We start from the raw sequence: 72,089 nt of genomic DNA, 5'->3' as shown, positions 1-72,089 counted from the left end.
TTTTGTGTTTAATATTAATTACTTTTGATCGTCATCACACGAACTGTTACGAATTCAAGCTGTTGTTTACCAATAATTTCGTGATTAATCATAGTTTCGTGAAACGTGGTTTATTTCCCATAGTAAATCCGTTCCTTGAAATTCCTCGTTTCTCCCACAAATTGAATTTTCCATGCGCATTTACCAAGCATTTTTAGCGCGTTGGGAATTCTGTTAGGTTGCTATGCCAGATTTACCAACGCGATTTTTTTTCCCCTCTGTTTGGCGGTCATTTCCGAAGCGACGATTTCGTGCAGCAACCCTTCGGCGAGGACCAGAATGCCTGATGGTTCCGCTCGTATATGAAGGCGTCTTAGTTATAGCTAGATGGCTATCTCTAGCTATAGATAACGCTGATTCTGTTCATTCCCAGAAAAGCCAGAATCACTCGAAGAAAGATCGACATAACTATAGGTTTGTGTCGGAGGTCCTCAGTCTTTGTAAAATATACACCACTTTGTAAAATATATACCTACACAACGGTTCAAATATTCAGTCTGATTACGCTTCATTCCCAATTTAAAATATTGATGTTAGCACTGCAATATCAGACACAAAACCTTATAAGTACTGAGACTGTTAGACACACACTCACATTCCCGGCACAACTCATTCGGTAGCGAATTCCCCATGGCGATAGACCGGAGTTGTGCTCGGTTTGAAAGAAAGTGTTTTTGAGTGATGTCAGAACTATTGAAATATCGGTAGCAATTCGACGGACCACTTACATCCGTGATTTTTAAAATTTTGGCTTCCATTTCACCCTTGTCTCAACGTTTCCCACGGCTCCCCAGAATACGTCAAGTAGCACTTCAAAGCACTGAACAAATCAATATCGACAGCCCGCCTCTGGTAAAGGTTTGCGACTGCCCTAGAAGCTGCAACTCACACTTTGAGAAACACCAATTTGCAGTACACGGGTAACCCCCCGTGCGTGAATATCTTTAAGGTTTGCGACACATACATAAATTATTTTAATTTTCATAAATTTTCAAGTTTGTACGAGGACCACCTGTTTCTCGTACAGACCCATCGCACGAATAGGTCGAGTAGTTTTTCCTCATTAAACTTGAATGTTTATGGTGTATCGGTTTTTACGAATATCGGAAATGTCGAATGTTTCCACGTTCCCGAGTGAATTGGTTATATCCGGGCTCGACTGTTTATGCATGACATTACTGGATTTGCTGGTTCATATTGACGAGATACATTTATTCCATTATCATCTGAGATGGTTGACAGTGAGCCAATGCATTACAGAGGTGTAAAATCTTTTATCCAAAATTGTCCCATCACCAATGTTTGATAAAAGAGTTACGCTGATGCAACTTCCATCCTGCAATGTGATGTATTAACTCTTCAGAAACCTGTTCTCTCTCCTCTCACTTGCCTCTCCCTTCTCTGGGGAGAAAATAAAAGATTCTCTTCCGGTGCGTATTTCTTGGATAAAAAAATCTTCTGTTTTCAATAATGAATGCAATAGAAAATCAAGAACGTAACTATAGGCTGGGGCAACTGGGGCACTGTCCCAGGGCTCCGAGCCAAATGGGGCGCACAAAAATTTACATTAACCGGGGGTCTGTTCATCCAAAATCTGGGTCCGTTTACCGGACCCTTCACAAAATTCCGGATGAGAAAAACTAACCCTTCACGAAATAAAAAAAGTAGTTTTTAAATGCCACTGGGCACACGTGCAATTTTTCTCCCTAATCATTCGGTTTAGCTGTTCAAATGTCTTGTACGTTGCATCGAGTTGATAGTTGTCTTCATGGGGAGAACGACGCGAGTGATTGATACTTACAGGCAAGGGGAGCTACCACTCTAAATCTTTGGTAACTTTTCCGACACAACTCTGCCTCTTTTGAGGTAACGGAAGTAAGGTGCTTTGCATCAGTCCGGGGCTGTGAGCGGTTCTATCTATCTATCTATCTAAATGCTGCCACGTATCCAGGTTTGGTTCACTTGTATTCAAGGCGATTAGTTAGTGTCCCGACATCTTCAGAGGGGGCGGGGTCATGATGCAATGCGTGGAAAGGCAGATCAGTGGGCGAAGCGCACTCGGCACCCCTGTGCGTAGGTTGTGAAGCCACACAACTTTCCCGCCAATGACCTGCGCACCGTCGCCAAGAAGCTGTTTTGGCGTAAAGAAAAACCTGTTCCGGAGAACGGGCAAGAAGAAAACGAGAAAATACAAGTTTTTTCCGTCTTCTGGTTCGAACGGCTATCGAGCGAGGTTGTCTTTACCCCGGCTCTGCTAAGTAAGACGATGTACAATGAGTGATAAGAGAACCATGCGTTACAATCCTAAAATGTAAAAACCGGGTTTAAAGCTACCGTAAAGGCAGGAAATAAAGTAGGAAATTGGGTGAACACCCTATGCGAATGGACTGAATCACGTTGAGTTGTGCGGCGAGCCCATAGATTTCATGATGGAAAGAGATGACTTCCACCAGGCGGTCCGTCCACTGGTTCCGAGCAGATGATGTCCCAACGGTGCGACCACGATCTACCCGAACCTCGTCATCCATGGGTCCTTCCTCAAGAAGTATGACGTACTTGAAGTCTTCCGTGCCCCGGGACTTTTCTTAGTATCACCACTCCTGATCTTCTCTTCTCTGGCTTCACCGATGTAACCGACTAATATTGACAATCAGATCTGGTACGTGAAGTATTAATTTAAATTTCTAAGAGCTCTTAATTTCCTAATCTTACCATGCATAACAAATAGTTTTTAATTATGTGACCTGAAATAGCTGATACTTCTGAATATGTACCCATTACGAATGCCTGGAATATTTGAAACGTTAAAACGTCTTAAGCTCTGAATCTTCCCATGTGAATTATTGTTTTAAGATTTTCTTTGATTTGTCTTCCCCCTCCGCTCATGACTATTCATGACAGCGTCAGCGCGAGCCATCATAACGAAATTAATTTTACTTAAATACTTATTACTATTAATTCATTAATAAGTGTCATTTGCACTAGTAATTATAAGTATTGAACAATTATTAATTTATCAAGACGGGTGGGGAACCGATTCATTTAAAACGGGCTTCAACTGCTAAGAGTAAATTAATTATGAGCAACAATTACTTAAATAAACTAATAAGTTCATGATGATTATTTGATTCATTTGAAACGGACTTTGACTTGGTAAAAATCCGAAATGAAACGTTTACAAGCGTTTTTTGGATTTTTACCAACTCACCTTGATAAAACCAGAGTCTCTGGAATTTATCGTAACATATGAGACGCAATAAGTAATGTGATGTAACATGAGCAATTTAGTCGCCAAACTTTCACTTTGGGCGTTGTATTCCTCAACTCCTTCATAAACTGACATATTCATTAAGTTGCGTTCCCAGCTATATTTAATGCATCAGCACAAGACTAACGAAAACTTTTGCGAAACAATTTTATATAAATCTTTTATTGTGTAATGTGGTCCATTTCCTTTATAAAATAAATTTGAATATCTATATATATATAATTTATAAAAGATTTTTGTGAAATTTCATAAAAGAAATTTTATCAAACTGTTATAGTGTAATACCGGCCTTATACGTGAGAATGCATATAATATCATGTTACTGTAGAAATTTTATGGTCCACCGGAAACTTCCGTACTATAAAATGATTTACTGCTCATCATCTTTTGTGTACTACACAGAAATTAGCTTCCAGCAACTTAATAAATACTTTCGAAAGGTAGATAGTGCAAAATGCCAATGTTTATCCAATGGATTGCCATTATCCAATGCTATCCACGCTCGAAAGAACAAACACTTCTGATTTAAAAATATATTGCAGGGAAATTTTGTGCGGAATATGAAAAAAAAAATCTTTGTTTAGTGGTTTCAGGCTATAAAACAATATCCTTAAAGTTAGCGTAGAGTTAACCTTAGATTTATCGTAGAAAAGGATATCGCTGTATCGATAGTTTAACATTATACTAGGTAATTTCAAGCAAGATTTGAAAAAATATTATAGAAGCATTAATCATCGAGTGTCGTTTCGTTGTAGCGAAGTTTACCGAAAGAGGTTTGGTTACTTTTTTACTGAGAAAATACACCCTACGCTCAGCCCGTTAAAGACATAACAAACACGCGATAGAGGGCACGAGATGTTTCCAAACCCCTAGGAAATTGAAAGAAGCAGTAGAATCTTAGGTGCTATTTATTGTATGAAATATTATTCATACGCTCTTGCCTACCGCAAAAATCAACCGGTATACATCGAGTGTAAATGATGAACTTGAATGCATTTAATATTAAAATATATATGTTTTTTTATTCATTATCTCTGTTTCAATAATATTTATTAAGTTATTATAAACATGTAGTAGTATAAATATTCCTGTTCATACATTATAAGGTTATAAAATTTACCGACAGATGACAGCATTACATTTCACTTCTTTTCCTTCGATAGAATGTCTCGCCATCTGTTGACATGAATATTAGGCAATAAAGGCTACTCATCCTTAGAGAGGAGTTTTTCAAAGTACTATGATCAAGGGAGAATCCAGCCCCAGAAAGAAGAGAGAAACAGCTTTTGCTCCCCTCCTCTGACGTCACAGATAGCTACCCGAAGGTCACAGAGAGAGAAAAAAGGGGGAAAAGATTGTTCTCCCCACATCATCTCTCTCGCCAGGAGGCGCTGACAGAAGGAAAAAAAAAGAGAAAATTTTATTATTACTATAGTAGCGGAGGGCTTCCCTCACATACGCCAAAAAAAAGCTTAGCGTAAAAGGCTTAACGAGTAAAGTTGGCCTCCCCGCAAGCATCTCTCGCTTCGGGAATGGCCGCTCGCTCAATACGGCTCACACTTCTGAACCGCTCACGATCCAAACAGCCGTGTTAAGCCCTCGCTTGCTCAATATATGTTGTATATAATATCATATTTACTCAAGATAATTCATATTATACTCGGTTCTTCTCACTGATGTATCACAGTGGTTGTACATATATACTTGCATACCTTAATTTGCCCTAATGGCCGAAATTTCTCAATCCAAGGCAGTTTTCGATTCAAATTTTATCGGCAATCAAGAGAATATCACTTGTTGTTGTTACTTGTTCAGTGTATTTCCTGCCTCCCCCTCCCCTTCCTATGTCACCTTCTCCCCCCCCCCCCAACAATTACTAACAATTATGCTATCCCCCCCCCCTTTGCTCCTCCACTTCTATTTTTCCAAATTGTATTACAACTTGTCGCATTGTATCGACGGAAACAAAATATCATCTCGGAAAAATTGAAAAAAAAAAAAAAAATTCTCCTCTTCACAGCTTCTTTCTCTGTCCTCTTCAACTTTCAATAGTACTAACAGGAGGTTGTGGCGCATTTTACCTGCAGGCATGTTACCAGACCAGTCGTCAACTTTAAATGACCATACCCGACCATGCACTAAATTACACATACTCTCTTGTCTTTCCCTTCACACGTGTCGCGGACCACATAATCAAGTCATCTGTGAAAATGCTGTAGACATGACACGAGTCAATTAAGGGATCTGCGTCTCGATTATCTATAAATACGTGACGAGTCACTTTATTGATCTGGGAAGAGGGCGAGGAATATTTTAGTCGTTGGGATTAGGATCACTCAAGTAATCTGAAAATATAGTGCTCCGCCTGAGTGATCTTCAAATGTGTAGCGGGTCACTTAAGTGATCTGAGAATGTGCCGTGAATGGTCACTCGAATGATCTGAAACTGTGCCACGAATCACCAAAGTGCTTTTTAAATATGACGTAGGTTGGTTGAGTGATCTGTGCTGCGGATCATTTAAGAGATTTCTAACTGTGCTGTTAAGATTTCTAACTGTAAGTCACTTAAGTGATCTGGAACTGTACAGTGGGGTGACTAAAGTGGTCAGGGAATGTGTTGTAGGCCACTTAAGTGATGCGGAACTGCATGGCAAGTATCTGTGAAGGGATCAGGAAATTTCGACCCTGACATTTCGCCTGCCCTGAACGTATTAGTGGCTGACTGTGTGAGTGACCAAGTGATTAAGTCATTTACTATATAACTGGGTGAGTGACCGTATCAGTGACGAAGTGAGGGACATAGTGATCGACCATTTAAGTGACCAAGATAGAGGCCACGTGATTCACCGAGTGCGTGACCAAATGAATCGTCAAGTGTGTGACTGTTTGAGTATGTGAGCTTGAGCATTTGCATGAGTGAGTAAATGACCACGATCAAGTCAGTGACCGAATGAGTGATTGAATATATAAGCGGGCAAGTGTGTAACCGAGTCATTGACAGTATAAGTGACTGAGTGATTAGCCGTAAGAGCGAACAGATGAGTGACCGAGTGATGAGTGACAGAATGACTAACCATGTGAGGGACAGAGTGATTGAACATACGAAAGTGACCACGCCACGTGACTTACCATATCAGAGACCGTATGAGTGACCAAGTGGGTGACCGATTGACGGACCACATGTGCGACTAAGTGAGTAACTGTGTGAGTGTCCAAGTAAGTGATTGACTGTATGGATGACCAAGTGATGGGTGCAAAGATGAACCCCGTCTTCATCCCCCCTCTTATAGGTGGTTTCACAGTACTTTAATAGGTCCGAAGCATTTGAATTTGCTCTCCATTGAAGAGCCGAAACGCGTCGACCATTCGACCAATTGAATTTATTTGTCTTAAAAACGTGGCAATTTTTGAATAAATTTAAAATCAATTTCCAATGGAGCACAAACACACACGTGTTGATAGTGCCAATGACTCGACTAATGTGGCGAGTGAAGGAAGTGCTGTTGTGTTTGCCAAAGCCAAAGCCATAATTTGTCAGACGTGGTGCCATTATGGCACAATATAACCACTTCATCATTGTTCTGCCAATTGTAGTCACAGATGTGCAAATTTTGCCATGGTTGGTGTAAGGGGCGTTAGGTTTATGCAGCTCTTAGGCTGCTGGGCGCCACCTGGTGGCGGTACAGAGGGTAGAAGAAGGGGGAAAAGAGAGAGCCAATTTTGCTAGGCTGTATCCTAAACGGATAAGGGTTGTTTGTGTATGACGTAAGAACGTTCTCTTATATTATTCTCCTGAGGGGAGCATAAGACATGGGTCCCTTATCGAAAATGATGAATGTTTTCAACAACCAAGGATGATGTTAAATGAGATGATTAAGTGATGGAAAAGATATGATCTACGAAAAAAAAAAAGTATTTACAATCCCTGTATAGGGGGTCTAATCATCAAGAGAACGTTCTTAGGTCTAGGCAGTGCTCTAAATTCGGTGGCACTGTACGCTGAAATCGTTCTGAGGTGGTCGAAGTCCGAGCTCTCCAACCTTTCAAAAAAGCGCTTTGCGAGGCTCTTGACGTATTCGCAGATCGTGAGGACTTTGATGTCAGATCAATGTACATCCAGACAGGTGATCCGTACAGAAGTGATGGACGGATTATCATTTTGTATAAAATTAGTTTATTCTCCATGGAAAGAGCAGACCTCGTGTTGAAGAGGCGTCTAATTAGAGCTTCTGATTTCTTAGCTCTATTTATGACGTCTTTGCAGTGTGTAGCGAAGGACAATTTTTTATCCAAAATCATTCCGAGGTATTTAGTAGAGTTAGACGGAGGTATGTCTATGTTGTTAATTGTTACGTGAGCGGGCGTGGGAAGGATGTTCAGTTTTAAAGTATTGTGTCTAGTAGGATTTTCAGTAATTTCATGAAATGAAACGGCAAAAACTGCTGTGCGGGTGCTCAAGCACCCACGGTAATTTGTGGCATGGATCCGAGCGCCCCCAGAATTGATTCAGAAATTAAAATTTCCGATATGAAACTAAAAACGAGTACCCACAATATCAAAACAATTTCGACGCCCCTGGTTGTAATTAAATGCGTTGGTTATGTATTCGGTAACACGCAAAAGTTGTGTGACGGAAGAGTGTTGCGGGTGGAACCCGTGTTGCTCTGTGTGAGGTAGATGAAGACACACGTCTATTGAAGGTTGGTTCAGTTTCTCTTTTTTCCCATCCACAGCAATTCGTAAATACATCGTCATATGGATTCCTCTTCCCTTTCCCATGTGACAGTCGACGGCTCGGTGTGTCTTCTTCTGTTTTATTATTATTATTAATATTATAAAGAAAGGTATAAACATAAGATTAAAGAAAGTACAACGTTGATGTTGCAGTGTGACAGCTATAGCTCTCGTAGTGGTGAAACATGATAAGCGATTATCGAAAATGTTAAGGAAAAGAAACGGCTTTGTGTGACGTCATGGAGGTCGCGGTTATGAGCGATAAGAAATGCAATTTTTCATTACTCTCTCGCCGGGAATATGGAACGGTCGTGTACGGAACCCGCACCATGCGACCAGGGAAAGAGATTCTTTGCGAATTCTTATGTATTTCGACGATAGGGAAATCCGTAAGGGTGGCCGGAGATCCCTGGCCAAAGCACGATGTGCTGATGTAAGACGGCCCGATAGGAAGCACCCTGAAAAGATGAAAAAAACACCGATTTATATTTCCAATAACATTTCCACGGTTGTCACAAAAGTGGCCTTCGACAAATTTATTGCACTTTTAAAATCATTTTTCTAGCTGTTACATTAAGGATGACCATACGTCTTGTATTTCTCGGAAGATCCCGTATTTTCACGTCATTTTGGCCATCCTGTGACTTTATGGAAGATGTCCCTTTTTTTGTCCCTGAAATCAAGTATTACAACTACCTCTTCCCAACCCATAATACGATAATTACGACTATCAAATAGGAATATTCATCTCACATATGGCCCATGATACACATGCTACTAAATTCGCAATTCTAATAATTTTACGAATTTCAATGACTAATTAATTAACTAATTATGATTTCAATTAGCATCGGGATGGTGATGATCAATAAATGACGAGAATTCAAATTTTATAAAAGTTGCTAAATTTCAGCATATACCAAAGTGCTTGGTGAAATGTATTTGTTTACAAGCGTTTTTCGGCCTTTTATCGTATGACATATCTATATAATTATATATAATATTAATATATATGTAAAACTATCGAAACAAGCTACAGTAGAGACATGATTATGCTGATATTGTCTTAATACAGCGCCATCTGTGATTCATTATATTTAAAAAAAGAGTGAATATTATATATATGTATATATTATATATATATAAAATATAAATATATATAAATAAAGTTTAACGTTGAGACACTGCAACAAGTTGCAGTGTGACAGCTCCGACCCTTTTTGTGGGATTGACTTGACTTGACTTGACTATTATTCAGGATTTTTCAGCATCTAGGGAAGAGGACTCTTTCTGGCGAAACACGATAAGCGATAGGACTAGGCTGACCATATTTCCTTGAGAGAAATACGTGACATTAAGATTCCAAATACATATATAAATTATATAAAATATTAATATATACAGATATAAGTGATAATTAATTAATAAATATATAAACCTATCGAAACAAGCTACACGCACTAGACATGGTTATGGCGATACTGTCGTGATACAGCGCCATCAAAAACAAAAAAACATTGGCAATATCTTGGATAATTTATCCTGCAGTTCGGTAGCGATAAAATGAAGTTACTTAATAATGCAATAAACCAGCGGTTCTCAACCGGTGATTCGCGGAGCCATTGGGCTCCGCTGCCACTCGAGTATAATAAAATAAAAAACAAGTGATCTGTGAATGTGCCGCGGATTTGAAATTGTGTCGCGGACTGCCTAAATGATGTGAAACTGCACTGCAGGTCACTTAGTGATTTGTAAATGTGCTTTGCGTCAATTAAGTGATCTGTGAATGTGCTTTGCGTCAATTAAGTGATCTGTGAATGTGCTTTGCGTCAATTAAGTGATCTGTTAATGTGCTTCGGGTAATTTTAGTGATCTGTTAACATACTGCGTACCACTTAAATGAACTGTGAATGTCCTTTGGGTCATTTGAGTGATTTTAACACAGTTTGTAATTTTGCCAACATTCTCAGTGATATCGCGTATTTTTATTCATCAAATTCTAGTTTTTCATATTTTTCTAACGAAATATGGTCATCATGCCGTGATTTGATTAGGCGATGACAAGAACCGACACAAACAGATGACGTGACAGTGATTAGTTAAAAACCGGGACGTCTGGCCACCTTTTATAAAACTAGCAAAAAACTTGTGTTTTTGCACTGGATGATACGTTTTCAAATATGACCACTTATCGAAAATGCTATATATTGGTACAGTGGAAACTCTCTTAACGGACACGGCACATTTACAGATCATTTATGTGGTACGCAGTGCATTTACAGGTCACTAAAATAACCCGAAGCACATTTACTGATCACTAAAACGACCCGAAGCACATTTACAGATCACTGAAATGACCTGTAGCACATTTACATATCATCAAATGACCCAAAATACATGCGCTGATCATTTAAGTGGCACGCAGTACGTTTACGGATCACTCAAATGACCCGCAGTGCAGTTTCACATCACTTAGGGCAACCCGCGACACATTTTCAAATCCGCGTCACATTCACAGATCACTTGTTTGACCGACACAGGAATATTTACAGATCACCCAAGTCAAGAGTGCTCAATCATTAGAGGACTGCAGGCCACTTAATGGATTTCAAAAAGTACAGCTGGCCACTCATGCGATCTCGAACATTGCCGCGAGTCTCTTAAGTGATCTGTAAATGCGTCGTGGGCCACTTAAATGATCTGGGACTACGCCGAGGGCCACTCAAGCGATGTGAAACTGCACCGCGGATCATTTGACTGATATGTCAATGTGCTTCGGGTCATTTTAGTGATCTGTAAAAGTACCGCGTACCTCTTAAATAATCTGTAAATGTGTCGCGGGCCGTTAAGAGAGTTTCCACTGTAGCTCAACGTAATTTAAAAAAATTGTGGCCAAAACGTTGAACCTGAAAAATATGAGACGAGTTTTTATAATTCCGTTGTGTTTGGTCAGAACGTGAAAATAACTCCAAAATTGCATTTTTGGAGATATAAGCATTTTCATTGCCATTTAAAAATCAAAAATAAAGCAAAGCATACACACAAATACAAATTTTTATAGCATACATCAGCATGTTGTTTAGCCGTACGCACGTATTTGTGCATTTATCCCACTTCTTATTAGTTATAATTAGCGAGACTTACTTTTAGATCAAAAAGCCATTTTTGGAGATATCATGTTTTGAACAAACACCACAGAATTGTTGCCATTACTATCATAATGTAACTTATAAAGTATGAAAACGATGTGTGCGTGTGTGTATTTACGACTTTAGTGAATATCAATTATTCAGACAAGTATCCTTGAAAAAACGGGATAAATATATTAAAAAAAAAGTCGGAACAATGAAAATTACAGGAATGTCCCGAAATACGGGACACAAGTGATCTGTAAATTTTTTTTCAGACATTTTACTGGTCCATGTTTATAGAAAGCTTGAGAAACACCGTCATAGGTACGCACACAACTAATATGAATCAATCGCATTATCCTCTCAGAAAAGCAATGACTAATTGATCTTTAAAATAACGTATGTAGATTTTCGTAGTAAGTAAAATATAAATTGCACGATATCTTCAGAATATAAACCATGCTTTTAAATATTTTCAATACGGGGAATCGATTGTGCGGGACACTCTGAGTGTATTTTTCACGTGGAAGATCACCCGCTACCACGCTTCAAATTAAAAGATGCTTTTCCAGTTCCAATAAATAGCTGAAATTTCTCGGGAATACTTCAGAGGCTCACGATATATTATGACCATTTCAATCACGGGACGGTGGGTTAAATTTTCCAACGAACGCGGGTCATCTTATAATCCCGAAACCGGATATTACAAAAATTGCAACGCATGTTGCGGAACAAAAAATTCCGTGTTATTCCAAAACAATTCTCGAAGTAGTAAAAATATTTTCAACACACACACTTAAGAGCTGTAAATTAGGATGAGCATACCCACTACAACCGTTCCTACTTGTTGTTAAAGTTACAAACGTTAGCAAAAATGACTTCATCAATGCAAGAAACAGGTCTGTATTTAACGCGGTGTGACTAAGTGGATCGTCCCTGAATGTAAAACATTTCTTTCTCGTCACGATGGCGAACATTGAATTTTGCTGAAAATAGCGCCAAAGTTAAATAACTTTGAAACCGAAGAACTTGAAAGCATATGAAATTCTTTAGCATCAGAAGAAACGGGGTAACAACTTTCTAATTGAGTTTTGGGGCACACGGGGACTGCATAAAAAGTTAATTTTTTTATTTAAATAAATATACAACCCTTTGAAACACGAATAACATATCTGAGCACTACATGTTATTTGGAAACATTTTCTAATGGGAAGTATAACTCTTGGATCAACGGTTCGCCAGTAAAATGACATACCCCGTATTTGCTATGCACCCTCCATATATCATCATTGTATATTATGATCTGCCCATTGGCTAGTGCTGATAATGTGAAAAGATTTTTTTTCGGACACATTCATCCTACAAGAGCGCTTCTATATCTCACTGAGTTGGGTGTATTTGAGCAGGGTGTGTTTGGTCTTTTCAAAGTTGTACTAGAAATGTAGATATAATGAAAGAAACAGGAGTAGAGCCGAGATTTTGAAATACTTGAAGAAATTTAGAAAACTCATTTTGAAAACATTGAGGAACTTGGAGTTTCCCCACCTGAGGGAGATTTTCATTATCCAGCGAACGAATTCTTATGTCTTCCACGACCCAACAATATCATCTTGTCATTCTGAACGAAGATCGTATGACGAAGTAGGAGCTTCTCTAAGATCACCATCTACGTGGTATCTGAAATTAAATGTCTACTAGAGTAGATTAAATAAAGAGCAAATTCATCTGAGAAATGCATTTTTCCCCACCCGTCTATAATATACAGCATACAAGCTAGATAACATGCTCGAAACTTGCAACTCTTTCGCAATTTTTGTAAATAAGTAATCAAAGTGTGGTAAGAACTCTTCTTTTTTCTATTTTATCGCTTTTAATCGTATATAATCACAAAGTACATAATTTTCTAATCTTTTGAAAAAAATTTATCTTCCTCGACCGAAACCAGGCCTGAGAAGAATAATCTCTCCCTCTGGAAAGACAATCAAAAGTTATGCATAAAAGTTAAATAATTGCGTGATGCATAAAACCGTCATTCATTCACTATGCAAATCATTCTGAATATTTACTAGCATAAAATGCTCTTACCCCATTTACGTATATATTAATTGCGTCGTTTCTCACCTCCGGAGAAATTGAGTCCTGAGAACCGTCGAGAAAAGCAAAGGGGAATGCGATTGATTTCTTGTCGGGAGATGGGCTCATCTCATGGGGTCTTTTCCTTTTCCTGGATTTTTCCAGTCTTTTGGCAATACTTTCGGGAGATTTGTCAATTTGAGGCGATTTACGAAAATACAAGGCCATAATATGGCAACAAGGGTCTTCTTTGATCTTCTCAAAAAACTCGCACAGTCCCGATACGAAGGGAGCTGCTGTCTCGGTCTTGAAATCCTCATCACTATTCGCATAGTCGCTATATTTTGCAAGAAGGGTATCGAAAAATTCGGACGTATTACATGCTGCCTCCTCGAGGGCTCCTAGATCCGTTTGTTTATCAAAAAAATATCCCAGCCAGGGTTCGACTAATTCTAAAAAATCATTAATATCCCCCTCAAAAAGTTCGGTAAAATTATCACGAATATGCACAAATTTATCAACTATATTTCCGCCTTTAGCGGGACAAAACCTGACCATTATGAAAAGCGCATAATTTTAAGTGACTCACCCGAGATAAAAAGCATCAGCCGGAAAAGTATCGTCAGAGCATCTAGCGTAGACGGAGAGAGCTTCGTCGAATGTTGAGAACGTGCGGTCCACGGCTAGTGATAGGAAGAACGAAATTTTCGAAACGAGAATAACGAATCTTGACTGAACCATCCCAGTGCTTGTAATGATATCTAGATTTCCGAGACCTGGACGAGCAGAATGCTGGTTGTCTCACACTTGAAAAGGAGCAATGAAGTAACGTAACAGATCCAGAGCCAAGAAACTGAAATTACTCATAAAACATTACTGTTATTAACAATGAACATGCAACTTGTGTTCATGAAATTTACCTCAGACACACAATTATTCATCATCTTATACGTATTATTCCAAAATATATTCTGAAACTATATATATATAATCAATAAAATATAATAATTTGTACTTTCTGATGAGCTTCGAAGGTTCAGATGGAAAGTTCTAGATGGCGCTCGTCATTACAGTGCCGGCATCAGAAGAAAGCGTACAGTGACATCTAGGGACATAAATAGTGTTCGCAATCTAGGATAAATACAGAGCAAAACACAGCTTTGAAAAGGAAGCGAACAATCGTTTGTAGCAGGACAGACATGACCGCTGGTCGCCCAGAGAGACCATCTTGGGATGGTTTGCTCTCTTTCCCAAAGGGATGGACGGTGTCGGAGAGCCTGATATCAGACTCGATTATGGAATAAGGAAAAAAAAAACATATGTAAAACATATATATGCCAGCCATCTGAAAACGCTGACAATCATAAAACGCTTCCTCTTTCACAAAAGTATTTTCCGCATAAGTTTATATATTACAGCATAATTTACTGGCTGAAAGACACTGATTAAAATGACTTAATTTGAAACTGACTTAAATTCACCAAACCTGGCCATACCGCAATTTACTGCCATCTACTTAATGAGATGGGTTGGAAACGAAGGCATCACACTGTCTGTTGGTGGTCGCCTCTTCCCCCACCGAAACATGTTCAACAAAATCTTCAGAACTAGTAAGAACTAAATCCAAATAGCATTACCCCTAGTGGCGTCTGACACATGCTGATACAAAAAATTTTCGAGCACCAACTTGAGAAAGTCTCTTTCATAGTGATCTCTAGATGAAAGGTTCTCCCAATCAATACCTCCCAATCAACGTATGTGTGTTCCGTATATCTCTAATATACTCTATTCTCGTCGTAGTTATTATGATTTCAAAAATCGCGATTTTAGATCATTGTATTATTGTATTCAGTTTTTAGTAATTACGATTGGAATTTTTTAAACTTGTGCAATAATGTTGATGATGCTGTTGACATGTTTTATTCTCGCATCTACTCTGCCTTCAACAATTATGTCTCCATCAAATTTTCATCTAAACATAGAGATATCCTCCTTGGTTCTCCAAATATATTATACATTGTATTAGACTGAAGAAAAAATTCCGCAATGTTTTTTTATCTAAAGTTTTAAAATTTTTTTTACTAAAGTTTTAAGATACATAAAATATTCTCTGAGATATGGCAGTTTTAAGGGGTACCGTTAAGGGGACACGCGACGTTCGAATGAAAATGTCTCATTACTGTACATTTCTTGCTAAAAATACTTTAATGGCATTTCAGTATCAAAATAATTTCAGGTTTCAATAATTCAGGTAACACCTAATAAAAAATATGTGTTTAAACATAAGTTTGGTGCTTTATTTGGACAGCAACAGCCGCCATACTGGAATGGTGATTTTTTTGTCCCCCTGCGTCTAAAATTTGCATCGACAAGCGTCAATTTCGTTTTTGCTTATTTTAATTTAGAGCTGTTGGCAGGGACGCCGGAAGTCAAAAATGACTGGTGTTGCTCAAACTTTATGGGACAGTACTCAGTACGGGGGGGGGGGGGGTGGTTGGGTGTGGTCGTCATAACATATATTTCCTATTCACCATACGTCCTTTTTTGAACTAGAATGTCCCGTTTTTTATCCTCAATCTGTATTTGATTTCAGCGATGACGGGTAACTTAATCTACTTTTGTGGAAAAAGATTTTCGCCTCAGTAAAATATGGTAAATCTATGGATGTGTCTGCCTCAAGGTAATCAAAAATTTAAAGAATTTTTTGAATAAATTAAAATATCGACAGAAGTTGCATATAGCATTTATATGCATTTTCTTTCTATTCCGGTTTGTTTCAAATTCTTTTTAAATGTTAGTGATTCAATTTTTTTTCTGAGAGAGATATCCCTGTCTCTCCCACAAAGTTTGGTTCTGCGCACGTCCCTGAGCCTCCGTATAGTATATGTAGACCTATTAATGTTTTTATACGCTCAAATAACCGAGTGTATACATATACACTGAAGAGCCAAAAAAAAACTGTTTCACCTGCCTAATATCGTGTAGGGCACCCGCGAGCCCACAGAAGTGCCGCAACACGACGTGGCATGGACTCGACTAATGTCGGAAGTAGTGCTGGAGGTAATTGACACCATGAATCCTGCAGGGCTGTCCATAAATCCGTGGGAGTAAGAAGGGGAAGGGAGATCTCTTCTGAACAGCACGTTGCAAGGCATCCCAGATATGTTCAATAATGTTCATGTCTGGGGATTTTGGTGACCAGCGGAAGTGTCTAAAGTCAGAAGAGTGTTCCTGGAGCCACTTTGTAGCAATTCTGGACGTGTGGGGTGTCGCATTGTCCTGCTGAAATTGTCCAAGTCCGTCGGAATGCACAATGGACATGAATGGGTGCAGGTGATGAGACAGGATGCTTACGTACCTGTCACCTGTCAGAGTCGTATCTAGACGTATCCGGGGTCCCATATCACGCCAACTGCATACGCCCCATAACATCACAGAGCCTCCATCAGCTTGAACAGTCCCCTGTTGACATGTAGGGTCCATGGATTCATGAGGTGGTCTCCATACCCGTACACGTCCATCAGCTCGAAGCAATTGGAACCGAGTCTCGTCAGACCAGGCAACGTGTTTCCAGTCCTCAACAGTCCAATGTCGGTGTTGTCGGGCCCAGGCGAGGCGTAAAGCTTTGTGTCGTGCAGTCATCAAGGGTACACGAGTGGGCCTTGGCTCCGAAAGCCCATATCGATGATGTTTCGTTGAATGGTTCGCACGCTGACACTTGTTGATGGCCCAGTATTGAAATCTGCAGCAATTTGCGGAAGGGTTGCACGTCTGTCACGTTTAATGATTCTCGTCAGTCGTCATTCTTGGTCTTTTTCCGGCCGCAGCGATGTCGTAGATTTAATTTTTTACCGGATTCCCGATATTCACGGTACACTCGTGAAATGGTCGTACGTGAAAATCCAAATTTCATCGCTACCTCGGAGATGCTATGTCCCATCTCTCGTGAGCCGACTAATAACACCACGTTCAAACTCACTTAAATCTCGATAACCTGCCATTGTAGCAGCAGTAACCGATCTAACACTATGCCAGACACTTGTTGTGTTATATAGGCGTTGCCGACCGCAGCGCCGTACTGTGATTGGTTCCATATCTCTTTATTTGCATACGCATGCCTGCACCAGTTTTTTTGACTCTTTAGTTTATATATGAACAGGGCTTGACAAATCCAAAAAAAAAAAAATTACGTGTCAACAAAATATAAGTGCCAAGATTTTTTCCCACACAAAATCCGTCAAAATCAAGAATCGAATCCCATTCCGTGACAGCTCCTATTGAGAAAAACACCTTTCTCCTGTCACCAAGCCTTGAGCATGCCAGGTGACGCCTACACACCCGTGTGAAAGTCGCACCGACAGTTTGCTTAAGGGTAACCTATGCATGACGATTCGATCTGTTTCTAATATATATTCTCACTCTTCAATACCCTCTCCTTCTTTTCAAGTTGCGTTCAAATTGCATCTTCTTTTCAGTGAAGGCCCCCGAATCTATTGACATCCACTATTCATGTATTTTCCATCTTACATTCTTATTTCATGGCTTCATACCTTGCCAGATGAATTGTGCTTCATCGGCAGTTGGCCTAAAGCACCTTCTTCCTTTCTTACATAATCTTTTATCACTCGTGGTCGCCCTCTGCACGTGTTCTTTACAACTACCCAAAGTCAAGCCTTAGATAGTATGAGCGGAGCGGACCCGCTCATACTATCCCTCATTGGGCAAGCTGCTACGGAATAAAGACGTGATAGAATTTTACGGAAAATAAAATTTGTCAGAGCCATCTAAGGCCGGGATTACACTATAAAAGTTTTGTAAACGTGCTTTTATAAAACTTGAAAAATACAGCCACAATAAACAAATCGGTTGCATTTGCTCGAATGTAATCGATCAGCTTATTGGTTGTATTTTTCAATTTTTATAAAAGCACTTTTACAAAACTTTTACAGTGCAATCCCGGCCTAAGACAAAAAAAGAAAAATACGAATAACTAAATAGGTTTTGGACGCAAGCCAACCTGTCCAGATCCTCCGTCCGTCTCGGAGGCGAAATTGTTTTTGTCACGTGCGAACCTTTCGGGACTTTCCGTCCGTCTCAGAGGCGAAATTATTTTCATCACGAGCGAACCTGTCGGGACTTTTCGTCCGTCTCGGAGACCAAATTGTTTTCGGCACAAGCCAAACTGTCGGAACCCTTCGTTCGTCTCAAAGGCGAAATTGTTTTCGGAATTTTCGAACCTGTCGTGACCCTCCGTCCGTTGTTGCGCGCAATGAAGAAAAAGTACATGCAAAGTAAGAAAAAGTAACATGTAATTTGCATATTTGTAGGACTGTTCGTGGCGCTGTTGCAATTTATATATTTCACGCTCTTCGTTGTGTGAATACGCTTTTCCGCTTACGTAGCAGCGCTGGCTGCCTTAATATGTTAACGAAATAATAAAAAACTAAAATCGAGTCAAGTTTAAATAATGTTTTACTTATATTAAAATAAATGTCAAAATTAAATTCAGATCACGTTCTTAATTGTTGATTGCAAATATTTTTAACATGGAGTCGGATAGTGGCCGAATACATAGTTAAGACCATCGAGTTATACTGGTGATTGCTAAAGTGGTTAACTCGGACGAAGAACTATGTGTGATTTTCAAGCAACAGTCAAGTGGTAAATCAGAAGGATACTTTCTAATAGCCAAACTATTGCTGTGGAAAGTTTTTGGTTTGCAATATAATAACTTGCCGCCAAGTTCTTTCACTGATTTGTTCTGCAATTTTTTGTATTTAATTTTCGATATATCTTGTCATTTAATGCAGCCATTCATTGCAATTTTGAAATTCTTGTGATTAGTAGATATGGCCACATTTTTGCTAAGTGAATTTTTGGGGCCCGTTCAATTTTACGAGAAACGTGGAGCAATAATTAAATTGGCTTTTTCATTGGCCAAGATCTGATTTCTAATTAATTTAACGGTATTCCTTGCAATTCGTCACGGCAGAATTTTTGTATCTTTGTTTTGCTGTGTTTTGATTTTTGTTTTTTGCCAATACACCAACTGGTTCATCAGTATTTGCCTTAGTTGATTGGTCATTTACGTGTAATAATTCTGAAAGTATTTCTAACAGTAATTTTGGGGGCGCGGTAGCCCGGTCGATAAGATGTTCGCCTAAAGTACCAAAGGATGTTTAGAGGTGTCACGAGTTCGATACCCAGTTCGTCCTTGTCAGAAAACTTTCCTGACGCAGGGGTACAACAAAAAACGGCGACTTGACCGCAGCAAAAATTGCTACCGCAGGGAGTCCCCCATCGAGGGGTTAGCGCACCAACCCCTCGACGAGTATAAAAAAAACAAGCCTGCCGTTCGGAATCGGCAATAAATTGTAGGTCCCGGTCTAATTAGCCCTCGTGTGCAGAAAATGACCGTGGTGCGACAAAAATGATCCAATGATCAAACAGTAATTTTGTAACTATTTTTTCATTAGACATTATTTTTTTCATTAACTTTGCTTTTTAGTATTCCTGTAAATTTTCTGTAACTGTATAGACGCTGAATTTGGCCTGTTGAAATATGGAGCCTTTGTGAAATCATAGGCCTCAAAAACTGTTTCGGCACCGGGACCCCCGAATTCGTTCTTTCTTTTAACGTTTCTGTTGAATCCGGAAAGTATCTCACAGTTCTAAATACCGTAGTACAGATTCCAGAGAGAGAGAGAGAGAGACCTGTTTAACGAATTGTTTTTTTGTTTTTTTTTGGAATTTAATCGTTTTCTCTAAGGCCATTTTCTAAAAATTTTCGGCGGGCCTCAGCAAAAAACTCGGATTCGCGTGGCATGGGTTGAAAACTAGTTGAAGAATCTTCATGCAAATTTTCAACTTATTCTGATTTTTAGTGTTTTTGGGGGGAAAAAAAAAAAAACCCCTCAAAGGGCGAGCAGGGTTGATCTCTCAGTATTTATGTTAATAGATGGCAATCCATTCAATCCGAACAAAAAAAACATTTATTGCTGCCATCTGTTAGTCAATTTTATAACCTTACACCATATGGACGTGAATCTTATACAGGACTATATACTTATTTAACTGTCAAACATTGTTCAAACAGACTTCCAATGTAAAAGATACATACATTTAACTATTGAATACGTTCAAGCTCATCATTTACGTTGAAGTTATATGCCTGGTGATATCTGTCAAAGGCAAGTAAGTATGATAAATTTTTTCAAAGTAAACGGGCTGCCGTTTACTACACACAAAGTAAACACAAACAACCCCTATCCGTTAAGGATACAGCCTAGCAAAATTGGCTCTCTCTTTTCCCCCTTCTTCTACCCTCTGTACCGCCACCAGGTGGCGCCCAGCAGCCTAAGAGCTGCATAAATCTAACGCCCCTTACACCAACCATGGCAAATTTTGCACATCTGTGACTACAATTGGCAGAACAATGATGAAGTGGTTATATTGTGCCATAATGGCACCGAGGCACCACGTCTGACAAATTATGGCTTTGGCGGGTTGTCCAATGTGCATAGTCCAACAAATTTTCGAGGGTGGATACATTTTTTTCGTGTTCCGCTTTTCGCGAATGGCCAATCGCTTTCGCACACACTTAATCTCATGTGGTGATACGGCCGACACTATCTGGACTGTTTTTATTTAAAAGAAACCAAACGACATTTTGGCGATATACCAAACCAATCTGAACTATTGAAAAAAAGAGGTGGGACTTTTCTTCTTAATCTAAATACAACGAAGTGGCATTTAAGTTGTGATGCCGTCTTTCTTTCAAACCGAGCGCAACTCAGGTCTACCGCCATGGGCAATTTACTATCTAGTGAGTTGTGCTGTAAGTGTAAGTGCGTGTACCTAACAGTTTGAGTGCGAATCTAGTGTTGTGATGCCGTGATATATATACTTTGGCCGGTGATACCTGGCCAAAGTATATATATGTATGTATTTCTATGAGTATATACGTATTTACATGTGCATATACACTCATGTCCATAAATTAAAGATAATTCAGAATCACACGGAAATCGAAATCTAAAGTAAAAATTTAACCTGCAGAATTATCACACACATCTGCAAGAATGATATGCAAATTTCAGGAAGCCACCAGATGATGCCGATAGTACGTCACAATGACGATAGTGTAAGAGGGGGTATGTAAGGAATGGTGGTAAAGAAGTAAAATTGTTCACAAGAGTTCTGTAAGGCGCTGAGTGCAATAAGCGAATAGTTACGACACAGAGGACGCGTGTGGATGATTTTCTACGTGGTAGAATTATAGGCCGCCTGGAATGTGGGCGTACTCAGATGGAAGTATCCGAGGAACTTCGAATTGCCCAAAGTGTCATCTCTAGGCTTTGGCAACGATTCCAAGATAACGGAAATGTCAGTAGACGTTACAGTACAGGTGGCCCCCGAGTTACAACGCCGAATGAAGACCGGTGTTTGGCAGTAACTGCCAAAAGAAGTAGACGTAGCACAGCATCCGACCTGTCTCGTCAGCTACGGGTACCACAGTTTCAAGGCAAACCGTGTACAGACGTTTGGGAGATATTGGTCTATATGCTCGCAGGCCTGTCAGATGTGTTCCGCTCCCGGCAACTCACTGTCGGCAGCGATTAGCCTGGAGTAGAGAACGTGCAATGTGGACATCGTCACAGTGGGCTTGCGTGATGTTTTCCGACGAGTCCAGGTTTAGCTTGCAGTCTGATTCACGTCGGACTTTCATATGGAGAACGCCAGGTACCCGTTACCACCAAGACAACATCATTGAACGACACCGTTACGGTGGTGCAGCATTGCTCGTTTGGGGTGGAATTATACTGGGTTCCAGAACAGATCTGCATGTTCAAACCGGAACCATGAAAGCCCAAATTTACCGGGACATCATTCTCGAACAACATGTACGTTTGTTTAGGGGTGCCATGGGTGCAGAATTTGTGTTTATGGATGACAACGCCTGTCCTCACCGAGCAAACATCGTAAACGAACGCCTTGAATCTGAGGATATAACCCGTATGGAATGGCCAGCATTCTCACCTGACTTGAATCCGATAGAGCATGTGTGGGACATGCTTGGCCGACGAGTTGCAGCCCGTCAACCACCTCCTACATGTGTACCGGAACTTCGGAGAGCATTGCTTGCTGAGTGGAGTGATCTTCCTCAAGATCAGATCGATAATTTGATACTCAGCATGCCTAGGCGTTGTACGGACTGTATTTCATCGCATGGGAGACATACAATGTATTAACCATCATACCAACCATGTAATAGTAAGTTTTTGTAAAGGATATATTTTTTACAATTGCTCCAGGGAGCAAAAATCGTAGTTTTTATGAATGGTATCATACATACACCATCGTTTTTGTCCTTTATCTTTCGGTTAATGGGCTTTATGAATAAGTAACGTTTGTTTTGTTTCTGAACCTTTATTTGCGGAGCTGGCATTATCCTTAATTTATGGACATGAGTGCATATGAATAGTATTGTGGAACGAAAAGGTATATTTATTCTATAGACTCATTATTTATACAAGAAATATCGTATAATTTAACAATTTCAGATATTTTCAATTTTTACAGTGCATGAATTTTTGAAATGTTCATATCTTATTGCATAACATGTAACGGTACTTGGAAAATGGTGGCAAAATATAATTATTTGATTCGTAGGGCTGCGTGGAAGGGCGTTACGTCCCTTGGGGACCCCAAATATGATTATTGTGTTCATGTCTTGTCCTTTATGTGTTTTTTTTTGTTCTGTGTCTTTTATATGAATTTTGTGTTTGTTTTTGCAAAGAAAAAAAATGTTTGTTAAAAATCTGTTTCCCAAACTTGCAAAATGCAACCAATAAGCATATTGGTTACATTAGCTCGAATGTAACCAACAGGCTTATTGGTTGTTTTTTTCTTCAAGTTTTATGTTTTGTAAAATATCTTTTATCACACTTTTATAGTGTAATCCCGGCCGTACAACGAAATGGATGATATATCGAAAAATACAACATATTAAAAACATGTTTATTAATTCACTAAATCCCCAATAAGACTGGAACACCATACACATAATAGGATCCAACACACCAACCTTTTATCCACATAGCACACTGCATAGCCCAGACGTCTTACATATATGACTCACAAAATATATTCATATCAATTCAACTCCAGAAGTTATAGCGGCCCTCAACTCAGATCATTTGCCGGTAAAAATTAAGCTTCACATATACTCTGTTCCAATAAATCACTATCAAAAAATCGATGCCCCTAGGAGCCGCGACGCACACTTTTACAACAAGATGAACGCAGGTACGCAACTAGATGCTTGGTCAGCCGGGGCCAGCATGCATTTCAGCACCCCCCATAATGTTGAAGAAGAGATTAAAGAGTGAAATTTTCGCCCCCTCCAGACCCCCTGCACCCCCTTAAGCCTTGTTAGTTGCTACTAATTTTCGTATTCATCAAATGCACTTATATTAACACCTTACAAAATTATTCAAATAACTTTTCAATAATATCTATATATTTAAACATACATATCGAAATATGTATTCATTTAAATCTTGTCAAAAATAGGACATTAATGGTGATGTATATAACATTCCACGCTTTTTTGCATGACGGATATCAACAAATTGGTGAAAAATAAGAAAATAGCTAATGTTAAGATTTTTATGTTGTGATCGCTAAAATTGCATGCTTTTCTGTCTTCGTCCCATGCTTCACATCTATATACTACACTGGTGAAATAAATTAAGAGAATTTGCATATTTTAACGAATTTCATGAAAAGAACTGAACTGAATGTAAAACCACTTCTAGACAAAAATGCAAATCTTGTACGTCAAATACGTGAGCGTACACGCGTGTGTAAGCGGAGCCTGTAGAAAAACAGGCTTTATAAGCGCGCGTAATTTAAGACGCATTTCGTTCGCTAGCACACCTCGGCGAATTTCTTGGTGTTATTTTGCAGCAATCGGTTAATTTCCATTTGTAAGAGTAAAAATGAGTAACCACTAGCGTTTAGATGATGGAATGAGGTGGCGAATTGTGGGGAGGCCAGATTTGTAGAGTTCAATTTAACGCCCAGCGTCGTGTGTAACATGGAAACAGTTCCAGGATACCGGATCCATCGAGAGAAAGCCTGGGCAAGGTCGTCCAAGAGCAACGACGCCCAGAGAATATCGCCATTTGTCGATTATAGCGAGGCGTAAAAGGAGTGCTACAGCTTTTCAGCTCTCTCGTGACTTGTATGCAGCCACAAGAACCCGTGTATTAAGGGTGACTGTTTCCAAAAGACTTCATGAGAGAGGGTTGTTTGCAAGAAGACCTGCTGTTTGCGTTCCGCTCTCCTCTACGGACAGGAGAATCCGTTTATCATGGTGCAGAGAGCATAGAGATTGGATCAATGGGCGACCGTTCTTTTTACTGATGAATCCCGGTTCAGTCTAAGCACCGATTCTCACCGTACGTTCATATGGAGAGAACCAGGGACCCCGCTACCTATCCTCCAATGTCCGCGAAATCGACCATTATGGCGCATGAGGTTTAATGGTCTGGGTGGGCATCGTGTTGGATGGCCGCACACCTCTCCATGTCTTTGAAAGAGGCACTGTGACTGGTGAGAGGTATAGGGATGAGGTCTTGGAGCCCTATGTTCGCCTTTTCAAGGGTGCAGTTGGCCCCCGAGTTCATTTTAATGGACGATAACGCGAGGCCCCTCTTCTGCTCGACGATTTTCTAGAGAGTGAGGATATTCGCTGGATGGATTGGCAAGCCAGATCTCCAGACCTTAACCCTATAGAGTATGTCTGGGGTGCTCTGGGGATGGCAATTGCAACTCGCAACCCCCCCCCCCCCTCCGGAGACCATCCAGGGAATGAAAACAGCGTTGCTGAACGAGTGGGACCAATTGCCACAGGAAATGATAAACTGCCTTATTTCAAGTATGAAATCAAGCTGCGAGACCTGTATATCTCTAAGACTATGATATTAGTAGTAAGCAGATTTGTGCATCTTGTTGCTGTAGTCTACTCACATGGCAAGCACCATAGTTCGGGATTCCTCCGGCGCAAATTTTTTTCACTCTATTCATGAGCCCTTTTTCCGAATCATTGCAACGTTCGGGCATAATCACTGGAAGATGAACATACCGCAAAATGTCTTCTCCTGCTGAAGCTGAAACAAAATATTGATAAAATAAATGTCTGACAACTTGGTAATAAAAAGATTAAACTCAAAGCTACACAAAAGAGAAAGTGTGTTCAATCATCGATTACAAAAAGAAATCAAAAAACGAAAGTATCTTGATAAATTTCAGCCAAAATTTATTCATATGAATTTCAATGAATGTATTTATCTAATTAATCTATGAATCTCATTAATTTATGAATCTCATAAATCTATGAATGTCATTAATCCATATTTGGATACATTATGAATACATCTGAAACTACGATTATTAGAAAAAAAGGGATTTACCATTTGGGAATCGTTTACCCCAACCAACCTCAGTGAGCCATGTTCCGAGCTCCGGCGTAAAGGTTTTTGTCGGTATCTTGACCGTTGTGACAGAGATTCCACGGGACCGATAGTATTCAAAGTCGACGGGTGTGTCAAGCTCGATCAGTGCGAGGTCGTTATCATTTGTTGCCTCACTGTAATCCGGATGAACAACGTATTTAGCGGGACAACTTGTTAGCCTCTTGATTTCGTCCTGCCTATTTACTTCGCCGATGGTCAAAATGAAATTTTTTTGTCCTCTGGAGCTGGCATTTTGTTTGAATGAAATTGTACAATTAGATCATATATACTGACACAGATACAGCATTTTATATAAGAATTCAACACACTGATGGGTACGCAGCGTCTGACGTTTGCAGTCTCATTGAGATCATCCAGACGACCGTCTTGAATACAGAGTCATTGTATAATTTCAAGTCTGGTTGTACAGTATTGTGCAATTTCTTATAATGGGAAGTAATTTTGAAAATTTGTTGTATGCAATTTCTTTCTTTCTTTTTTAATTTTTATACATTTTCAATGAGCTATTGTTGATGAGATCATGATGACATTCAGAGTGCCATCATGCTACATGGGTCAAAATGTTCGTCCCGATGATCGAATCTGAAACTGCAGAAATCCGACGCTGAGGACGTTCCGTAAATAAAGTCACACAATGTTCATTGTAAGCTGCACGCTTGCATGATCGCGCTCTCAAAATGACCATATGAAATAAGGGTTTGCCATGGTTAACTGCCCAGAAAAGGTTTAAAAATGGTTCGAAACTCGGATTAAAAAATGCCGGTGGCTGATTTTCATAATCTGTTTAAGAAAATGAATGTGCCGCAGAAAATTATTTTTTGGAGGCTACGGTCCCAAGGGGTCGTCCTCAAAAAATTATGAAAAACATTAATGCATTCATTTCACCCAGAATCACATAAGAACAAAGAAATTAGTGGTGGAAGGCAAATCCGCAAAAAATTATTAAAAATGATAAGAGTCGGCTACTCATCGTCTCTCGCGCTTTCTGGCAATATCTAAACATTTCCACTTTCTTTCCCTCCTCCCTTCAGCTTCTCGTTATTTCTCTTTGATTCCTCTTTATTTTTCGGTACTGTACCTGCTTATGTATTGTTTGAACGGCGTTACTCTGGGTAATACTTGAGATCGCAATTTCCAGTATTTTTCTCAATTGGATACAGTTAGTATGAAAATCATAATTTTTTTTATTAGGAACCCATAAACCAGGGGTCTTCGTACTTTCAGACAATGCGGGCCAAACTAAAACTTTCCACGCTGCCCGCGGGCCACCAAGTCATACCATGATGTTCTCGTTCATTAAACATATTTCTTTAAATTATCGAACACTTTTATTTACTCTGAAATTATTTCTTTCACCAATTCTGCAATTATTTCTATCAGCAGTTCTGAAATGATTTCTTATAGTAATTCTGTAACTTCTTTTTCATTAATTAAAAATTTTCATCAATTATGTGAAATTATTATTTTATCAATAATTGTGAAATTATTTCATTCATTAACGTGTTTTTCAGCATTTCTTTAAATGATGCGATTATGCCAGAATTCAGGATGCCGAATTTTGCCTCTTGAAATATGTATGAAATCATAGGCATTAGTGTGGCCCCGGTTCCCCCGAATTCGTTATGACGACCCTTTTAATAAGTACACCATTAGTATTGAATCTGAAAAGTATCTCACAATTCTAAATACAGCAGTACAGATTTCATTGGCTAGTTATTTAACTATTTAACGAAATTTTGTTTTTAATTTACTCGTTTTTCTCTGTGAAGTAGTTATTTTCCCAAAATGATCGGCAGGCCACTTCAAAAAACCTCCGAGAGCCACATTTGGTTGAAGATCATTACCGTAAGCTATTGCTAATATCTATGATAACAGAGTCAAAGAGTACTCACACATTCAATTACAATTGAATGTGCAAATACTGTCTGCGAACCACCTGTGCCGTCGTCATGGACCAGAGGTGATCCGCGGACCATAGTTCGAGAAACAATGATATATTTGATTTGATCAAGTGTGGAAGTTCAGAACTCTCAACTCAACTGCCTGAAGTTGAATCACGCTTGTATTTAATTTATATACTTACGTAAATACACAATGAGCAGCCGTCAACACGTGTCTGTCCGTGACTAATGTCCCAGTACAACCGAAATTTCCAGTATAATTTTTCGGTGCTGTCCCTGGTACTTGATAGATTTCTACGTATACCTGGTGAGAATGAAATTTGCAGAGTGATTCACTGTCACAAATTTTATCGTCGTTACAAAATTCAATATAATGCCCGTCAACCAACATGGAAGTTACCGCTCGACAGTTTATAGCTTACACTGATATCGACGATGAGATATTCAGAACTCACCTTTTCGTTTGGCCACGCCACACATGATTCAAAATATCAATAGAATAATAACTGAGAGAAATTTTGATTCGTCAATTATTGCTAAAAATCTTGGGAGAGAAGCACAGCCTTACCGCAAAAGGGAACATCCCTCGAGCAGCTGGTTCTCCACCGATGACGTCCTCTCGTCGGCGACAAGGGCAAAACGGTCCTGCAATAGCAACGAAATGAATTCATGCATTGCTTCAAAAAGACACAATCATCTGAAAGTGAAACGAAAACTCGGATTTCACTTAACACAAAAATTTGATTAATATCACGCTTCAGAAGTGTCACAGAAGATAACGTGCTCTTACGTAGTTCCTGAACGTGTTCGTATCTCGAGATGCGTGGTTCGCCAATGGATAAGCCCAGCGTAGATGCGTTCGGAGCTTCTTGAATCTAAGAAAATCAACATATTTACCACCAACATGACACTTGACTAGGATAGACTTCGAGCAAACATACTCTACTCAGAGAAACGACGCCATTTTCAATTACTCGTACAATATATTAATTACTGGATACAAAGCGGCGATAAATTTTCTGGAGAAATGATTCATATACCTCTGCGGAGAATCGAACCACCGTCCCTTTGCCTATCGGGTGAATGCAGTAACTAATACACTACAGATGTCTGATATTTTCTTCCCTTAAGGGAACAAGATATGTTTTAATGAAAATTGCTTATTACTGTAAATTTCTTGTTGAAATGCTTTAATGGCACTTCAGTATCAATATAATAAGGTCTCTTAGTTTAAAAGATGTGCGTTTCAATAAGCTTGGCGACTTATTTAAGCACCAAAAGGTGCCAAACTTGAATGGCCATTTTTTGGTGATTATTTTGTCCCCTGCTCCTCAAATTTCACTGAAAAGCATCATTTTCTTAATATTATTTTGCTCTGTAGGCATAAATCAATAATTTGTAGTATCGGTGCTACTGTGTGATTTTATTTTCATGATAGTTTTGGGAACGAAAATTGAAAATGATGAATAATTTGCTAATTTATGCCACAGAAAGAGGTTTATATATTTTTTTCTTATTATTGGTTTCTCATAATACAAAATGCATATTACGAATCATTGATATATTCCTACAGAGCAAAGTAAAAAAAAATTGATGCTTTTCATTGAAATTTGAGATGCAGGAGACGAAAAAACCCCAAAAAATGACCATTTCAGTTTGGTGCTTTTTGGTGTCTAGAAAAATCGCCAAGCTTGCGGAAACACACATTTTTTTAAACTGAAAGACCTGAAACTTTTATTATATTGATGCTGAAATGTCATTAAAGCATTTTTAGTAAGAAATATACAGTAATTAGAAAGAGTTTCATTTGTAAGTCCCTAGTCCCAATGGGCTATATCTAAAGGCATTAAATATGAGGAATGAGTGGTTCAGAGAAAATTAAACTAGGAAGGGGAAGATGGGGAAACAAGCTTCAAAATTTCTGTAGCGCTTTCCCCCCCCCCCTCTTCCTCCCAGGTGACAAAATCATAAATCTGCCCCTGGTGTCATCCAGCAATGTTTTGATTTGAAAATCTGTGATTTCAATTAACGGTGATTGGGCTAATGATTTTCAAGCGCTTTCTCTATTAAGTCTAGAAGCTTTCTTATATGCTGCTTAGAGGGTCGAAACATCCCACAACAAGGTGAAACACCACAGAAAATTGCACACAGCTGCTTTGCACCTCATGAACAGGATTTTCTCGGAGCAAGCACTGTTGTCTCTAAATCATGACGAGTGAAAGTTTGCTGATTTGGGATGAGAAACGAGGTCACTAGTTGCTTAACAAGATGACCTTTCACACACTTTTTTGAATTTGTCTGATTCATAAAGGACTTTTGATTGCAGTCCAGTCTCAGGGCCGTCATTTAAACTTTTTCCGGGGGTGGGGGGGGGGCAAACAACATGTACTCAATGCACGCATATATATATATATATTTGTGTATGTGTATGTATATATACATACCAGTTTTAGTGTATTTTCAAAACCGGGGGGAGGTTCACGGCTCCCAAATTACGGGCCTGAGCCCAGTGCTCCTAGCCCTTAGGATATAAGCGGTGGCTCCCTTTTTCTTAATTGCCATGAAATTGTGCTTTAAAGTCGCCACCCACAATTGTCTCTTGATAAGGGTAAATTCACACACATCAGTGCCGTCGACGTACCGTCATTGTTGAGACGCCGATGCATCCGACCCGTTACAAAGCGGGCTATTCACACACATCAGTGCAGTGTCGGTCACTGCCACGCAAATTACCGTTTGGATCATGAGCAAATCAATGGGATTTAACCTCTTTACGATCAGGGACGTAATATTGCGTCCAAACACCAGAAGAACAAATTCAATTCATCCATTTCTTCAACCACTTTTTCCGTGATCGCGAAGGGTTACTATAACCACATGAAACAAGAGTTGAGTGTGCTTTCCCCCCCTCCCCCGTTCTCTCACCATCATCGTGATATCTCAACAAGAAAGCGATCAACTGATAACGATGGTGGCGGTTCCCCTCAGTTTTTCCCCCTCCTCCTTCTCACGGCATTCCCCCCCCCCAACATATAATGTAATCCTTCTATTATATACTGAAAATAGAAGTGAGGAAGAGAAGAAGTAAAAAAAAACCTACAAAGCAAGTTAGTGTAGCTGAGGGCGAAAAAGCAAGGCAAATACTTTCATTATACAATTACTCTGTACTGTTCCTTCCCACCCTTATTTCTTTTTACCTTTCATACCCTTTCTTCCTTCCTTTAACGTGGTACGCGGCTACCACATTCATCGGCAACACGTCTAATATAGGTCATTCAAATTTATCGCCAGCAAATTGTACGCGAAGAGGTTAACTTCCTCACTTATTTGCTCAATCCCCACTCCTACGATCACTTGTTCACTGATTTGCTCATCCACTCACGCCTCCGCTCACTTGCTCATTTACTACTCCTACAATCGCTTCCTCACTAACTTGCTAATTTACTACTCCTACAATCGCTTCCTCACTAACTTGCTAATTTACTACTCCTACAATCGCTTCCTCACTGATTTGCTCATTCTATTATTCCTATGTTCACTTGCTCACAAACGTGATAACTTACTCACTTCTGTTCTCACTTGCTCACTTAATTGCTTAATCGCCACCCCTATGCTCAATTGCTCATAGATTTTCTCATTCACTCATTTCTATTCCTACTTGTACACCAACATGCTCATTCACTACTGCTGTGTTCACTTGCAAACAAGCTCAGTTGCTCAATTGCTACTCCTATGCTCACTACTTCACTGATTTACTTATTCGCCCATTATTATGTTCATTTGCTCACTAACTTGTTCACTTATTCTCTTATGCATCCTTGCTAATTGATCTGTCAATTCATTCTTTCATTCCTATGCTCACTTGTATGATAACTTGCTCATTCACTACTTCCATGCTCGCTTGTTAACTTATTTGGTCAATTGTGACTTCTTGTGTGACTTCACTTGTTCACTCGCTCACTTAGATGCACAATCAGCACTCTTAAGCTTCCATTCTCACTGATTTTCTCATTCACTCACTTCACTGCTCACTTAGCTGCACAATCAGCACTCTTAAGCTTCCATTCTCACTGATTTTCTCATTCACTCACTTCACTGCTCACTTGCTCATTGATTTGTCATTCACTCATTCCTATGTTCACTTGCTCATATACTACTTCTGATTTGTCTTGTTCACTGATTTGCTATATGTTCATTCCTATGCTCACTTGCTCAGTAACTTACTCATTCACTACTTCTGTGCTCACTTGCTCAGTAACTTACTCTCACTACTTCTGTGCTCACTTGCTCAGTAACTTACTCACCACTTCTGTGCTCACTTGCTCAGTAACTTATTCATTGACTACTTCTGTGCTCACTTGCTCATTTAGTTGATCAACGAAAACGTCGATGCTTACTTGCTTTTTGCTTGCTCATTCACTCACTTCAGTTTTCACTTGCTCACTGATTTGTCATAGACTCTTTCTTTTGCTCACTGATTTGTCATAGACTCTTTCTTTTGCTCACTAATTTGTCATTCACTCATTCCTATGCTCACTAACTTGATCGTTCGCTACTTCTGTGCTCTCTTGCTCACTGATTTATTCATTCACTTATTCATGTGTTCTCACTTGCTCATCAACTTGCTTATTCACTACTTCTGTGCTCACTTGCCCTTCGCTCACTTTCATGATCACTTGATCCTTCCTATGATCACTTCATCAGAGATGAGCTCATTCAATCATTCTCTCTCTCATGCCCACTCGCTCACCAATTTTCTCATTCCTGTGGTCATCTGCTCACTGATTTGGTCAATTAATGTCTCATTTGAATGAGCAAATCATTGAGCAAGTAAGAGCAGAAATAGTGAATTAGCAAGTTAGTGAGCCAGTGAGCAAAGAAATGACGATGGAACAAATAAGTGAGCATAGTAGTGGCGATTGAGGAACTAAATGTGCAAATGAGCATTACAGCGAGCAAGTGTTTACAGAAGTAGTGAATTAGCAAGTTAGTGAGCATAGGAGTGAGAAAAAATCTAAAACATAAATTTCACTTAAAATTCGGAAAACAGAGCACTCAGGCAGTCGTCCGATTGGTTAGGGGCCGTTCAAGTATTACGTCATCATCGATGGGGGGGGGGGTTCCGATTTGCTGACTTTTGACGACAAGGGGGGGGGGGTTTGGATGATGCTTACGTCATCAACCACCCTTTATGAAAATATGAGTTAGGATTCAGAGGGGCAGAGCTGATGACGAAAATTTGCTGACAAGTGCGGAGGGAGTCAGCGTTTTGCTGACTTTTGCTTGCAAGGGGGTCAAAAATGGCTAAAAATTTGCTTACGTAATACTTGAACGGCCCCTTACGTGCCCTGTGCGACCAAGATAAATATCGTCGTGCCCTGTGCGACCAAAAATTCCTTTTCTATTGTTCACTTCCACAAGAAAGGGCCATCCCTCATGTCGTGGTATTATAATTGAATTGCTATTCTATTTCTGTAATCCATATGCTATAGACATTATGTAACATTTAGTTCAGTATGTGATGGAAAGCAAAACATCTTTTTCTTAGTTTATTTATAGAATATTTTTTATACAATTCAACTCGTATGAACTAATTTAGTTCATCAAGAGGAAAACTTGATTGATTCCAATTGATAATAAATACACGAACAGGGTTTTTTCAGAAAGGGAGCCGCTGTATTTTAGGGTGGTGATGTATACGAAATATCTTGGGAGTAAAATTATACAGTAAGACTTCAGTATAACGTTGACCACGTTTAACGTCATCCCGCCTATAGCGACAGTTTTTTTTTTTTGGTCCTGCTAGTACAATTTGTAGCAAATTTTATTCGTTATTATGTTACCCCACTGATGAAGTCGTTTTTATTCGAAGTCATATATATATTTCGAAAATATGAAATATTTTTAATAGCATCTTACTCGGTGCGCCAAAAACGAGAAAAACCTTTCGATAGTTTGTGGGCACTTGAAGTGACATTCCCTCACTGATAAGTGCCCTACAGAGCCACTGTAGTGATCTCTACATTTTTTCGCGGATCCAAGTGATCTGGAAATGTGTCCGGGCCGCGAAGTGCTCTGGAACTGTGCCACGCATCACTCAAGTGATCCGTAATTATATGCCGCCGATCACTTAAATAATATGAGAATGTGCCGCGGGTAACATGAGTGATGTAGAACCGCACTGTGGCACACTTAAGGGCTCTAAAACTAAGTCACATCTCACTCAAGGGATCTCTAAATGTGTCACGAATCGCTTAAGTGTTCTGGAATTGTACCACGGGACACTTGAGCGATCTGTAAATGTGCCGCTTAGTTCATTTTTTTCACAAAATTAGGTTTGAAGAGGGCAGGCCGCATCAGATAACCCCCAGGGGCCATATTTGCTCCGCGGGCCAAGGGCCTTTATGCGATTTATCATTGTATGGCTTAGAGGGTAGGTCGCAATGAATTTATTAAGATAAATTTTGCGTTCATAGCCTTCAAATAACATTGAAATTAACAGAAATTGATTGTAATAACATATAAAGGTATTTTCTTCCGAAATTTCAATTGAAAAATATTTTTTTTGCATTAAAAAATAAATTTTTGATTTGCTTACGTAATACTTGAACGGCCCCTAATTTATTCCGCAAAATTATGTCTTTTCGTATTTCAACGACAGATTAGTCGACATATCAGCTCAAAATAGTGCACTGAAAATGTAAAAATAATTGCGGAATGCAAGATTATTTGCCGAGACCTTCCCTCAGTGTAAACATAATTTTGGCCAGGTTTTCGGGTAAAATACCCCACTATGCGTCGTATAAATGGGAGAAATCCCATAAAGGAGGTATTCAAGAAGGTCGTATAAATGAACTGTATTCGTATAGTTTCACCTATATTGGTGATAAGAGGGAAGTTTCAAACAAAGGAAGAAAGGAAATCTAATCGAAAGATTACTCTATTCACCAAGATATCACAAAAGAAAGGATTTGTCCCATTAAAGAATGGAGAAGGATTTGGTCGCTCAGGGCACGACGATATCCATCCTGGCCGCACGGGGCACGACACCGTCCGATTCGTCAAAAATTCCCTCGCAAAGAAACCCGCAACTTGACGGCAATCAGACTGACGGGTCGGCGCTTGATGAGTCTGAAGGAAAAGGCTACCAGAGGCAACTAGACCGTTCGAGTCGGGACTATCGTTGCTGCGACGGATGTGCCTTTATTAGAGAACATATGTAGGGTGAGAGAAGGGGGAGCTGCCTGGTCCCATTGCCTTATTCCACCGACAGACTGCTGCATGGTGGACATACCATTCCACTATGTTACAAAGTGAAAATTCAAGGTGCTTTCTTTTGAAGGACCCTTTGCACTCTGATGGGTAAAAATTCAGTAAAAAAAGTTTTCTTTCTTTAACATTTCAACTTTGAAATAAATTCCCCCTTTTTCATGTATTTGTTTTGATGATATTTTTACATGTTCAAAAACGTATGTGGAATAAATAAAATACTGTAAATATAATTTCTCTAATTGCCAAACCTATACACGTGAAAATACTCTGAAAACGACAGAAAACATTTTTTCACCAGAATAACCAAAAACAAACACAAGCATTTAACAATCCTTGTTAAATGCATAAAATGATAACGAAAAACACAAAATCTGCCAACTTCATTTAAGAAATAACTTTCCTAACTTTATGTTTAAAAATAAAATAGTAGAAAGTAGAAATAGATACAATACATGAGGTATCGCAAAGAACAGAATGAACTAATATATCAAACAAAACGAAAATAACAGTAAATAATGAGAAATAAAAACTTACATTTTCCGCTTGCGATGCGTAAATAAAGCACGTGAATACTTGCAATATAGCTCCGAGCTTGAAATGTGCTGACGTTTGTACCATTTCTGATGCAGAATATAGGAAAATGTCGCTTCTTAGAGAGGAAGGACTCTACAGAAAGGCTAATTTTTTGATGGGAGAGCAAACACGGCTAGTGAATGACTGAAGAATCACTGATCAGTAACGCAATATGTAGACTAATGACAATCATGTCTGTGACGATGATCGTCGTCATTTTTAACAGGTGCATAAACGATTTCTCCACCCTGTAATTTTCTCCGAAAAGCAGCAATATTTCTTAGATCATTCGGGAACAAAGCGCTGTTGTCAGACGGAAATATTAATTACCTATTCATTGAATTGAATTGAATTGATGGACGCGCAACAAAAAACATTTGCCCATTACACTAACAAATTTTTTTGTCAAACTTATTTTATAAATAATCTTTGACAAAGAACTTTTATAGTGTAAGGCCGGTATTACACTATAAAAGTTTTGTAAAAGCTCTTTGATAAAATGTAAAAATTCAACCAATAAGATCACCGGTTGCAACCTATTGGTTGAATTTTTCTACTTTTATAAAATATTTTTCATAAAACTTGGTAAACTAGCGTAATCCCGGCCTTAAGCCCGCGCGCGGATTACACCATAAAAATTTTATAATTCTTTTAAAAATGCAACCGATTAGTGAATTTTCTCATCCACGACCATTTACCAACATCGTGAATTCCTAAAGTCCATAACTTCGCGTTACTTCATACACCTAATAGAAATTATAAATTCAAATGTACTGAAAACATGCATTCTATGATTGTTTCGCGATCGACCAGAATCCGTTACGATTTCCGATCACGATCGACAAGTTGCCGATCGCTTCTCCTAATCTCGCATATTAAGAGAAAACCCTGAAAGGAGTGACCGGTATATGCCTGCCGTTCACTCAGCTCACTCAGAAAATAGCCAAGCCAAATTCTAAGGGCAAGCCCGAAACCTCCGTACACTGTCATACTAACGATCTCGATAGGCTGACACGAACCTAATTTGTTTTAGGCCTTTCGTGGAAGAAGGAGTCCTTCTCACCCAGACATCGCATATACAAAGAATTCGCACCACAACATTCTTTTTTATAATGTCCGAACCCATTGCATCCATTGTTAAGGACTGATAGAGAGTGCTCATTGTTGACAGTTTAGAAATGAAGTTAGAATTTATTTCCCTATCATTGTTGAAATTGTCTCCCATTGTTAAAAGCGAAGCTTTTGTAGATAATTCGATGACGTTCCATCCCCGAACAGGTGAGTTGCGTCGGAATATTTCGTTGTGGTACCATTTTAAATAGCCTCGTGTGTATTTTTTGTTTTAGTTTCTCCCTTTCTCCTGCATTATCAGGGTATCAGAATTAATTCTAATTTTTTTCTGTCGAGGAGGAAAAATAAACCGAACCATAGAAAAAAAAAATCTGTTTGCACACATATTTAAAAGCGCTTATCAATTACCAGCGAAATTCCCAGAAAACGACGATGTGATTCGCTCCTATATATTGGGCATGTCATATCACTTGATGGTACCGCTTGCGTCAACACCTTTGGAAGGAGGAAATCGCAACTTCCATCTTCGGAACACTATTTCTCGCTTAACAACAGCTGATGTCGTGCTAGAGAAGATTACACGAGCTGTCTCAAGAGGCATCATAGGCTTCCTGGGAAAATTCTCGCGTACCTTGCACCACGTTAGAAACACAATAGCAGCATAACTAGTTTATACACTTTTGCAAAATTATAGCGTCAGATCTCATTATGATGAAATCCACCGATACAATTGACGCTCTCGGGCAGTGATTTAGAGCAGCATTTAAGTATAGAACATGGTGCGTAGCGCTGCAGACAGAAGAACTGAAACTTCAAGTTAAACAAGCGTTTCATGAATGGATGCTTTATCCGGATACGTTTACGTTGCTACAGTGAAAGGCGCCTACATATGGGGAAAAACGTCGTGGGGAGGGGGCGGCTGAATTTTTCCAGTCATTTCATATGTACGATATGTACGGAATTCAGGCCCTTTCACAGGAGGAGGTGGAGTAGTGCGTTGCATTGTTTTTCATAAGTTATTGAGGAGAGTCAGCCAAAATTTATTAGAGGCTCAAGTAGCCTCAGCCGACACCATCTAGTCTACAGCAGAAGGCCTACGCGTGAAGCTCGTAACGTCACGAGCTTCACGCTATAGATAATGTTGTCTCAATTCCCCCCCCCCCCCAGGTACCGACCCCAATCCCCAATGGCTACAGAATTTTTTTTTTCATGACTATCAATTACGAATATTCTTCTGACATACGGCCCATGATACACATGCTACTAAATTCGCAATTCTACTAATTTTCACGAATTTGAATGACTAATTAGTTAATCGATTATGATTTCAATTAGCATCAGGATGGCAAATTTATTAATATCAGGAAATTCACAATTTTACTAATTTTCACGTATTTCAATGACTAATTAATTAACTAATTATGATTTTAATTAGCATCAGGATCGTTGTGATTGATGAATGACAATCTCTCAAATTTATGAAAATTAAAAAAAATCGCAATTTTACTCATTTTAACGAATTTTAATGACTAATTAGTTAACTAATAATTAGGATCGTAATTAGCATCGGGATCGATGTGATTAATAAATGACAAACTTCCGAATTTATGAAAGTTGATTCTAATTATTCTTAGATATTTACATAATTTTCGTCTTTGAGCATGACTTTTTTATTAGAATAGTGTTTGTGTCTTTTTTTCCCCCGCTACTGCATATTTCAATAAAACAAGCAATTTTCCTTTATATTCAATATTGGCTAACCGGTGCTTTTCTGTTCTGGAAGAACACGCCAATATGTTTCATTTGCCAAAAAAAGGAGCCTCTGAGGTCCCAATGATGTTGCAAATATTCACCATGGCGTGGCATTGCGCCTTCGGTTCGCGTCACCAGTGTACATGTTTGGGAGAAAATTTTGTGATGTCTTTCTTGTGTGAAAATTAGAGAAAATGACGTCATCAAGGGTGCGCAACATAAATACATTAGGGGCTACGCATTCCGGCATGTGCCGATTCGTTAGGAATTCCGCAGAGGAATGTGTACGAGGTGCATGTGTAACCTGGGAAAAAGAAGGAGAAGAAGCCGTGTGTATATGCAGTTCTGCGTTGCCAGCAACTTAATAAATACTTTCGAAAGATAGTGCAAAATGCCAATGTAAAAAATACACAGGAGGCTATTTAAAATGGTACCACAACGAAATATTCCGACGCAACTCACCTGTTCGGGGATGGAACGTCATCGAATTATCTACAAAAGCTTCGCTTTTAACAATGGGAGACAATTTCAACAATGATAGGGAAATAAATTCTAACTTCATTTCTAAACTGTCAACAATGAGCACTCTCTATCAGTCCTTAACAATGGATGCAATGGGTTCGGACATTATAAAAAAGAATGTTGTGGTGCGAATTCTTTGTATATGCGATGTCTGGGTGAGAAGGACTCCTTCTTCCACGAAAGGCCTAAAACAAATTAGGTTCGTGTCAGCCTATCGAGATCGTTAGTATGACAGTGTACGGAGGTTTCGGGCTTGCCCTTAGAATTTGGCTTGGCTATTTTCTGAGTGAGCTGAGTGAACGGCAGGCATATACCGGTCACTCCTTTCAGGGTTTTCTCTTAATGTGCGAGATTAGGAGAAGCGATCGGCAACTTGTCGATCGTGATCGGAAATCGTAACGGATTCTGGTCGATCGCGAAACAATCACATAGAATTTGACTTTTGTTTTCAGTACATTTGAATTTATAATTTGTATTAGGTGTATGAAGTATCGCGAAGTTATGGACTTTAGGAATTCACGATGTTGGTAAATGGTCGTGGGTGAGAAAATTCACTAATCGGTTGCATTTTTAAAAGAATTATAAAATTTTTATGGTGTAATCCGCGCGCGGGCTTAAGGCCGGAATTACGCTATTAAGTTTTATGAAAAATATTTTATAAAAGTTGAAAAATTCAATCAATAGGTTGCAACCGGTGGCTGGCCACTTATGCGATCTCGAACATTGCCGCGAGTCACTTAAGTGATCTGTAAATGTGCTTCGGGTCATTTAACTGATCTGTAAATGTGCTTCGGTCATTTTAGTGATTTGTAAATGTACTGCGTACCTCCTAAATGATCTGTAAATGTGCCGTGGGCCGTTAAGAGTGGTTCCACTGTACCAATATATAGCATTTTCGATGAGTGGTCATATTTAAAATCATTTCAATCAATATTTTGACAATTGCGACAGAAGAAAACCTTCGGATAAATGTGAAAGTCGTATAAACGAGGTTCAACTGCATGTCGTACCTCCCGCATTGCGGACACAACACAGCTTTATCGATCGGACGCACTCAAAAATAATGGAAAAATACGGATGGCAGATTGTGTGTGGAACTGGCAACTTACTTCACTGGTTGTTTGGACGCAATATTACGTCCGCGATCGTAAAGCGCTTAAAAAACGTCGCCGCATTAAACGACAAATGATTTTAAATCTATTCATTAAATCACACAAGAGTTGGTTTTTATGCGTGTTTACAAGTTCAAAATCACTGATCGCATTCTATAGGAAGAGAAAGCTTTTTCCGACTTCTCCGTCCCTTTATATTTAACCGGGAATGGGGGCGATGGGGAAGATCACCACAATGACCAAGTAACTGACCGCATGAGTGACCAAGTGAGTAATAGAATAGTTGACAGTATGAGTGACCATGTGAGTGATTGACCGTATGAGTGACCATATTAGTGATTGACCGTATGAGTGACCATATTAGTGATTGACCGTATGAGTGGTTGACCGTATGAGTGACCGAGTGATTGAATGTGCAAGTGACCACATGATTTACTAAGAGAGAGTTATCATATGGTTAATAGAGTTATTACATCCGGGACCTCTTACTAATTTGTTTATGTTCCTGGGAGAGACAAACAGAGAAGGACCAAAACAAAAAGTCGTCTGCTCTCTCTGGTGGCGGGAAATTTCAAGCCCTTTGATTGGTGTTGCGTCTAATCCGGGGATTTTGAAACTTTGTGTATACCAAAGAGCGAGAGGAGGGACGGAGAAAGTCGGGGGGGGGGGGACTCGGCTGAAAACAGAAACATTTCATGAAACATTAAAATCATTTGAGGTTTTTTTTTAAATTTCTGCAAATTAATTGCACAGAGAAAATTTAAAACCTATTTTTTGTAAAACCTATGCATTTGCATGTCTTTCTTCATGATAATGTTATTTAAATGGGGGTGGGGGGGGGGGGGAGGTTTACGGAAAAGATATTCTATGCATTTCGTTTGAAATTAAATTTTTTTGTCACTCTTTTCACAAATTTGTTCGTGGGGCCCCTTTTGCTTTATAGATCACTATAATGAGCCGAAGCACATTTACAGATCATTCAAATGACCCGAAGGACATTCACAGTTCATTTAAGTGGTACGCAGTATGTTAGCAGATCACTAAAATGACCCGAAGAACATTTACAGATCACTTAAATGACGCAAAGCACATTTACAAATCACTAAGTGACCTGCAGTGCAGTTTCACATCATTTAGGCAGTCCGCGAAAATTTTCAAATCCGCAGTACATTCACAAATCACTTGTTTTTGACCGGCACAGGAATATTTACAGATCATTTTAGTCAAGAGTGCTCAATCATTAGGGGACTGCAGGTCACTTAATGGATTTGAAAAAGTACAGCTGGCGACTTGTGTGATCTCGAACAGTGCCGCGAGTCACTTAAGTGATATGTAAATGCATCGTGGGTCACTCTAATGATCTGGGAAGTGGGCCGTTAATAGAGGTAACATGACCGTTAAGAGAGATACAGTCGCTCGTGAAGTCAATCAATCGCTCACTCATACAATAAATTACTCAGTCACCCACTTGATCACTCGCGCGTATGGCCAATCACTTTGTCACTCATCACTCATTTGTTCACTCAAACAGTCAATTACTTGCCATCGCCAAGTACTGGGCGAACAATTTGCAATTTTTTGAGGTGTGTGTGTGTGTATATATAATATATATATATATTCACACTTTTTTTAAAATATAATGAATCACAGATGGCGCTACATTAAGACAATGTCGGCATAACTAGAGTGACCATACGTCCGGTATTTCCCGGGACAGTCCCGGTATTTTCTCTTATTTTGGCCGTCCCGACTTTTTGGCAAAAGTGTCCCGGTTTTTCCCGTATTTTACACGAAGCCTACTTGAATTTTTATTCCTTATTGATGTCGAAAATTGACATTATTTTTCAACTCATAAATTATTTTATGATAATTACAACTATATATGGGATATTAATCTCCCACATTTGCCTTGGTAAAAGTTTTTTTTTTCGTGGAATACATTTTAATCCAATGCAATTCGCAGTAATGCATCATTTCCCGCCATTGTGATTTTTCGGTAATTTCAACAATATTTGGCAACTTTGTTTGGTTTTGGCGTCATTTTTGGCGATAATTGGCGATGTGCCGTATTTTCCCGTATTTGGAATCCCGATGTCCCGTATTTCTCTCGAGGAAATATGGTCAGCCTAGGTATAACCATGTCTACTGATTCAGGGTTTGAGTCAACTTGATTTTTCTTAAATCAGATTATTAATATCAATTAGTAAAAAAGAGGGACAGTTCAATAGGTTTACCAAAATTGCCAAATTATATTACGTTCAATAAGAGAAATGTGCATTGTAATACTAACGAGTTCGCGCGAGTAGGCTAAGATACAAACTCTATAGACAAAAGTAATAAAAAAAAATTGCCGAAATAAGTCACACGAGTGCTGAAGAGTCCCGATGGTGGATAAGAATCTATAATAGTCATGGACAATTTTGTTGAAAATTCAACATAAAAGTGAAATAATTAAATAACCCGGACACATTAACCAAATCTGGAACTAAACTGAATCAACAGAAAAGTGCGCAATTTACAAACAATGGACAACGATATCAACTGATTGGAAATAAATAGGCGTAAACCATAATTATCACGCATACTTAAAATTAAAAAAATAATAATTTAATTATTGTAACGGATAACTTTAAACTATTCCATAAGGAACAATTCTGTCAAATTAATAAAGGTAAAAAATAGGATAGAAGATAAACAACAGACTTCCATCTTCACATGTAATTCGCGTCTAATTTATTACTGCCAATTCGAAATCTTTAGGGCCCATTAAAGTACTACCTATGGGGGGAGGGATGAAGAGGGGAATTTTCTTTACAAAGATTGCTCACTTGGTCAATCATTCGGTCAAGACCCTCACGTTGTCCGCGGTACATTTCCAGATCGCGTAGAAGAAACGTAGACTATGTCGCTCACTGACATAGTCTACGTTTCTTCTAAGTGATCTGGAAATATACCGGGTGTCAGCCACTTGAGTGGTCTGTAAATGTGCCGTGGGTCAGAGAAATGAGTGATCTGTAAATGTGCCACGGGGCACGTGAGGATTTAAGACTGCGCCACGGGTCTCTTAAATAAGCTATAAATGTACCGCGGGCCACTTGCTGATGAGCAGCAGACCTCAACACGATATAGAATTAAATTTCAAGAATTTCCATCCAATTTTTCCAGGAAAATTCGAGCATTTCCAGCCCGAAGAACGGTACCTGTACGACCCATAGTTTTCGAGGAAAATTCGAAAGAAAAGTATGACGTCATATCCGGTGCAAGAAAAGAAAAGCTTTCCACATCATTCCACGGCGCGCGCATGCATACCTCGATATGTGGGATGGATATTTTGAGCATCTTCCCGTGTAAACATATGCAAGTATCGATGTTCGTGTTTCCAATAAAGTTGTTTTTTTCCCCTTGCACCAGATATGACGTCATACTTTTCTTCCGCATTTTTCTCGAAAACTGGGTCGTACAGGTAGTTTGGGCATTTTTTATATATTCCAATCGAGGAATCTGGCTGTGCAGAGTTTGTGTGGTCTTGTGGACACCCTGTATATAAAATAACATGTCCCGACTCTGACTGACGGAATGATTCATCTTCACGGAGCCAAAACCGCTGAAGCTACAAATATCAAATTTGGTCAATAGTTTCACTTCGTGACGTAAAGACTGACTGAGAGGGGGTTTTCGAAATTCGACCCACAAGGGAATTCGATCCACAACAACAAAAAATGAACCAAAGAAATGAAGACTTGAAATTGATTTAAGAAATAACTTATATTCATAATAATAATAATAATAATGAAAATTTTGACTAATTGAAAGTAATACTATCTGATTATCAGTTCTTTCATCATCGATTTGAATTATCGTTTTTATGTTCGGAAGTACAAAATTAGTGAATAAATTAATTTGATACAATTTTAAAACAAAAGTAAAAATCGCTTTTTTGATGAGTTCAACGTCACGTGTCCCCTTAATATCTTTTTTCAAAGCTTGTAGTATATCTCCTGTTTGTTCTAATGATTTTATCCGAATTAAATTTTTCTTCTTCTTAACTCTATCAGTCTTTTCAACTATAGGAAATTCGTCTCTTCCTTTTGCTTACTCTTTATTTCAACAAAAGGTTTCGGACTGCTTTCTCTCTGTGTTCCATATTCTTTTACAATCTTTAAGATTTCACCTATATTTTTAAATACTAACATGAGAGTTTCGTCTAATCCTTGTCTAATTTTCTTTATCATTTCCATTCCTTTTTCACCTAATTCTCCCATACGTAATAATTCCTTAATAGCATGTTGTGTAGTTAAAGGGAAGGGGGAAGGGTAAAATAAAGTAATGAATGCCACACGAGAGAAGAAAAAGGGCAGTGAAAAAACGCAGAGTGAACTCGCCGAAGAATATGGAGTTGCACGGAACCCATTTCAACATTTGTAAAAATGATGGGAATTTTTTTCAGCATTTGAATCTTCTTATAAACCAAGCAGAAAACGCATACGAAATCAGAATTCAGCAATGTAGAGGAAGCTACTCTTTTGTGGTTCAAATCCCTCAATCTCACTCAATCCCATTATCAGGACCAATAGCTCAAGAGAAAGCAAAAGATTTTTCAAAAAGTCTCAATCAAGGAAATTATGATTTATCCTAAGTATGAAAACATTTTACAGAAAATTACAGACAAAAAAAATTGTGAATTTTGCGATGTTAAAATGGATGCAAAAATTTCTAGTTTAGATGCAGTTGAAATGATTGATTGTGCATGGAACACAGGCACGTGTGCCACGATTCGGAACTGCTTCCGTCATGTTGGTTTTTGTTCTGAGTCTTTGGGAAACGATTATTTCTCCGAAGATTCCTCCCAGATTAAGTGTGGAGAAAACGAATAGCACTATGGGTGATTGTATCGACGATGAATTTGTGAGTATTGACTCTGATCTTGTAACTTTAGCACTTTTAGCAGACGACAATATTCTAAAATCAATCACCCAAAGCAAGTGCTTCATGTTTCGAAGAAATAGAATCACACAGAAAGTTCATATGAAGTATCTCTGCACCATCTCTCCGTGATGCACTATAAATGTGATACGTCAGCTCTCTAGATGTGATACGTCACTTTCTACGCAGTCAGGAAAAAGGCGAACAATCGCGGTATAAACTGAATAGTGTATAGAAAATTTTTGTTTTCTCTTCATAAAGAAAAACAAGCAAATGTACTTGATTAATTTTCATGAATTAAATTTCTTTTACACGTTTGATTCAATTTGGAAGCAACCCCCGAATAAAAATTAATGAGAATTTGCATTTTATTTAATACAATTGTTAGAATGTATATAATTGCGTACACAAAAACGATCGGACAAGAATTTAGAGTGAAACCCCGCCAACTCGACATCCGCTGAAGTCGACATTTTGTCGGTACTTTTGGAGTGTTGAGTTACCGAGTCTACTGTAAATTGAAATAATTAATAGTTAAAATGAATGAATGTTTTTCCACTTTTTTTATTAAAGCAACGCAAGATATTTGATTTTACGTTATTATTTTCATTTATTATAAAAAATATATATTTATTCATTTGTCCGTTACCGTGGACAGTGGTACGAAGCACCGGCTTTCGCCGCATCTTCTCCATCATGGGACTCATTTGAGTTTTATGGTAATCGACATGGCTATATACCCATTGATATGTTATTAAATGGGCATAGATGAATTCGGGGGAGGGCCGAGAAATTAGAGGAAAAGTAAAGGAGATAATCTTGATTAAATATGGTGAGTAAATATGATAGATATGATTTAACTGGTGAACAGCAGTCCTTAGAGGTTTAATTAATCAGAAAATCTTGTACTAGTAACTTCAGAGTAAATGCGAGTAAAATAAAAAAGTTCGAATAAAAGATTTCTGATTAAATGCGAGCGTGAACGCAATCAGGTGAGTCTGGGTTGTTGTTTTTTTTTAAATTATTATTTTTTTATTTTGTCAAATAGTCAAATTGCTTTATATAGCAAATGCTTCTCGTATGATTCTTAGGAAAATATATCAACGCTAGATGGCAGGCAACTCTACTCGTGATATCGCTTTTTGTACGCGACATCTATTTGCAAATTATGCTACATGGAGTTGGAGAAGTCAAGTTTAAAATCTTACGATATTTTTCATCAAACCAGACAGAAAAACTAGAAAAAAATAAAAATTTCGCTTTAACAAAACATGATCAATAAAATAAAATAATGTTGGACATAGAGGCCTTCAAATCGTAACGTACAACATTTGGTTAAGTATATTTTTTATATCAATTATTTTTGTTAAATCAACTCAGCTCAGCTGGCATAATACGCTCTGAACGGTTTCCACCACGTCGTTTGAACCCTCTCCGGAGGTGAGAAATGACGCAATTAATATATGCGTAAATGAGGTACGATCATTTTTTGCTGTTTATAGTTCACGCCAATGGATGAATGACGCAATTATTTAACTTTTGATTGTCTTTCCAGAGGGATTCTTCTCACGCCTGATTTCGGTCGAGGAAGATAAATTTTTTTCAAAAGATTAGAAAATTATGTACTTCGTGATTATATACGATTAAAAGCGACAAAATAGAAAAAAAAGAAGAGTTTTTACCACACTTTGATTACTTATTTACAAAAGAGTTGCAAGTTTCGAGCATGTTATCTAGCTTGTATGCTATTTATCATAGTTAGATTACCCAAGTGTCCCGCACTCTCATAAAGATTGAGCACCCTTTTAGATACTCGGGAGGGGGAATTATAAACGAGAAAATTCTCTCTCACTAGATTGTTTTGATCAGCTCTTCTAAAGAGCGCCGGTTTAATGCCGCTCACAGGAACCGTTCCGAACATCTCGTATCACCTTCCGGCATTAACCGAAGACACTAGCATTACTCGCTGTATTTAATCACGTAGACCAATACAGCACGAATACGGGGAAATATTTTCCGTTCTCTAAACACTCAAAAATGCTGAGCTGAATGGAACTTGATTCGCCGGTCCCGCGGCACAATTTTTGATGGCCGTTCTACCGGTCTTAGCAGTGGGCACAAGAAGTACTTGGCCTATTTTGTTGTGTAAAAGTGTGTGTGATGAATAGTGTGTGTAGCTGTATGTGTAGAAATTTAAGTCAAAATCGGGACTCTAAGCTCGTTTAACAGATTACTTCAGGCAAAATGCCATATCCACAATTGAAAGAGAATTATCATGAGTCACTATAATTATGCACTATAAATGGTCATGCTTTTCCCCTCAGAGAAGGTAGGTGTCAGCGCCATTTGTTGGGCTGATTTGGGGGGAAAGGGTGTTTTTTTTTTTGTTTTTTTTTAATATAGTTTCGTGAGGTGCTCTCGGTCCAGGCACATTTTATTCTTGCGTTGATACAGTTTTTCAACGCAGCCAGCACAGTTCATGTGTGTTTGTTATTCACTGTGTCCACAGATATTGAGCGTTAGCACGTTTGTCCATTTTCCCCCATGGGGAACGGTTCCTGTGCCTGCCTTTGTGCATTTTAGCTTCTTCGCTGGGAGGTTTCTATGCCTCCTCCCTAGCGGTACTCCGAAGATATTTGTTCTCTTTGAGTTCTCAGAGAATATTTGTTCTTTTTTCGCATTTCAGATCAGTGTCATTTCATTGACGCTGATTTTATTTCACTTCCTTTTCCTCACAATAAGGAGCCCGGCAATGATGCAATCTCCATTGACCAAGTGCAAGGCTCTACTTGATTGCGGTACTCAGTATCAGTAGGAATTTTGACTGCACAACGCTTAGGCCTCCACCAGGCGATGGCAAGTCTTCCTATATTTCATTTTCCAGTTGTTTGTATTGTTTTTCAACAGTCATTTCTCGGTTGTTTTTGGCAGTTGGCACTTGAACATGTTCTGTGGTTTCCGTAGACGCTTCACCAAATGAGCCGGGAGCGAGATCCGGTGGACAGGGTCAGTATGGAGGGGTAGTATGTTTCCTCACCATGGTTTTTATATTAAATGCAGTTTAAAACGAAAAAATTGGAAGGAGTAATGAATGAATAATGAAACGTGTATTTACACTATTTACAATATATACAATTTGTACATTTACCACGTGTTAACTTGATGAGTTAATTAAAGATAGTTAATCTTAACGAGATGAGTTAATTGATGGTAGTTAGGGAAAATCGAAATAGTTTATAGATATTATATAATAGTAGTAGTTTTTCAGGGGAAAACGAGCAGAAAAAGAAAAGTAAGAGGTTACAGTGAAGGTAAAAGAAACTTACGATAGTATAAGAATGTAGGTCAGGAGGCAAAATTTTGGGTAATAGTGAATCGCATGTGATGGGAAAGTTTAATCCTAGGAGACAGACTGTTGAATTTATGGGAAAAGCTATATTTTGGAATGCAGTTGTATGTAGTCGGAGATAATAAAGGAAATGTAATAAAACGGGACCCTAGTTGAGAACGTTAGGTGGGTAAAATAATATTCGTGTCAAGCTGAAGACCGTGGCACTGGAAATCTTATGAAAAATAAGATAAGGCTAATCTTTGTCGCTGGTCAAATGCATTGATTTACGAAGGAATGTGCGTCTAGACGGTTTCTATGGACGTGGAGCGGATCTAAATTAAATGGTAGGGTCAAAGGTTATGGGAATGTGAGATTTTCCCAGAGAAGGAGATGGGCCAATGATATTATGTTCAATACTAAAAAGTGGTTCAGACGGGAAAAGAGAATTTTAAGATGAGCGAATGGAAAGTCTTGAAATAGCGCAAAAAGGTGGAGTTGAAATTATCAATCAAAATATAAAGAGATTTTAACAGAGAGAGAAAAAGGCAGAGTGAGAGAGAGTTTTGAGTTAGATCAGAGGGATAGGGAGTCGGAATCTTAGGACAGAAGGATGACGTCGAAGAAATTGTGGTCTAGGAGCTTTGATGGGGTAAGTGATGCTCAATATGCATTGTCATGTTTTTAGAATAAGTTCCTCCACATCTCTGAAAAAGTTAATTGTTAATGTGCATGTACCTGTGTAATCTGTAATGAATCATCATAATAATGCAAATAAATTCAATGTAATTTTAAATGGGAGTATACGTAATTATTTTCAAGTCTCTCAATAAATTCTAATTAGTTTAGAATATGTTTAAACCTGGGTTAATACTGGGATTTGGGGTTGCTCTTCACTATAGAAGGAGACCTCAATCTCAGTAGGAAGTTACACAACGCGATGGGAATAGGATAGATTACTGGCTTAAATGCATTAATGGGAACTGGCTACCAAGCATACGGGGAGAGTCAACAATGGTGCCGTGAAAGTAACGTTAAAATATAAATGATTTTGGAGACTGAAAATAATTGTTAAATGTTTATAATTTTTTTTTCAAATAAGTTAATTAATTGAATCTGGTACTTGCACTCAATTAAACACTAAACAAAATGAGCCACAGTAATGAAGTAGAATCATCCGGTGACAGAGCAGCTGTCAAAATAAATACAATTGCGGGTTATTTAGGCCTCCTTAATAGTTTCTCCGGTTCAGAGCCGTCTTATCCGGCGGAATATTTCCTCCAATCTATAGAGGAAATTGGTAGAATTGCGGAATGGGCAGATACAGAAAAGTTGATTGTGCTTAAAGCAAAATTGAAGGGAAGAGCCGCTGAATTTCTGGCAAACAGTCCGGAACTAAGAGAGGAAAGAAATTATGAGCGATTCAAGACAGAATTTTTGAGACATTTCAAGAATGAATTTCCTTTAACTTACCATCTCCAGAACTTTACGGGATGTAGACAAAAACCGAATGAATCGGTCAAGGATTTTGCCTCGCGTGTAAAAAATGCTGCTTTCGGTTTCCTGCAAGGAGCAAATTTCAATAGTCCAGACGTTGAACGATTGGCAGATCGTACTAAATTGTCACAATTTTTAGCGGGGCTGAACCCTAAAATACAAAAACATGTACTAAACCATGACCCCCAAGATTTGGCCACCGCAATCAAATTTGCTGCCCTTGTAGAGGGAAATGAGGGAATTAGTCGTAACTATGGTACAGTAAATACCATAGAGAGGCAAGCAACGGGCAATTCTTTTGAATTGAAAACATTGCAGTCTATGTTAGCGGAAGTAGCGAAAGAAAGTATGCTCCAGCGTACATCAATGGAAAAATTGGCTCAAGAATTACGAGAAGTAAAAGAAGGAAATGTCCTTGCTCGTAGGGGAAGAGGGGTCCCACCACAAATGTCAACTACCCCACTTCCAGCTCAACGTAATATGCAGAGGTTTGAGGTGACTCCGCGATTTTCGGGTCGAGGCTTCCAGCCGAGAGGGAATCTCGCGTGTTTTGGATGTGGGTCAACCACCCACCTATTGCGAAATTGTTTTCGCAGAGGGAATCCTCGTCAGCAGCAGGATTTTCGTAGGGGACAGGTTTCTTCCAATAACTGGGGCACTAGGGGAGAGACAGGGTTTTGTAAACAGCAGGTTTTCCGACCTCGGAAGTGACGGTCATGGGGTAGGGGAAGACATGTAAATAGAAAAGAAAACATTGTATATAGGATTCAACAAAATCAGGTTAGGGGTTATCCTCTACCGATTGTGACAGTGAAAGTTGGAGATATAGAATTTTGTGCTCTTATTGATTCTGGTGCTTGTATTAGTGTAATAGATTCTAGTATTATGAATAATATAATGTGTACTGTGAAGTGTCGTCAATTAAGAAATCAAAATATTGAAATTCGTGGTGTAACTGCCAGACGTTACCACACGAAGCGTGTTATAGCATACCTATAAATTTGGGAGAATTCAAAGTGAATCATAAAGTATATGTCTCCGAGTATGAGCTGAGTAGGGATTATAAGATGATTTTAGGTTATGATTTTCTCCAAAAGGGAGATTTTGTTTTTGATGTCAAAAGGGGCATGTTAAAGAATAAGTTTACAGAAATAAAACTATTGAATTCAGGGTGTGCTACAGTGTCGCAGGCAGAAAATGTATGTGTAAATTTAGTAATGCCTAATAAAATTTGGGTGCCCGCGCGTACTCAGAAAGTGATTACAGTTAATGTGCCAGGATTTGAATATGGAAATGAAATAGAGGTTACGCCAAGAAACAATAAGCTGAGTGATTTGTGGGTAGCAAACTCAGTGGGAAAAATTGACGAGACTGGGAAAATTCCGATATTAATTTCCAATATGTCTGAACAGCCCAGGCATGTGAATAAGGGTACAAAATTGGGAACTGGAACGATTTCGGAACAAGATGATGTTAGAGAGGCTCCAATTCCATTAAGGAAAAAGACATTGCCTAGACTGTCGGAACAGGATTTTGACCTAAATAATTTATCACCGGCAATAAAAAGAAAATTATTACCATTGCTCTTGAAATATTCACATGTATTTGCCAGAGATGTTACGGAAATCGGGCGAACTACTTTGGCAAAGCATAAAATACCGTGGAATGGAACGCCGATACAGAAATCCCCACGATATAGAACTCCGTATCATTTAAGAGCGGAATTAAGGGCGCAAATAAACGATATGTTAGAGAGTGAAATTATTTCACCATGTGTCAGTAGTCATCCAGCTCCCACTCTTATGGTACGAAAGAAAAATGGCGGGTATCGATTGTGTGTTGACCTTCGTAAGACAAATGAAGCAATTCAATCGGATGAATATGCTCTTCCATTAATTCAGGATATTTTGGCACAATTAAATGGCGCTAAATACTTTAGTAGTCTTGATCTTTGTAGTGCATATTATCAGGTCGAAATTGATGAGAATGATAGAAAACATCTGTCTTTCAGCAATGAAGAAGGGTGTTATCAATACAATGTTGTACCAATGGGGTTAAAAACAGCACCGGCAGCATTTCAGCGTCTAGCTGACAGTTTATTGTCGGAATTACATGATGAACATATTCATTGTTTCATCGATGATCTTTTGATAGCTAGTCCTGATATAGAAACCCATATCCAGAAATTAGAGCGAGTTTTTCAATTGCTTGAAAAGTATAACTTAAAATTAGCACCGAAAAAGTGTGATTTCTTGAAGAAAGAAATTAAATATCTAGGACATGTCATTTCCGAAAACGGTGTGCGTCCACATACCGATAATGTAAAAGCAATCGATGAATTTCCACAACCACGCACAGTCAAGGACTGTAGACGTTTCCTCGGAATGTGTAATTTCTTTAAGAAATTTATACCATTTTATTCGGATTATGCAAAACCTATTACGGATATGACTAAGAAAAATATCACATTTACATGGGGTCGGAGTCAAGAAGAAGCTTTTCAGTATTTAAAGAAAGCATTACGAAATCCACCGGTATTAGCATATCCTAACTTTAATATGGACTTTATAATGTCGGCGGATGCCAGTAAGATAGGAATCGGATGCTGTCTATATCAACGGTATGAACAGGGAAATCATCCTATTGCATACATGTCCCGAAAATTTAAACCGGCTGAGCAGAAATATCCAGCAATTGAACAAGAATTACTTGCCATTATGGAGGGTATCAATTATTTCAGACCTTATTTATTAGGTAGACGATTTACTGTGGAAAGTGACCACAAACCATTGAAATACTTGCTTAACCTTAAAACACATAATCCGCGATTGACGAGATGGTGTTTGAATTTGTCAGAATACGATTTTGAAATTGTTCATAAACCGGGTCGTGACAATGTCGTCGCCGATTGTCTAAGTCGACAGATAAATACTGTCGAAACTCACTCGACTTCGTTAGAAAATCGAATACGCGAAGCCGCAAAAAACTGGACCCACATTTAAAACCAATTATAGACATGTTAACTTCGGCTAATGCAGAGCCAGTCAAAAAGATGGTTGAAGCATATTTTATGAAGAATGGTTTGTTATGCCATTATGCTTCAAAAGACATTAGGCCTGTCAGAGAAGAGTATATTGAACAAATTGTAATACCGACTTTAATGCGAAAAGAAATATTGGAAGAAATTCATGATAATTTGAGTAGTCACATGGGTTTCGACAAAACATTTGAAAGACTGCGTAGTCATTATTTTTGGCCGGGATACTATAGAGATTGTCAAATTCACGTTAACACTTGTCGCATTTGTTTAGAAAGACGAAGTCATAATCCAAATAAGAAAGCACCATTGCAACGGAACTTTATTCCAACCGAACCGTTTGAGCTAGTTTCGGTAGATATTATGGGACCATTCAATGTAACTATGTCGGGTAATAAATATGTTTTGGTCATGATGGACAATTTTTCTAAGTTTATTGAAGCCATAGCATTGCCAGATACGAAATCTGAAACGTTGGCGAAGACATTTTATTCCGAAATTATTGCACGATATGGACGGCCTAAATTTTGTCTTACAGACAGAGGTGCAAACTTGCATAAGTCAGTTTTTCGTGCCATGCTTGAGAAGTTGAAGATCAAACCTTTAGCTACCTCAGCATTGCACCCCCAGACAAATAGCAGTAATGAAAGGAGTCATGCGACAATTACGCATACCTTAGCGTGCATGATAACGGAAACCGAAGAATGGGATGATATGTTACCCCATGTTTTAATGTCGTATAGAAGTGCTGTTCATGCGGTGTTAAAGGAAACACCACATTTTGTCCTCTTTGGAAGAGATATGGTAACGGCAGGGAAATTGTTGAAAGAACCACCTGTTTTTAATTATTATGCGCATGAACAATATGTCTTGCAGCTGCTGCCAAAGTTACAGAAAGCACACGATTTTGTACGTTCTAGCATGCTGCAAGCAGCAGAACGTCAAGAGCAGTATCGCGACAGAACGGCTGTTGACAAGAAGTTAAAATTAGGTGACTCCGTATATTTATTTACCCCGGGGAAACCCAAAAGAGGGGTGTCTCATAAATTATGTAGGCTATCCACGGGACCATATAGAATCATTGAACAAAAATCTCCAGTGTTATTTAGAATAAAAAACGTACATAAACCAAAAGATATTCAACTGGTCCATTCGGATAGACTCACAAAAGTATCATTACATAGGCCATATGACCCATTTCCTGAAATGAGGGAAAATGAGTCGCAAGTAGAGGACAGGTCAGAAGTAGAAATCGTAAGTGCAGGGGGAAATTCAGACGACGAAGAGGAAAAAGAAAATGAAGCCAATGGGGGGGGAGTTACAACTGCCTGAGTTATGGCACTCGTACATAATCCCCAGAAGACAGACTCAGTTGCCTCCGAATGCAGAGGGGGGAAACCGAAACCAGCTGGGAAACCATGTCTCTCCAGAAAGTTTTCACGTAGACCCCCAACAGTTATCTTTTATTGATGACGCGTGTAGTGTAAATGAAACCGAAAACGAAAGCAGCTTAACTGCCGCGAATGTGGCCGATACTCAGTCAAATTCTGAGGTAACACGTTACAATTTACGTGCGCGCAATGTGTATGGTAGAGTGCAAAAATTGAATTCTATTGACAGGATGGCAGAAAGTACCAATCCTGCTGGAGATGGAGAGTTGGAAGGTGGAACTAGTAATGATGCGAGTAGCAATAATATGAATATTGCTGATAAATTATTTGCTTGGATGGCACAACCTAGTGCATCACAAGAGTCGGAAAAAACGGTGCTGGACCGATTAGCTGATAAATTGGCGAGTAAACTCTTAAATGTCATTGAGGTGAGGAATTGAAAAAAAAAAAAAATCCAAGGAAAATTTAAAGTAAATCATATTAATTTAATGAATAGTAATATTAAATTGACTTAATGCAGTGATGTGGAGGGACTAAGGAAGCATGGCAGGATTTGTTGAGTATGACTTCTCCATTAAAAAAAAAAAAAATCCAAACATAAGAAATTATACCTTAAACGCATTCAATTAATTTCAGATTTTGGTGCTGGCGCTATTACCAGTGGTGGCGCTCAAACACAACGCAGAATATTGTTTGTTTAATGAAGGAACTAAGAAGTGTTCCCATGCGGTCCCCAAAGAATACCTCGAGTATTTCCCACGAAATAGTTGTGCTATCTCAAAGCTATGTAGCCAGTGTGACCAGAAAAAGTGGATTAGTTACATTTGGTCACCACTAACGGAGGAGAAATTCATTACACCTCGCCTGTTCACAATATCACAAAATGCATCATTAACTGGAACGTCACGAATCTTCGAATGTGATAAGGATGGATTTCCTTGTGCGTGCACTACTCAGTTGCCTTGTAATGGAACTGCCGAGTATTGCCAAGAAGTAAATTGCAGTAGGGAATCAGCATGCTTTTGCCACATTAAGGTTGGTTGATCCAATATATTTCATTATGACGGTGTTAAAAGAATTGATGAACCCCGCGTAATATCTTTGAAGTTTTGTGAGCACCCATTAGAATACTCACAAACACATCAACGTCATAGAAGGTTGCTACTTGATGAAGAGGAGGCAATATTCACCTTGAATGGTGAAACTTTGGAATTTCATGATCCTATTGTGGCAGTGTCATCTCCAGGACTGTTGATCGTGCGTAAAGAGGGCCTGGAAACAATAATTCACTTTAATCTCACATCTACTCAAGCCGTAGTTCCAGAAAACTTTCTTCGTTTTCCAGGGACATTGCGATTTATTTTCGTAGCCGAGAAAAGTGGTCACACGATACGAGAGGAGCTGCACGTCAATGGTCGTACGATATGCAGAAAGTTACCGTGTTTCTTTTGTATAGCAGCATTTCAGCATTTGAAATGTCTTCCAGCAACGGCAGCATATTTCGTCTACACCCTGTGTATATTGTTAGCTTCAATAACAATAATTTACTTAAAATCCGCATTGGTGGCGATTTTCCAAGTGGTAAAAACAACAGTGGTGGTTGTTTACCAGATATTTCGATTGATTAAAGGAACGGCTCGAATTACGATGATAGGAGGTGCTCATGTGGGAAATCGTTTGCGAAATTCAGTACAACAAACGCAAGAGTATTTTAATCGTGTAGCGATGCCAGAGCATGCAGTGAACATGCTGGTACTAATAGCATTATTTGCTATGGTGCAACCCTCATCAACCCTATGCAATAATCATTTAATCGTGCAATCGACTACGGCAGAATGTGAAGATGTTCACGATGAGCAATCATGTAAAATGACCACTCAAGCGACGGTGACACTAGAAAATTTACATTACACTCACTGTTTATGGTTTCAGGATGAAAATAAAAATAATTTATTTTCATTGAGTATCAAACTGAATAAAGTTAGATGCTCATGGAATACTCAGAGGATGTACTTTACATTTCCCACGAAATTGAAGGCGGTAGCACAGGTAGCGTGCCCTCAGAATATTATGTGCGGTTGGGGAGAACACTGTGTTTCTGGTAAAAGGTTCTCAGCCTTTTGGAAAGTGCCACTAAAGTGATGCGGAACTGAAGCGAAGATCACATTTTGAACTTCTACAACAAGTGATCTGTGTCAAAAACAAGTGATCTGTGAATGTGCCGCGGATTTGAAATTGTGTCGCGGGCTGCTTAAGTGATGTGAAACTGCACTGCGGGTCACTTAAGTGATCTGTAAATGTGCTTTGCGTCATTTGAGTGATCTGTAAATGTGCTTTGCGTCATTTGAGTGATCTGTAAATGTGCTTTGCGTCATTTGAGTGATCTGTAAATTAAAAGAAAATTTTTTCTGCGAGATTGGTGAGAATCGGCCATACCTTACCGAGGCCGCGCATCGATACGTACGTTAAGAGGCTTTCGTTGTCATAGCAACGAGTGATGCGGTTCCCTCATAGCTTCCTCTTCACTGCAAACTTAACCTGAAACGGACTTTGGGTGTCGTCGGCGTCGCTCATTTCTCCGTTTTCTCACGATGAGAACCGCAATACAAGCTGTCGTCTCGAAGTCCATACGGCGTAAGTACGGCGATGGTGGGTGGGGGGGGGGGGGACAGAATCTATATGCCACTTTCCACAATTCGATCGGAAATAGCTCCGGAAAAACTGTTGTATTTTCCAGAAATTTCAATGTGAAATGAAAAACTTAAATATATCAACAAGAATCATGAAGTATAAAAATATGATTTGTTAAAAGATTGGGTTCAATTTTTTCTTTCTCGCGAGCATGCTAATCTCTAAACTCAGCTGTGGGAGGACAAATCGCCGATAAACTTTGATTCGCCCAATACGATCCCATTCAGTAAGACCCCATCGTTAGATAAACGGTTCCAAGCTGCCAACCTTGCCAGTGGTTTGCCTCATTAACATATAAAAACGCCTCAAGTAGCTTTTCACACAGGCTTATCGCTATCGAATTTAGGCGTGATCGTACCTAATCGTGGACCGTAGGAGCATGTTACTTTCGGACGATATGAAACTAAAGATCCATTATGTCCTCAGGGTGTTGAAGCATGTTGCTCCAATCCAAGGTCACTAGAAAAATCCTTCCGCGAAATAAATCCCGAACGCTCGATCCCTGACCGTATAAATCACCGATCGATCACCGAATCGTGCTCAAACACATGCCGAAATTCTAAATCTTTGAAAAGGACGGAGCGAAGCCAACTCGAATATCCAACCTGGCATTTGGAACAAGTTGACTTTCCTCATACGAATCTCTTCAGAAAGGCGCCGCTGCGGTATAACTAACTGACCTGTGTCCGCCTACCCGTATCTCAGTACCGCAGATGCCAGCCATAGATATATAGCGACGGCGCTCTTTCACCGACTCGAACGAAGTATTTCGGCACTTGATTTCGAATCGATCAGAATATCGCGACTTTTGCAAAGAAACGAATCAATTGCAAGAGGTAGACATCTTTGTGTGTCAACATGTGCTACGATCAGTTCAGAATCACCGGAATAGATTCTTCGGCGGGAAGTTTTCCAGTGACCTCCCCGCGTGGATTGGCAATTATCCTTTGGAACAGATCCCTTTTATAAGAATGGTCAATGGATTTGCAACAATGAAATATGGGGCAATGGATTTGCAACAATGAAATATGGGGTTGAACAGAGAAATTTTCAACAGAGATATCAAGAATCGCAGACATATTCTCCAACAGATTATTTCAACACTGAACCTCACATACATCTCCAAGATGGACTGTTTCAACAAGTTGCAAGAAAATGGCCGTAGCATATTTCTATATGCCAAGAAGGGAATTGCAATGGAGAAAGTATTGTTCCATACATCATTTAAAGTCTTTCAAGGGTTTTGAAGCTTAGACTAAGAAAGATATGATTATTAATTTATTATTAATCTAAGGATGGAAACCGCAATTTATAAGTATGAACACACATCCATACCGTATCATGTTTGAGCATTAAGTTATAATAATATTTAAAAAACAATTAAACATTTTTGAGAGAAAAATATTATGCAATTTTTTCTATAAATTGCATGTTCTAATTCAAATAAAACAAACTGAAATTTTGACAAATATTTTTTAACAGAATCGTATTATTGTGAAACGAAAAAGAAAAAAAATCGGGTTATATAATTTCGGAATATTTTAATTTAAATAAACCATAACATTTCAGGTGAAAACTGACTTTTTCTGCCATCTATAGGCTACCCGAAAAACTACGTATTCATCATTTTTATACACAAATTGCCACGTTTTCAAGACAAATAAATTCAATTGGTCGACGCGTTTCGGCTCTCCATTGAAGAGACGAAACGCGTCGACCATTCGACCAATTGAATTTATTTGTGTTGAAAACGTGGCAATTTGTGTATAAATTAAAACCAGGCAAAGTTTCTCATTTTCGTGATAACATTCATTATTATTTCATCGTACATAATGCTAGTTCTCAAGATGCTTCATTTGCTAGAACGCAATTCTTTCTCAACCACTACTGTACACCGCACACCAACTTCTGTGTTGTTGTGTGTGTCATATATCACCTTACGGCAATTTCCAACCGCTGGAGTTGGATTGGAAATGAAGGAACCATCTATCGGAGATCGCTCCATTCTCAGAATATAGAAAGTCTGTTTGCGATGTTTTCCCCCGGATTCAAACCCGTGGGCATTTACGGTGACCTTCGTGACGGAGGACGAGCATTTTACCACAGCACCACTCCGGCGCTGTATATTCGCCACCACTGGTCCAATCCTCGAAATATTCCACCTAATTGTAAAATTTAACAATGGTGATTGAGTCAGCAATTTTTGCAGATGTGCTGTACGTATATCGTATCATAAATGCACTGGCTGATCAACATTGTAAATAGTTATTAGAAAGTTTTCTGAAATAATATTTCGGAGATTATACATTCTTATTTTATTCTATTGTTGATAATTTCTAGTGGTCTACTTGTTTGATATGCTTGTTATTTATCCTTATGGATGGCCGACTTTTGTGTTTTGAGAGCCAGAGGCATGACCCCCACATAGGGGCCCGGGACGGTTATCATCATTTTTTTGCTTTTTCACGCTATAAATTAACTACAGAAGGGGCCCGTCAAAACTCTGACCAGCTAAAGGTCACGGAGAAAATAGGGAAAAGAAAAGGCGAAAAGTGTTGGCTCGCTGCCAACAGCTGTTCTCCCGCATCACCTCTCTCTCGCCAGGGGGCGCTGACGGGAGAAAAAAAGAGTCATGGGCCCCCGGGCCGAGGGATATTTTTGAGGCCCTACATGGCAAATTCATGAAAAGCTCTAATCGGCCAAAAAAATTTAATTGTACAATTATAAAAATCATTATTAACCTGCTGCTGCGTTTGTTTTTCTCCCACGCACTGCAATGTATGTATAGTTTGTTTCAGGTTAACTTTGCAGTGAAGAGAAAGGTAGAGAGTGTATTCCTTCGCCGCAAAATATAGTTCCCATACATCGGAGGTTTCTGATGATCATTTATATAGAATATTTCAAATTTTTTTATGATTTCGAAAAAGAATCTGAAAAAATACCGTTTTGAACCAATGTATATCCGTTTAAAATTTTTAAATTAGAAAAAATATTGGTTACCAAATCCATGGCGAGCTCAAGAACACTTTGGTGCGATTTCCAAGAAATTTTCCCCGCCAATATCACTGTCGCGCTTTTTTTTTTGGTTGCACAATTATATATATATTATATCGTCATTTTGTTGAATTTTCCAATAGATACAATTTTTAATTCAGTTTTGCATGTAGTTATAGGCCTACACACCCAGACGAATATTCAATCAGTTTTTTTTTTCTCCCGAAAATAGCCTCCAGCGAATTCAGATGTTCACTCATAGATTACAGGAAGTGTTCCTCTTTCACGACAGCGCCGATACCGTTGTGAGAGGCTCTCTCTATGGGTGTAGGTTACGGTTCCAGGCACCCCCCCCCCTTTTTTTTTAAATTATCTATTTCTTGCCGTGTTCGTAGGATAGGGGTGGTTTCTGAATTCCAATAGCCGATAGCGGAGGGAACATTGTCCAGGTCACTCATGTGATGTGTAAATATGTCACGTGCCACTCAAGTGATCTCAGAATGTGCCAATCGAATGATTTTGGAAAGTGCCACTAAAGTGATGCGGAACTGAAGCGAAGATCACATTTTGAACTTCTACAACAAGTGATCTGTGTCAAAAACAAGTGATCTGTGCATGTGCCGCGGATTTGAAATTGTGTCGCGGGCTGCCTAAGTGATGTGAAACTGCACTGCGGGTCACTTAAGTGATCTGTAAATGTGCTTTGCGTCATTTGAGTGATCTGTAAATTAAAAAAAAAAAATTTCTGCGAGATTGGTGAGAATCGGCCATACCTTACCGAGGCCGCGCATCGATACGTACGTTAAGAGGCTTTCGTTGTCATAGCAACGAGTGATGCGGTTCCCTCATAGCTTCCTCTTCACTGCAAACTTAACCTGAAACGGACTTTGGGTGTCGTCGGCGTCGCTCATTTCTCCGTTTTCTCACGATGAGAACCGCAATACAAGCTGTCGTCTCGAAGTCCATACCGCGTAAGTACGGCGATGGTGGGGGGGGGGGGGGGGGGACAGAATCTATATGCCACTTTCCACAATTCGATCGGAAATAGCTCCGGAAAAACTGTTGTATTTTCCAGAAATTTCAATGTGAAATGAAAAACTTAAATATATCAACAAGAATCATGAAGTATAAAAATATGATTTGTTAAAAGATTGGGTTCAATTTTTTCTTTCTCGCGGGCATGCTAATCTCTAAACTCAGCTGTGGGAGGACAAATCGCCGATAAACTTTGATTCGCCCAATACGATCCCATTCAGTAAGACCCCATCGTTAGATAAACGGTTCCAAGCTGCCAACCTTGCCAGTGATTTGCCTCATTAACATATAAAAACGCCTCAAGTAGCTTTTCACACAGGCTTATCGCTATCGAATTTAGGCGTGATCGAACCTAATCGAGGACCGTACCCACGAAGCTGGGCTGGAAGAGATTTCGGCAACGGGAAAAGTCCTGTGGCAAAATTCTGGCGTTCATTCATTGGACTCTCATAGGGAGAATCCAGGTTGGTAGTACAGTGGTCGGCAGAAGGTGGGTTTTCTTCGGCTTTGATACTTCGAGACGTGTAGGGCACCGAGTAGTGGTAGGCTAGCATTTTTCAATCGTACCCCGAGTAGGTCACCCTTTTGAAAAATTACCTCCGCGGATAACATTCAGACGTTCAACATTTAGAATTTACCATCTTCACTTCAAAGTATGGAAGGCAGGTGGAAACACCATCACGAACAAAAAGCACGCACAACTCTGACAACGTAGATGCGTTAAGGCCACAGATATTCACACACATGCACGAGCAACAGGTTGAAGGTTTTCGATCTAATAAATCGAATTATATGCCACTTATATCTCCAGTTTAGCTATATGTAGCTACAGCATTGATATTACCAAAGAAATGTATCAATTTCGTAAAATGTATTCAATTCATGGATCGAGAGGAATAGAAAACGAAAAAAGAAAAATGCATTTGAAACAATATTTTGCATTTGACTGTTACCACGACTGTTTAAATTGAATGCATTCTTGTAAAAAAATATTCAAAAGCGCAACAGTCAATTTTCCTTCAGTTTCGGATTGTCGGCCCGCCGGATAGGACGTGTTTCTCCGGACCTCCTTCGTACGAAGACTCTACCCGGTTCATTGGCCGTGTGTTGTGATCGAAAATGGAACGTTTCGAGTATTCCTAGGTAAGTTGATATCATTTTCCCAATTCTCTTGCCTAATCGATTCATTCAGTATTGCGGTCTGCATTATAGGATGAGAATGTCTATTCAGATTCTGTGGGCTTGAATATAATTCTAGGCCTTTGGTTGACCGTCTGAATAGAAATTATTGAAGTAAATTAGTTTGAATTTCTTTTTTGAGATGGTTGTAAGCTATGGTCTTGTCGGCTAATACGGAGGAATATGGGATATATACTGTACATAAAAACAAAGAGTTTTGTTATTTTTGCCTTTTTGCCTCTGAAAACACTGGGGGTGGGTAAATGGATTCTCTATCGCATCATCATACATATCGCATACATATTGAATCATCAAAATGTATTTAATAGATGATAATCCGTTATATCATATTGCAATAGATTTCCCGTGCTGTCGTCTTCTTTTGCGACATCCTCGCTGAGGGATGGTATCGAAGGAAAGGCTCCATCTTGCTGAGGGATGGTATCGAAGAAGAGACTCCATCTTGCTCGGATATTTTACAAACTGGGTGAGCTCATTCCATGTATTTTTACATTATCACTATTTATAATATGGTGTAGCGATACTTAAAAAAAAATTATAGGTATAAATCGGTGTTTCCAAAAGTGGGCAAATGCCGTCCTGTGGGAGGCGATGGAATGACAGGTGGGTGGATGTGGGTAAGTTTGAGTTGGGCTGATAAAAGAAAACAATTTCTCAAGAAAGGGGCGATGTAACGAGAAATCCGGGAAACTCTACTATAGGCTAATATTCCCCCAATAAATTTACCAATTACTGATTCAGGGTTTGAGTCAACTTGATTTTTCTTAAATCAGATTATTAATATCAATTAGTAAAAAAGAGGGACAGTTCAATAGGTTTACCAAAATTGCCAAATCATATTACGTTCAATAAGAGAAATGTGAATTGTAATACTAACGAGTTCACGCGAGTAGGCTAAGATACAAACTCTATAGACAAAAGTAAAAAAAAAATTGCCAAAATAAGTCACACGAGTGCTGAAGGGTCCCGATGGTGGATAAGAATCTATAATACAGTAATAGTCATGGACAATTTTGTTGAAAATTCAACATAAAAGTGAAATAATTAAATAATCCGGACACATTAACCAAATCTGGAACTAAACTGAATCAACAGAAAAGTGCGCAATTTACAAACAATGGACAACGATATCAACTGATTGGAAATGAATAGGCGTAAACCATAATTATCACGCATACTTAAACTTAAAATACAAATAATTTAATTATTGTAACGGATGACTTTAAACTATTCCATTAGGAACAATTCTGTCAAATTAATAAAGGTAAAAAATACGATAGAAGGTAAACAACAGACTTCCATCATCACATCAAATTCACGTCTAATTTATTTAATATTTCGAGGAAACAAATAATATTAAATAATCAGGTTACAAATTATCAAACATATTTAGCTATATGAATGATGAACTACATCATTGTTACGTCAGACGCAATTCCAATCCCACCGCGAATAGTCAGATATAATATACATGGTCAATAGGATCCATATTCAAATGTAAAGAACAAATAGTACAATATAATGTGTTTCCAACAAAAGATAATGTGACTAAAGTATAAACAGTAAGGAATTCACGATAATATTTGTAAATTACATGAATGATGAGTAAAAATAAGAAAAAATACATTAAATCACCAATTATATTGATAAAACTCCGATTATTAATTTTTAATCGTAACACGAATTACCAAAGATAAAATACTTATCGACAATCGGTAAGTATAACGCATTTTAATCCCGTAATAAATAATTATAATATTAATCTGTACGACGAATCACGTTCAATTATTTTTCTAATATATATTTATAATTCAATATTTATGACACACACATAACATAAATTAGAAAATTACTTAATTATTAATGACTTAAACATCCAAAAATAAATATTTTCTTCAAGATTCTCTCATAAATTCTATAACCTTCATTGGATACAGATTAGAGATAACATTGAGAAAATTATAAACTATTTTTCAACAGATTGCACATAACTGAGAAATTTTATGAAACAAAATAATTTTATATAAAACTTGATAATTAATGCGAACTTAAGGATCCGTAACTTCTTCTAAGGAATATAATTTATAGAACAAAATACTCACAAACTGTAAATTAGAGCAAATTAATCATCTTTACATAATCATAATTATTTTGAGAGATAAAATTTTAAGAAATTTTTCCTCGTAAATAAATGCCACGAAAGAATATAATCGATTCAACACGAAACGAAACAAGACTTAAATTTAAGAAAATATTTTTGAAAAAAGTTTCAGTTTCCAATGGCGTCTACCCTGTTGGTAAAATGAGTAAGTGAACGTTGCAGAAAGCTTTACAAAGAGAGTATGAGGAAGATGTACATGCATATTCAGCCATGTACGTTTCTCACACGCAGATGCCCTGTGGTCTCATTGCAATGGCAAACAAGTAGGTGAGCGTTGCTGAAAAATTTGCCTTTGAAATGCGTCGAAAGCATCTGCGTGGACGCTAAAGTGCAGAAAATAAGATCCATCACTAAAAACTAACTATAAAAGTAATACTAGTTAATTTTCAGAATACATTAATGCGGAACGATACATATTTAAATTACACTATAACATATTTGAATCTAAAATCTATAAAAAAAATACATTACGAACTATTCCCAGCTTTATAAATTGAGCTTAATTTTTTAATAACTAAAAATATACATTGTAAAATGAAAAAAAATCAACATTTTCGTATAAAATAAAAGTTTGTTTATTGCAGAAAATTATATTTCTTTCGTCCTCGGGATCATCAATTCAAAGTATTTCTAATTTGATCAACGTAATTCGTAGACGTGAATTAAAATACAATAAAATTGTTTTTAATGATAAAAATACACAAAAAAATTCGATACAAAAATTTGTAAAGAACGTACAAATGACCCACAGAGAAAACGTACAGCTTGATCCTATAAATGGTAAATTTTTATCCGGCAAATTACAAACCTCAAGTCGAAAAATTAAAGGGTATTCATATGAAATTAAATTGTACCAAAATTTTCGTTCCGTCTTCATGAAAAAAAAAAAAGACTCATAACCCCCCCAACTCACACCAAACCATAGGATCCTATGTTAAACCCGAAGTTTCTACCACCCTCCTGCAACTACCATCGGCCCCCGGGGGGGGGGTGGTATTGCCCACTTTGGGAAAACACTAGTACAAAATCACTAAAAACTTCTTTCGACATAGATTAATCTCTCATAAAGGAGCGATTAAATTTCTAACAATTTATTCATAATATTATTCAAGCCTATCACTAATGTAATGCAGGTTTCAACTGTTTAGATTTCCATGTAAGGCACGGCTTCTACCCTGTTGGTAAACGAGTAGGCGAGCGTTGCAGAAAACTTTAGGAACAGGGTATGGGGAGGTTGTTGTATATGTATGGGTCTTGGCCATGTTGTACAGGCTTCCCACACATAGATTTCTGGAAGCATTATTCCACTGGCAAGCGAGTAGGCGAGCGTTGCTGAAAACTTTGCCTTTGGAATGCGTTGGCAGTATCTGTGTGGACGCCAAAGTGCAGAAAAAGCAAAAGAACTATAGGCCATAAGATGCAACGGAGAAAAATAATTTCCCTCGTATAAAACCAGTAATATCAAGTAAATAATTCAAATTGTTATTTTAACGGTTCTAAAACTGTCGTTAAAATGCCATAATCACACTACTAATATTTTAAACTGAAAACATTTTTAGGAGGGAAATCTCTCGTTTGTATCGTTTGCAAACTCTAAAAAACTATGTATGAAATAACTAAGATGCTAATAATACTAAATAATACTAAAATCTATCAAATTTTTGGAGCTAAATCCCTCATTAAAATCATTTAAGATGCTAAAAGCTTCGATACTTTACATGATTAAAAACTAATAATAATAAATTCAGAACTAATAATTTTAATTAAATTTTCGTTACTCCGTATCTGCTGTTTCCAAATATTTTTTTGCGAGATACTGCCGATTCTATTTTCTTACTTGCAGTTCCAAAAAACTTGTTTCTGCCTCAAGACCCTGGTTAAGGAGACATCGGTAGGAGCCTATAGACGGGATTCCAGAGACTATTTCCTGAAGAAACATCCAGATATATGTAACCATTGATTTGAATAAACACGCGAAAATTTAAAAGTTGGCTCGTTCTCGTTACTGCTATCATATACAATTATCGTAGAAACACTTGGATATTGTCACGTGTAAGAAATATTTTCAACAAAGTAATAATTTTGATTATATTAGCTTCAACTTATGAGTATTGAAGCACATCAAAACATGAAAGTTTTTCAACTAACATGAAGTTGAAAAATATCGAAATAGAAATTTTATTAGTGCGAAGAAAAGGGAGCAGTTAGGGAATATTCCGTTAGTTTATTTTGGGTGTTTGCTTATGTTCTATCAGCTTTTTATTTTTGGAATCGCATTCATCCAGACACTTCGCGTCTCTCTTCATATGTGATCTCCTACATGCTGTGACACTCATCTTCACTACAGGGAATGGCCATAGATGCTGAAACGTGGGTATGGGGCAATAACAAGAGGAAGGGGTTTTCTTTCGTTTTTTAACTGCATTAAAAAAAGTAATCGCGCTCTTTCCTAGTGTAGTCTTAACGCATGGGCCCCCCCGGACACGGCCTGGGGGTCTCACGCAGAGGTGGCCCACATGATAATGATATATCGTTCGAGATTCAGCATGCAAATTGGTAAGCAATCACGGAGCCGCAAGGAGGGGGAAGCAGTCATGTCTGGTGCCCTGGACGCTGAACCAGAAGGGGTGCAAATTTCAACCTTTAACCATAGGGGGAGATTGACTTGGAAGTCTGGGGGGGCAATGTCATTATTGCTGGGGGGGGGGCACGATGATGATGATGCCAATTCATATATACATTAGATCAGTCAACTACACCTTTGACGCTGGGGAAGGGGGGGGCATTGCCCCTTACGCATCTCCTCCCATGCCCTTTAACCTCTCCTTCAATATTAAAAGGAGGCACTAAAATGCGTGCTTGTCCCGACTGACCAATCATCTAGTTGCGGCACTGTGTAACCATTTCTAGTTAGGTAGGGAGGTCTTAAAAAATCAATTTTTCCGGGGACCCCAAGATTGCTCTTAGGACGACTCTGCTCTTCTCGCTGAGTACGGCAGTGCCGCGAGATATGTTAGGGATTATATTGAAGACAGTGAGACGGAGGGCTGTGACTCCCGAATGGTGAGCCACATCATCTTGAGATGTCATTGCTATTTGTACCGCAAATATTCTGATATTCTGCTGATACTTTTATTGAAAATTGTCTTATTACTACATATAGGCGTACGCAATATTTTCTCAAGGGCTGGGTTTCATTTTTTTTCTGATGGGGGTGGGAGGCCCGTCATTTCAATATTTTCTGGGGGGGGGGGGACAAAGAACTTATACTCAATATATGTATACACATATATCGCTTCTGGTGCATTTTTTGAAGAACCCTGCTTTATAATACATTTGGTTAAACCTAGCGTGCACAACTTCCGGTCCCCCATGGCCGAAATTACGCAGCTGCAAAACTTGAAATTTTATCGAATCCATTGATGAAAAATACGTCGATTTATTAAAAGACACACACATATGGTAGTGAATCTGCAGCACCCCACATCCTTGGATGGGGGCACTTAATTTTTGAAAGGACCCCCAGACTAAGATTTTTATCTGGCTTTCTTGGTTGAAATTCAAGAAATTTTATATTTTTATATATTTATAAGCATAAGACCGATAACTAAAGCCCCTACAGCCCGGTCTGCCTTTCCCATAAATTGGCCATGCCACTGTGATGAGCCCTCGGTGCAAGGGACTCACCCTATCAGACTTAAAGCGCCAGTTATCCCGATTCAAAATCTTATTTCACAGTATTAGACACAGTATTGGTCAGCCAGGGCAAGCATGCATTTTGGCGCCCCCTCATAATGTTGAAGGAGAGATTAAAGAGTGAAATTTGCGCCCCCTCTAACACAGTGCCCGGGGCACCAGACCCGCCTGCACCCCCTCCCCCAGTTGCAGCCCTGTTAGACATTATATTGTTTTACATATTTCTCGTGAACGTGAAGCTTTGTAACCACCTGCACTGCCCATACCCAGTCTGCCCATGCGCTAAAACGGCCCTACTTACTGGGGCCTCCTCCTCGGAAATATTTTTTACGGATCCAAATTCGAAGACCCTCCCACGCCCCTAAAAGAAATTTCGGTGGATTTATAGAGCAAAAATTAGTTAACCTCTGGGCCCAACACCTATCACCAGGACCGCAAAACTGTTCTTGCACCGGGCCGCTGAATGACTAAATCCGGTCCTGCCCCCGGGCCATAGGCACAGGAATCTGGGGTTGAGGCAGTTCGACCCCCTCCCTAATAAATTTTAAAAAGGGGCTGAGCACCCTCCCCATATTTAATAAATATGCAATGCAACAACCACTGCCCCACCCGCATAAGGGCTAGAGTCCCGTATATATGGGACTACCAGTCCCCCACCCATAGTGGTGGGATGACAAGAGATTCCATACGGCTCGCGAAAAAGTGTTGTTAAGAAAGTACCTAGTGCTTACAACACGATAATTGTATCAGAGAGAGTTTGTGGCCAGCAGCTAAAAAGTACACGCCTGGGTAACACGTATGCGAAATCGAATTATATTATATTGCACTAATGATTGTGCATCAATTAAACATTTTGAAATTAATTTTATCCCTGTTTTCATTGTCACATGGCCCGCAAAACTAAGAGTTTGAACATCTATGTCGGGGCCAAAATCAGACATGGAGGTTATCCGTGACCTGGATCAAAGACGTTTTGTTAATCAGTGAACGCATGTTGTTTAAATGTTGGAGCTCCTGGGCAGGGCCGTAACCCGGAGGGGAACGGGTAGGTCTGGTGCTCCGGATCCAGGGCTAAATTTTCGACATTACAAGGGGACGCCAAAATACTTGCTTGCTCCGACTGACCAAGTATCTATTTACGGTCCTGTCCCAGAGCAAACGCTTCACTTCCCCATGCAGAAATCAGGCCCTGTTCTATGTTCTACAAGTAATGTGATCAACCAATGCTTGGTCAGCCAAGCAAGTACATATTCTGGCGTTCCCTTGTAATCAAGGTCGCAACTAGGGGGGAAGGGCAGGTGGGTCTCGTGCCCAGGGCATGCCCCTCCACAAGGGGTGGGCTGGCAAGGCTCCAGTCCTGAGGCCCCGGGACGATTTTCATTATTTTTTGTTTTTCACGCTATAAATCCATCATAAAAGGGCCCGTGAAAGTCTGGTCGGGAAATTCCAGCCTAGGGGTCCCACTCCAGGATGTGGGGGCCATGGCCCAGGGCGCTGGACCAGAGGGGGGCACAAATTTTATTCCCAAAAATCTCCTTCAACATTACAAGGGGGCGCTAAAATGCGCACTTGCCCCGGGTGACCCAGCATCTAGTTGCGGCCCTGCTTGTAATGTTGATTAAAGGAGAGGTGAAAGGATGAAATTTGCTCCTGGGCAGGGCCGTAAACAGGAGGGGGAACGGGTGGGTCTGGTGCTCCGGATCCTGGGCTAAATTTTATCCTCTGACCTTTCCTTCGACATTACTGCCCAGCCTTTGCAGGCTGTCTGGCGACTTACAGATCACCAGGGGTGGTATGAGAAGGAAAAAGACAAGTTTGTGCATGTGTGTAAGGTATGTAGTGTATGTGTGTGTGTGTGTAGAGAATGAATGAGCCAGACGAGTATTGTTTACAGATCTTCGCGAAATGAATGCTCATCGAGATAAAACACAACACAATCGAAGAACAACGGGGAAATGTGTTAAGGGAAGTAGCTGATGATATGCTACCCAAAAACCCCAACATTATAAATATTTACATAATCGAGAGACACTAACCAGAGATGTCTGAGGTACTGTTGAACCGTCATCAGTCATATAACCATAATCAAGAACGTCAAAGAAAAAGTTATAATGAAGACATACCATCTCTGTATTGTAATAACATCAGTTTCAACACGACACGAACCCAATGCACCATTTTATGCAAGCGCAAATTATGAATAAATGAGAAAAATTATTAATTGCGAAAAAAAAACCAAAAAAACATATAAATGCCTCTGAATTGCGATCACAGCATCCGCAATATCAAACAAAACTGATATTAGATTGATAAATTGTTTTGAAAAAAAAAAAAAAAATCAAAATCATGAAAATGTTCTGAAAATTACATCAATTCGTCACCCAATCCACGCTCAGCAAGTCCATTGGCCTAGAGTGTACTGTGGGTATTCTAGGGTCATAACAGACAATTTCTCTAAGATGCGGGTGTTCAGAAGATCGTAGCCTGTCAAAATGAGCATTGGCAAGCTCCTTGATATAGTCCAAGATTAGTGGTAAGTCAAGATCTTTACGGATGTTTTTTCCTCTCACATACCAGGGGGCTCTGGTAAACATTAATATGATACAATTGAGTTTGAGTGAAATATTATTCATATGCTCTTGCCTGTCGTAAAAATCAACTGGTATGCATCGGGCGTAAATGATGAAATTGAATGCATTTAATATTTAAATATATATATTTTTTATTTATTATCTCTGTTTAAACAATATTTATTAAGTTGTTATGATAAACATGTAGCAATATAAACATTCCTGTCCATACATCATAAGGTTATAAAATTGATCAACAGATGGTAGCATTACATTTCACTTTTTCTCCTTCGATGGAATGTCTCGCCATCTGTTGACGTGAATACTAGACAATAAAGGCTACTCATCTTTAGAGAGGGGGTTTTTAAAGTACTATGATCAGAATGAGTGTGACTTGACCGTTTTTGGGCAAACACACATAAATACATCTCCAAAACAAACTGGGGGAGCCGGTACGGAACAAGAAGGAATGCTTAAAGCACGTGCGCCGATGGACCTGTTGTCCCGCGTAACGTAGGAGCACTTATAGCCATTACATAAGGACCCTTAACAGTAAGACGCCTTCATATATGTGTATTAATAGGAAGATTCTAATATAGGGCTAAAAATCGGTTAGAATAGAGTTAGAATAATATTATATCTTTAGTCTATGCAGACAGACAGGCTCAGAGGCGGATTTAACACCGGGCGCCTCGACTTCTGAAGGGCCCAAAACACTTAAACTTGACATTTTTTCCTAATTCAAGGGGCTCAATACAGTCAAACCTCGTTAATAAGTCACTCTTGGGAGACCAAAAATATGACCTCGTAAGCGGAGTAAGCAATTGCAGCGCTGATTGTTGTCTCCCTATTAGTGCATTTATACAGAAAAAACATAATTTTAGTTATTCGAACGACGTCATTCTGACTCCAGTAGATTCACTCACTCATGTTCACATACTCGTACAGTCACTCAGAGGAGCGAAGAGTCAGGGACAAAATTCCCGGAGCCCTTCACGAATACCTGCGATGAAGTTCAACATCATTTAAGTGGCCTACAACACATTTGCTGAAGCTATAGCCTTTTGGGCATTCTTATGCCGCTGGGTCGACACATGTTGATTGATGTCATTTCTTCCTCCATGGGCAACAGAAAAATGAGCACCACAATGTGTACACATTACTTTGGACAAATCGTTCTGAATGCCATTCAGTTTAATGAAATTGAATTATTTTTGGAGTGCATCATTGAAGCTGCGTATCCTTTTCTTCGACATTTTTTGACACAGTTATAACATTACCGGAACTCAAATAGGGTTACTGCATCTAAAAATCCTTTCCCTACGATGTTCTGATGAAGGCAAGATCAAATAGAGAGCTAAAGAGGACTACCCTCACAGCATAATAAGTAGAAACTCAGAAACAGAACTAAAACAATTTCTGGAACTTCGAACTGGTGCGTTAGTAAGACACTCGAAGTGTTGCCAATACATTTAAAATTCAGAAAAAATACTGAAAATATTGTCAACTCATGAATTCCTAGTACCCCACTCAGCAATGCACCACAATAAACGATGCAGCACGATACGCAATACGCA

General features: G+C 38.9%; 1 protein-coding gene and 1 long non-coding RNA gene across 2 annotated transcripts; one reads left to right on the top strand and one right to left on the bottom strand.

The window, feature by feature from the left end:
- Positions 1-25,226: 25,226 nt before the first annotated feature.
- Positions 25,227-37,286, bottom strand: LOC149065083 (granzyme B-like). The gene is made up of 6 exons (XM_089254285.1): positions 37,012-37,286; positions 28,478-28,562; positions 28,256-28,332; positions 27,870-27,991; positions 25,724-26,010; positions 25,227-25,420 (listed from the first exon to the last, which is right to left on the bottom strand). The coding sequence occupies exons 1-6, from the start codon at positions 37,066-37,068 to the stop codon at positions 25,227-25,229; spliced, it is 822 nt and encodes a 273-aa protein (XP_089110411.1). The 5' UTR covers positions 37,069-37,286.
- An 11,450-nt stretch (positions 37,287-48,736) lies between these two features.
- On the top strand, positions 48,737-63,925 carry LOC149065082 (uncharacterized). The gene is made up of 2 exons (XR_016195688.1): positions 48,737-48,892; positions 62,424-63,925. It is a non-coding gene; the product is annotated as an uncharacterized LOC149065082 (long non-coding RNA).
- Positions 63,926-72,089: the final 8,164 nt, after the last annotated feature.

The sequence above is a fragment of the Pholcus phalangioides genome, unplaced genomic scaffold, assembly GCF_987345545.1.
Source record: "Pholcus phalangioides strain wild (caught in Gottingen) unplaced genomic scaffold, Ppha-v1.0 ptg000041l_1, whole genome shotgun sequence".
NCBI lineage: Eukaryota > Metazoa > Arthropoda > Arachnida > Araneae > Pholcidae > Pholcus > Pholcus phalangioides.
Note: the sequence above shows the minus strand (reverse complement) of the source record. Positions and strands in the feature narration are given on the sequence as shown.

Excerpts from the sequence above, each read along its gene's own strand:
- LOC149065083 (XM_089254285.1), bottom strand. The coding sequence starts at position 37,068 with ATGACATGCCCAATATATAGGAGCGAATCACATCGTCGTTTTCTGGGA. Across the intron at positions 28,333-28,477 it reads CGAACACGTTCAGGAACTAC|GACCGTTTTGCCCTTGTCGC; the intron begins GTAAGAGCACGT and ends TTGCTATTGCAG. Across the intron at positions 26,011-27,869 it reads GCTGCTCATTGTGTATTTAC|CTCCAGAGGACAAAAAAATT; the intron begins GTAAGTATATAA and ends ACAAAATGCCAG.